Source organism: Clarias gariepinus, chromosome 2 (genome assembly GCF_024256425.1).
Source record: "Clarias gariepinus isolate MV-2021 ecotype Netherlands chromosome 2, CGAR_prim_01v2, whole genome shotgun sequence".
In the NCBI taxonomy this organism is placed as follows: domain Eukaryota; kingdom Metazoa; phylum Chordata; class Actinopteri; order Siluriformes; family Clariidae; genus Clarias; species Clarias gariepinus.
In genome coordinates, this window is record NC_071101.1 from 8,683,249 (window position 1) to 8,755,337 (window position 72,089).

Consider the following 72,089-nt stretch of genomic DNA (forward strand, 5'->3'; position numbering starts at 1 on the left):
TTAATCTCCTTAAATACTCCAATCAGATTCACTTGTATTACAAGTGACCTACATCCAGTCTGTTCTGGCAATATTCTTTTTCAATTGCAGAACAATATGCTTTTAAATGTTTAATTTGTTAGTACATCTTTAAAATATTTTTTTTTCTTGCATAACTATTCAATTCTTTTAGACTAGTACTTTGCAACATCACCATAAATACTTTAAGTGCCTTATTGGAGTAAGTCCATCTCTGCCTGATGTTTGGGATTTTCACCCATTGTTCCAGGTTATTCAGGATGGTTGAATGTTGTTCATTGTCTTCAGTTGCAAACAGTGCTACTGTATAATTCTCCATGGCATCCAGAGCTTGCCTTTGACACTGTGGGAAATTTACCTGCATTGTTTTGAGCTCATGTTTGACTTCTTTTTCCGGGCTGAAGTATAAATTTCCCTGGCATTTTTCAACATCTATTTCCTCTTCAATTTTGGCAAGAAGGCTAGATTCTTTGGATCGGACAAATCCCCACAGCTCAATGCTGCCACCATTAGGTTTCACTGTTGGGTTGGTGAACTATGGCCTGCATTAGATTTGCACCACACATTGTACAGTACTTTCAAACTAACTCGAACTATAAACAGTGTAAGCCTTGTTTAAACAAACACAAGTGTATTTGCTCTTAAAAAGATAATTAAATCATTAAATTCCCATGCACATGTATGGTTGTCACTGAAAGGGTGATTATGAAATGTTCTAGGTCTCTTTAATCTATCTAAAGTGCCAATGTCAGCACTGAGAGGAAGTGTGACGGGCTCTGTTTCGCTGTCTCTCTCAGTCTGTTAGTCACATCTAGTGGCAGGATTTGTGTATAACAGTTAAAAAACCTGTAGCCGGTTGGTGTAACACTTATCCCAACTTTAACCTTTATACCTAATTCGAAATTCCTTTTACTTAAAAATAGCACTATATAACTCCCAGTGGAAAACTGGATAGCTGACACAAAGTTACTAACGGCAGTCTAAAATCAATCGGCCGTTATGTGCAATAACATCTTACAGCTAGTACAAATGTGTTGATTTTTGGATCTGATCATACATACAGAAATTCTGCGAAGATACCATGGACTAGCCATAAAAGTCCCATGGATATTACTCACTCACTCACTCATCGTCTATACTGCTTCATCCTGTATACTGGGTCGCAGTGAGCCTGAAGACTATCCCAAGGGGCTTAGGGAACGAGGCGGGATACACCCTGGAGTTGCAAGGTGACATAAGAAATTCCTATATATACTGTATTTCGGAATGTCATGAAGAGGAGGATGGATGGTCACAAACCATCAAACTAATCTGAGCTGTTTGCTTTTTTACAAAAAGAGTCGTATAGTTACTCAACAGAAATGTGAAAAACTGGTGAAGAGCCAAAACACGTGAAAGCTGTAATTGCAAACAGGGTTATTCCACCAAATACTAATTTCTTGTGTTTTATTTAGCCAAAGCATTACCCCAATCTGTTTAAATTTTTTTTAAATTATGTTTTATTTGAGTTATTAAAGCTCTGCAAATATTGTAAAACCTTGGGTTATTTTGATGTGTTGTGATGTCATTTCCTTTAAATATACACTAAAAAAAGCAATTTCCCTATACAATAGTTATATATTTGAATTTACTAACGGCAGTTTAAATGCCACGGGCTACCTGAGCATTGTTTCTGACCATGTCCATCCCTTTATGACCACCATGTACCCATCCTCTGATGGCTACTTCCAGCAGGATAATGCACCATGTCACAAAGCTCCAATCATTTCAAATTGGTTTCTTGAACATGACAATGAGTTCACTGTACTAAAATGGCCCCCACAGTCACCAGATCTCAACCCAATAGAGCATCTTTGGGATGTGGTGGAACGGGAGCTTCGTGCCCTGGATGTGCATCCCATAAATCTCCATCAACTGCAAGATGCTATCCTATCAATATGGGCCAACATTTCTAAAGAATGCTTTCAGCACCTTGTTGAATCAATGCCACATAGAATTAAGGCAGTTCTGAAGGCGAAAGGGGGTCAAACACTGTATTAGTATGGTGTTCCTAATAATCCTTTAGGTGAGTGTATATATATTTATATACAGTATACTGTGTGTGTGTGTGTGTGTGTGTATATATAATATATAAAAGTAACAAGTGAGATAATATCAAACAAGATAAATTTATTCATTTATTTCTTTGCTTGATCAAATAAATACTCATTCATTCACTTAAGCCACTTGCTTAATAAATTTGCCGTTTGTTAATATTTTCCCCAAACACTAAATAAACAGTCATAAAACAGATGATCTATAATTACGAAACATTTCTATCCATTTAGGCAGTCATAATAAACCCTTCAGAAGCATAACCAAACGCTACTAATATGTTGATAATCTGTTAAAATAAAACGCTTATCATGCTAACTTTTCAACCCTAAGATTTTATTTCTATAAAATACCTTTACCTCAGCCACAGTATGCATTAAAGGGACTACATTTAAGAGTAGAAAATATACTGCTAAAAAAAAAAAAAGAAAAAAAAAGAGGAACAATTAGTTGACTGGTATGCATACTTACAGTATGTTCAAGCCAAACTGGGACTAAGTGCTCCCTTATTTTATTTTAAGCAGTATTTATGTATACTAAGAATCTGCACTAAGAATCACTTTATTATATTTTAAGGATTAGCCATGTAAACACTTATTTATTTATTTATTAAATTATGAATGTATGCCCTGGCATGCTGGTTTTCATAAAAAATTAAGCAATTGAAATCAATTAATGATGACAGTATAATCTCTCACCAGCTTGTGCATAACAGTTATACAGTATGAGCGTAGGACATTTTATGCAAAAATTTGTTTGCTTGTAATGCTTATAATGTATATTGAAATAGACATAACCATTTCTACATGAACATACATTTTTATCACTGAGTGCTAGACAATCAGCAAAAGCACAATTACAGTATGGCTATAGAAACATGGTCTATATGGACAAAAACAAAGGATGCTTTAAATAGCACATTGCTCAGGTATCAGCGGGATCAGTTGAGTCATTTCCTTCAAGTCCACGTACATCTGAAAACTTCGACAAGGAACAATTACAAGTAACTAAAGAATGCTGACTCCAAACTAGACCGTTAAAAGTATTCTTAATACTCTAATATACAGTATATCATTCTTTCTTGCCATTTTATTCATTTTTTTAATTCCTATAAAATCACTAAGCAAGAAAGAACATCTAAAATATTTTTACGTAAATCTGTTAGAAAACGTATCACACAGCATATCTATAGTACAAGACCCTTAGTTCATACTATCAAGTAAAAGGTCTCTTTTGCTGCTAGTAGTTTGTCTCCTGTGGGTATGTAATGACTGCTACTGTTGCCTGCAGTGGGTGTGTCCTGTCCAGCATCCTAGGAAACAACAATAGTTACGTATAGTTTCTAAAACTAACTAGTTAAACACAAAAAGGAAATGGATTTTTTGATTCATTGGCAGATTGGCAAAGCAAGCTAACTATACAAGAAACATGCACCAGAGGAACCAATCATTGCTTCTACTTCTTTTCAAGCTTTATTCTTTCCCCCACACACATTTAACAAAATGTCATTTTGCCCATCAAGTTGTGAGCAAAGAAACATTGGACCACACATGCTGTAGACACATGCCGGAATCAGACCTTCTTTTGCTTTTGTTGTGTTTGAACCCACAATTGACATGGAATTGGGAAAGAAATCTCAATTCGAATGCATTTAATGCATGGTTTTGCATCCTGAAGTTTTGTTGCTCACTGCTGCCAATGAAATCATAGATCTGCGTCATGCACATACCTATACAATAAGCAGACTGCAGGTGTCACTTGGTAGAGTGAACACAGGGTAAAAGACACTTCAATCTGTGAAACTTTAAAAAATTATATGGCAGAGACTTAAATGCACTGAAAATAAGTAGTAAGCAAAGAGCTAGGATTGTCAATGCACTTGTATATCATCTAACCCTAAGCTAATTACACTTCTAGAAAAAAAAAATTAGATCTGACATCTTAAATGGTCCTTCAGTTTATCCCCCTCTCTGGTAAAACCATTAAAGATTTTATTTTGGTCTTTTTCTACCATCGACTGTTCCAAGAAGAGCCCTGAAATATTCATTTTTTTCTAAAAAAAAAAAAAAAAAAGAAGAGAAATGCTGTATAGTAGATCTAATATACAACTATATATATATATATAGTTTCTCCCCAATTGCAAGTTAAGTGTGTATAAGAACATGCGCTTGCACTTTTCCCATCCTCCAAGAGCTAACCATGTTTGCCGGATGCTATCTACTGGTTAACATTTCACTGGCTTGGTTGATCCTAATTTGTACAATAAAGCATTGAGAATTAAATTTGACCCTCTTTTGAAGCTGAATGTTATATCATTAAATACTCTTGTGTTTTAAATTATTGCAGCTGAACTTGATACAATGTAAAAGACCTTCCACTAATCGTTTGAGGCGCTGCATAATAATTTTTTAAATAAAATATTTCTGGATGATTTTACAAATTTTTACAAATCCCTAGAAAACAATAAACATCATACCACTGGAAAGAGCTTGCCAATCAGGGGGACCTTATTATTGGACAAAATCTATACCTACTGACACATTATCAAAACCAGCAGAAAAGTTGGATTGTCTGCATGTCCACTGATTTAAATCTCTTACGGTTGCAATTTCAAAGCATTGTCTCTTTATTATCTCTACTCAGACTGCTCCCGGGAGCAGCAGTTTGGTCTTCTGAAGTTCCTGAAGAATGAGCGAAAAGGATTCCGCCTTTGTCTACCTCTTGTTTCTTTAATCACATCCTTTTTCCTGCTACCTTTTGCTGAGCTGCTCCGACTAGATGCTGACAATGCAGGTGGAGTGGAAGGGAGGGGATTGGAAGTGTCTGTGCTGTTTGGTGGCATAGTTTGATTGGTTGCGGCATCAGACGGCTTCATTTGCATCTTTAGAACCTGTTTCTCCAGGTGCTTCTGAATAGCCGAGCCCAGGACAGATACCTCAACCACAGCTCCATAAACTTCCCATGTCATGCCTTTCTCATCCCAGAACACATCCTGTACTGGTTCATGTGGTCCCTCTGAATCAGACACAGATCTTGGCTCTGGTTCTGGGATCAGCTCAGGTGAACTCAAGATGATTGGACTCATTGGAGCCGTTGCAGTTGAACAAGTTCCCACCCTTAGCTCAGGCGCCCTTGTTGCTATGGGAGTCATGGGAGCTGTGGCAATTGAACGTGTTTCTACCCTTAGCTCAGGTGCCCTTGTTGCTATGGGAGTCATGGGAGCTGTGGCAATTGAACGTGTTTCTACCCTTAGCTCAGGTGCCCTTGTTGCTATTGGTGTCATGGGAGCTGTGGCAATTGAACGAGTTTCTATCCTTAGCTCCGGCGCCCTTGTTGCTATGGGTGTCATGGGAGCTGTGGCAATTGAACGAGTTTCTACCCTTAGCTCAGGTGCTCTTGTTGCTATGGGAGTCATAGGAGCTGTGGCAATTGAACGTGTTTCTACCCGTAGCTCAGGTGCTCTTGTTGCAATTGGTGTCATGGGAGCTGTGGCAACTGAACAGGTATCAACATGGAATTCAGGTGCAGTTGTTGAAACAGGGGTCATCGGAGCTGTTGCAACTGAGCAAGTTTGTACCAGTAAATTTGGTGCACTTTTTGCTATTGGTGTCATGGGTGCTGTGGCAATTGAGTGAGTCTCTACATGTAGCCCTGGTGCAACTGTTGCTATGGGCGTCATGGGAACTGTGGCAACTGAACGAGTCTCTACCTGTAGCTCTGGTGCAGTTGTTACTATTGGTGTCATGGGGGCTGTGGCAACTGAGCAAGTCTCAACTTGTAGTCCTGGTGCAACTGTTGCAATGGGTGTCATGGGAGCTGTGGCAGTTGAACGAGTTTCTACTTGTAGTTCAGGTGCAATTGTTACTACAGGTGTCATGGGAGCTGTGGCAACTGAGCAAGTCTGAACTTGTAGTCCTGGTGCAACTGTTACAAGCGGTGTCATGGGAGCTGTGGCAACTGAGCGAGTTTCTACCTGTAGTTCAGGTGCGATTGTTGCCAAAGGAGTCATTGGAGCTGTGGCAACAGATCGAGTCTCTACCATTAGTTCAGGTGCGATTGTTGCCAAAGGAGTCATTGGAGCTGTGGCAACAGATCGAGTCTCTACCATTAGTTCAGGTGCGAGTGTTACCAAAGGCGTCATTGGAGCTGTAGCAACAGATCGAGTCTCTACCTGTAGTTCAGGTGCATTTGTTACAATAGGTGTCATGGGAGCTGTGGCAACTGAACGGGTCTCTATTATAAATTCAGGTGCGATTTTTGTAACAGGTGTCATGGGAGCCGTGGCAATTGAACGAGTTTCTACCAGTAGCTTTGGTGCATTTGTTGCCACAGGGGTCATGGGAGCTGTGGCAACTGAACGAGTCTCTATTAGCAATTCAGGTGCATTTGTTGATATGGGTGTCATGGGAGCTGTGGCAACTGAACGGTACTCCACTTGCACACCCACCTGGAGTTCGGCATCCTTTGTTTCTGTTGAAAGAGATTCATTCCCTTCACTTTTGCCCACCTTGTTAAGACTGTATGGGAAGAAGAAGGCAGTAGAACCTTCGGGAGGGGTCATGGGGCTAGTCGCTGCTGAATGGTACATAACCTCCAGGCTGACCTGTGTCTGTATGTGCTGTTGCTCCCTGGGTAATGTGTCCCCCTCTAAGTCTTTTTTCTCTAAAGATTTCATGTTGCTAACTGTTTTTTTTGCCCTTGTAGGGTCCTTTAAATCACAAGAAATGAGTCCCTGTGTAGCTTGGGCTTTGTTGGCCTCAAAGTCTGTACTCTCATGTTGACTTGTAGGTTGTGTTTTTTCTTTAGGAATTTCTCTGCATTTGTCAGTTTGGGGCAAGTTTTGGGCATCTGAAATATTGTTTTGCTCTGTAGAACTACTGCTGATCAAACAGGTCTGTTGTGTTTGGCTGAGCTCTATCAAGTCTGCCACCACCATGGATACGTCAAAACTGTCCTCATCACTTGGCACCATACCCTCAGGATTGGTGTCACTTTCTCCACCCCATTCAACTTCTTCCGTTTCTTTCTCTGGTGACTCATGAGTGGTAACCAGAATTGTAATTTCTTGGCTGGCTTGTTGCAAGTCTGATTTAAAGCGTTCTCTACGTGTGGGTCCTTCAACTGATTCAGGGCTTAAATCCACAACCACTGTTGAGCAACTCAGTACAGTTGAGCAAATCTGATCAGCTTTGTTCTCAGAAGACGGGGAATCAGTATGAATCTCTTCGAGGGCCACAGTTTTTGCATCTTTGGAGGTTTTGGGTAGTTTGTTATCCATCATGGTGTCCTTTGCAAGGGTCACATGCCCAACTTATACAAGAGTAATTTTTTAAACTGGATTTCCAAAACAGTCAGGGTGAGAGCACAAGTTTTTGTTCATGGTGTTTTCATGTAGTCCCTGAGTTGTATACATGTTCTGGAAATAAAAAGGAAAAAACCATTATCTTGTTTGTAAGTTGTTTATTGTGTTGTTGTGGACATGTAAGCTCATATTTTGATAAATTCTCAGTTCTGTATATTTTAATTCTGCAAAACTGTGGTCAAATATTAGTGCGGTATTCAAACAACACATGAGTAATGTTCAGACAGTTTGCTAAAAATATCTGCCACTATAACGGCCTGTGTCTGACTTAATGTAATTTTATAAAATGTCAGAGCTGAAAAAGATGAAAAGTAGTGTTTATATTTAAAGTGTTATTATTAATATTTTGCAGGATAACGATTTACAAGTTCACAAAGCACAGAGCACTGAACAATTACATAATGATAATCTGCATTTTATAGATGCATGGATTTATTCTAGCCATGATTGCATGCTGCTATCATAGAATGTTTCTAGTCAATGGCAGTAAGCAGGAGGGAAAAAAGACACAGTTTCATAAACATATATGCACAGATTCTGATTTCACTTCTCTAGCTTTACTGCTTGGAGCAAAGGAATGCTTTGTACACCACCTGTCTGATTCCATATCATTAATATCTATAGCACTGATTATAATGTATACAGAGCTTACAAGATTTAAGCATGCTCTAAAGAAGTAGTAACTAATAGAAATAATACATACCTGCATTCGTGGCATTGACATGTAACTCTGTTCATGGTAAAAGCCCATTTAAGAAAAACGTCATGCCTGAGATCCAAATCAGCTCTTTTTGTTTTTCTTCTGAAGCTTTTACTTTTCTTCTGGTTGAGGAGAATGCAGGATTGTTTTCCAAAAGCCTCCACTGTACATGGAGGTCCTTGGATTTCAGTGTTGTCTCCGAGTATTGAAAGCTTCAGATTTTCTGTTTCCCTGGAAACAAGGCTCAACCTGGCAGCGAGTGGTAATGCAATGACAAAGTCTCCCCAGCTCCTTAATAAGCTGCAAATGGTGTTGATTAATAAGTGAGACAAGTCTGAATGCAAACTGGCATGTCTGTAATCAAACAGACAGAGTGGACATTATTGTAAACTACAAATGAAAACCAATACTTCACAAGTTCTGGTGAAACAGTGGACTATTATTCTTTATCAAGCAGTCAATATTTAGCAAAAAAACACAGATTAATCTATGAAGTGTTTTACGCGACTCTGTTCCTGCGCGCATTGTGATTGTGCTACTGGGTGAACAACAAACCACAGATGATTCTTTGATTTGAAAATTTCTCCTGTGTGGGTGTTAAAACACGATTCTTGGTCTGGATGCTCTCACAAACCAATTCCAGGTCTTACGCAACTCTGTTGCCTAGCAACACGCTGTGTGCACGTTGATATCACTGGATTGGCACGTCGTGATGGTGATGGAGGTGTGTGTGTGTGTGTGTGTGGGTGCATGTTTTTTTACAAACCCTATCAAGAAACACTAAATCATCAGAAAAAGAAAAAAAAAACTCAGTAATTATACCCAGGATAGTAGATAAGGAGAAAGGCATGAAAAATGCTGGTGCCGAGGGATGAGTGGGAGCAAAGCGAAAAGATGGAGAGAGAATAAGGGAGGAGGCAAAGAAGGCTGAATAACGTGATCAGTGCCAGTGAGAAATGCAAACCTGAGACTTGAGCACCATATGGATGTTGTTTTTCAACTTCCATGATGTTGTTTGGTTTACATGTACTCATTGGTCACTTTAATAGGAACACCTATAGATTATATTTAATATTTTCAGAAGCTTACATTAACAAAGGTAACAAATAGAGAGACACATGAGATAATGCTATAAAAGGATTCAGTGGGTGTTAAAGCTTTGTGTGAAAGAGTTTAATCATCTACTGTGCTTGATGTCTTCTGTAAATGCCTAACATCATCACGTCCCGGTTTCACTTGAATGCCCCTTGTAGTTTTCTTAGATAAACATATTTCAGACAGTATTCCCTGGTTTCCCCCCTGACTGTGGAAATCGATAATGAAAAGTTTTTTTTTTTATGTTTGTAGAATTTACATGTCTTCTGGGTAACTATAATAATAATAATAATAATAATAATAATAATAATCTGGACATGAGATCTTCTTATCTGGTGGTGAACTGCTGCTGATATTTTTTTCAAAACCTACATTTTTCCATCAGTCAAAACAAGATTTATTTATTTTTTTGCTTAAAAAAAAGTTTTTTTTTTAAAGTTAAATAAACAAAAAAAAAAAGGTTTTAAAAAATGTGTGTTTAGGAGCTGAGGCAACCTGAATGAAAACCTCTTTTATGTTGCCATGGCCACGCATCACCACTTATCTTTGAATACTCATCCATTGACCATGAACAGATAATTACTTGAATTGCAGACATTAAAAGTGGATGGTACGTCTGGGTGCTGGGTGAAAGTGAGAGAGAGAGAGAGAGAGAGAGAAAGAGAAAAAGAGAGACAATGCTCAGAGAGTATGTGATAGACACACCAGCATATTTTTTGCTACCGTTCCTTATCCATAAATTTACATAATGGGCCACTGAAGGTCTCACTGCCTGCAAACACACGGAATATTTAATGAACACAGCAAAACTATGTAGCTTTATTGGGTCCTAAATGATTTACACACATGAGTGTTTTTAAACTTTTTATTGAATTAGATGAACATGCTTATTCCAGACATAGGATTTATAGAAAAGGGTCTTTGATTGTTTGATCATTTGTCTTAATGTGGGGGGAAAAAATCAGGTTAAAAACAATTTTGAGTTTTTTCCAGCTGTGTTACTTGGTCCCCAGTTTGTGTCCGAATTCCTTTATGGTCTCCGAGGCGTTGTCTGCTGCTGTGCTGATAGCAGACTGTGTTTGTCTGGATGCCTCTTCAGCAGCTACAGCACATACGCACACGCACACACACACACATACATATATATATATATATATATATATATGTATATACAGATATATATATTTCAAAGCAAAAAAGTGAAAAATCTTTTTACTTATTATGTCCTGTTGCACATAATAAGATAATAAGAACATAACCAATGTGCTTGCACCACGGCACTATATTTTATTTTATCTTTCTCTCACCCGTGGCCGTGGTTTCTTTAGACGACTCTGCCACCTGGTGCACAGCGTCTTGGGCTGTTTGCACTGAAATTGCATGAAAAGAACAGAGGACATTGTATTATGTGGTTTGTAGTGTTTTGTAATCATACTGATTTGTGACTACGAATTGATGCATCGTAAAAACAAACAATTACATATGAAAACCACTAAAAACAGAAAAAATATACAAAAAAACATGCATCCAAATGCATCCAATAGGAATGTGTGAATGAAAAATTCTGAAAAAAACATAAATCTTAAAAAAAACTTTACAAAATTTATAATAAAATGAAATAAGATATAAAAAAAAACAAATGAAAATATATATTTTTTATAATTAAATGAATAAATACATAAATAAATAAGCTTTTTTCGTTTATATAAAATTTTATTTGTATAACGCTTTTAACAATTGACATTGTCGCAAAGCAGCTTTACACAATCAAAAGAATTATTAAAATTTGTATGAGATGTGAACATTGAAAAAGGAGAGGAGGAAGGCGTATTCAAAAGCAGAGAGAAAAAAGGAAGGCAAGAGTTTGTGAGTGATAATAGGGACTTTGAATGTTGGGACTATAACAGGGAAGGCAAGAGAGTCAGTTGGTATGATGCAGAGAAGGAAGGTGGATATACTGTGTGTCCAGGAGACCAGGTGGAAAAGTAGTAAGGCCAGAAACTTGGAAGCAGGGTTCAATTTGTTTTACCATGATGTGGATAGTAGGAGTGGAAGTAGGAGTTATTCTGGAAGAGTAAAAAGAGAGGTAAAAAGAGTATCAGATAGGGTGACGAGTCGAAAGCTGGAAATTGAAGGGGTGATGTTCAATGTTGCTAGTGAGTCCCACAGGTAGGATGTGGTTTGGAAGAGAAGGAGAAAGGAGAAGGAGAAATTCTGGGGTGAGTTAGATGAAGTGATACAGAGCATCCCCAGAGGTGAGAGAATGGTGATTGGTGCAGACTTCATGGTGTCCTTGGTCTTCAGGACATGAATGTAGAAGTACCCACCGGACCTGTCTGACCCATCCTGGTGCTCCGCTTCTGATTGGAGATCTCGTCACATGGATGTCCCATGTGTCTCTTTGGGCACTAAAGTGGACTACAAATTGTGTCGACATTGTAATCTGAAAGAGATCAGTGACTGCAAAGTGTTGGTAGGGAAGAGTGTAGTCAGACAACACAAAATGGTGGCATGTAAAATAACCCTGGTGGTGAGGAAGGTGAAGAGGACAAAGTTGACAAAGTAGGAGTTGAGACAGACTATGGGTGGTCATGAGGTGCATTTAGTTGACTGGACAACTACAGCCAATGTGAACAGGGAGACAGGAAGGAGGGTACTTGGTGTATCATCAGGAAAGTGAATAGTGGACAAGGAGACCTGGTGGTGGAACAAGGAAGTACAGAAGTGTATAGAGAGGAAGCAAAGACGAAGTGGGACACTGAAAAGGACTGAAGGTAATAGACATGAGTACAGGGAGATGCAGCGTAAGGTGAAGATAGAGGTGGCAAAGGCCAAACAAAGAGCATATGAGGACTTGTATGCTAGATTGGATAGTAAGGAGGGTGAGGTAGGATCTGTACCGGTTGGCGACGCAGAGATAGAGATGGGAAGGATGTGCAGCAGGTTGTGCATGTGAATAAAGATAGAGATGGAAATGTGCTGACAGATGCCAGAAGGGTGTTGACAAGATGGAAGGAGTACTTTAAAGAATTGATGAATGAGTCGTGAAGCAGGAAGTAGCAAATATTAGTAGAAGTGAGGTGACAAGGTCATTGAAGAGGATGAAGAGTAAGGCTGTTGGTCCTGATGACATTCCTGTGGAGGTATGGAAGTGTTTAGGAGAGGTGGCAGTAGAGTTTCTGACTAGTTTGTTTAACAAAGTCTTAGAGAGTGAGAGGATTTCAGAGAAATGGAGGAGAAGTGTATTAATGGCAAACTTTAAGAACAAGAAGGGTGTGCAGAGTTGTGGCAATTACAGAGGCATAAAGCTAATGAGCCATACAATGAAGCTGTGGGAAAGAGTAGTGGAAGCTAGGTTAAGGGCAGAGGTGAGCATTTGTGAGCCACAATATGGTTTTATTTCTAGAAAGAGTACATCAGATGCAGTATTTGATTTGAGGATGCTGGTGGAGAAGTACAGAGAAGGTAATAAAGAGTTACATTGTGTCTTTGTAGATTTAGAGAAGGCGTATGACAGGGTGCCGAGAGAGGAGCTGTGGTGTTGTATAGTGAAAGTCTGGAGTGGCAGAGATGTATGTTAGAGTGGTGCAGGACATGTATGAGAGCTGTAAGACAGTGGTGAGATGTTCTGTAGGTGTGACAGAAGAGTTCAAGGTGGAGGTGGGTCTGCATCAAGGATCGGCTCTAAGCCCATTTTTGTTTGCTCTGGTGATGGACAGGATGATGGATGAGGTTAGACAGGAGTCCCCATGGACTGTGATGTTTGCAGATGACATTGTGCTTTGTAGCGAGAGCAGGGAACAGGTGGAGGAAAATTTGGAGAGGTGGAGGTATGCTCTGGAAAGCAGAGGAATGAAGGTTAGCCGCAGCAAGATGGAATACATGTGTGTGAATGAGAGGGACCCAAGTGGAACGGTGAGGCTACAAGCAGCAGAGGTAAAGCTAGATTGCATTCTGGACTAACTGAAGCTTGTTTATACACCTAGTTGAACAACTAGACAGTAAGGCGTCAACCTAGAGGTGATAAAAGCATGAACTAGTTTTTCTGCATCATTTAGTGATAATATATTTCTTATCTTGGCAATATTTCTGAGGTGAAAGAATGCTATCCTGGTAATATTATCTACATGTGCTTCATATGAAAGGCTGGGATTTATACCTAGGTCTTTTACTGTTGCACTTGATGGAACAGAAAGGCCATTTAAAGTTACAGTGTGATCAGCAAGCTTGCTTCTAGCTGCTTGTTGTCCTCTGACTAGAAGTTGTGTCTTATCAAGATTAACCAGAAGGAAGTTAATTAACATCCAATCTCCTATGTCCTGCACACATTGCTCAACTTTAGTGAGCTGGTTTTTCTCTTCTGGTTCTGCTGAGATGTATAACTGTGTGTCATCAACATCAAAATGAAAACTAATACCATACTTACAAATTATGTTGCCCAGAGGAAGCATGTAAAGAGAAAAAAGCAATGGGCCTAAAATTGAACCCTGTGTAACATCAAACTCTACTTTAGAACATGCAGAATGGTCACCATTTAAATCTACAATGATCACTCTAATAGGATAACAATCAGTCGAATAGGATCTGAGCCACGAGTGGGCTGTTCGCATAATTTTTTCACATTTTCTAATCTGTGAAGAACAATACTATAATCTATAGTGTCAAAAGCTGCACTGAGATCGAGTAACACAAGTATAGTGACGCAACCCTGATCAGAGGGTTCAGTCAAAGTTGCTCTTCTATCAGCTTGAATCAGTTGGCCCATTCTCCTCTGACCTCTAGCATCAACAAGGTGTTCCTAATAATCCTTTAGGTGAGTGAGTACTGTATATATATTTATACAGTACTGTCAAGTGCATTTGCAAAATCCATTAAGCACCATAATGAAACTGGCTCTTATAAAGGCCATCCCAGGAGGGCGAGACCAAAACCTACCTCTGCCGCAGACGAGAAGTTCATTTAGAGTTATCAGCCTGAAAAATGACCACAGCACCTCAGATTAGAGGCGTTATGAAGTCTTTACAGAGCGTAAGTAGCAGACACTTCTCAATATCAACTGTTTAAAGGATATTTTTATGTTTATTGGATGCCTTCAGCATTCCTTTACAATGTAGAAAGAAATAAAAATCAGGAACGATCATGGAGTTAGAAAGTGTTCTAAAACTTTTGAACGGTAGTGTGTGTGTGTGTGTGTGTGTGTGTAAATATATATATATATACTTGTTCTATAAAAAAAATCATTAAATGCTCTTTGTAAGTTTTCAGATATCCAATATTGTGTGTGTGTGTGTGTGTGTGTGTGTGTGTGGTGGACATTTTCAGTACCTGCGGAGTCAGCCACATTTTTAGTAGCTGACTGTGTGGTGCTCTTCAGTCCCTCCAGAGACTTCTTAAAGGAGTCCATGTCCCTCACAGGAGGCTCGCGTCAACCCACATGGCCTGTGTGTTGAGGCAAGAGTAGAATCCCCCCTTTAATACCTCAGTGTGGTGAAGGGGGGCAATTAAAACCCTCAAACTCCTGCCTGATTACACACACACACACATACAGTGACAATGAGGGGAGGCTTAAAGAAGAATGTGAACAATCTGCCTCTGTCAGCAGTTACACATCCTGTTTATGATGGAGAGGGAGAGACTGGGCTGGCTTATTAACCAGCAGCTTGTAACACAGTGCACAGACTTTACACTGGTTTGGTTCAAGGTGTAATTTTGAGGACTAAAGTATTACAGTGTTGTGTTCCTGCTGATAGCATCAGACAGGATCAGATGAATGTCTGAAACCAGCCAAAGTCTGAAGGACAGTTCTGTGCATGCCTTAAATCTCAACAATCACAAGCTATGGGCTCATGTGTGCATAGTACATTAGCAAAAAAATAAATAAAAACAACAAAAAAGCAACATAACAGCAAATTACGAACTGCAACAATAAAACCAAAAACACAACAGAAAACTTAGGAACACAAACGCAAAATTGAAAACTGCATGATCCTTGTAAATCGATGTCGCCAACTGCGGACAACTTGTGTAAGTGGGAACACAATCATTCACCAACACCACTTGCACATTACAGGAACTCGGGCTGGGAGCTATTGCCACATCCCCTGTACAGTCGTGACCTCATTCCAAGCCATTTACACATGTTTGGGCCATTAAAGGAGTTCCTGGGAGGCCAGCGTTTCAGACGTAAAGCATGGCTTCGGTATACTGAGAAAACTAGTGTATCTCACTAGCAAAACACTGGGATAAGTGCATTAGTATAGCAGGGGATTACATAGAGAAATAAAGGGAGGTTTTAACTCTCATAACTGTTATTCTGCACAATTACAAAGTCCCAGTTTGACTCGAACATCCCTTGCATTATTTGTGTCTAGTGGAGTAAAATAGAGTTTCTATGCAACAATTTTTATTAAAAGTCTACAGACTGGTGTGGATGAAAATCACAAGGTATCAGAGACCCAAACCAGCCCATCTGGTACCACCACCAATGATACGGTTACAGTCACACAGACCTTTCTCCATTCTCACGTTTGATCATAATTTTTTTTTAAACATTATTGGCTTATAAAATAAGTGCATGAATGACCATGGTGTAATAAAGACATTTCTTATTTTAAAAGAGTTCCAGGTCTAATGGACTGAAGACATCTTCAAGAATCTGATTTTCTCATTTTAAGTGCCACCCAGCAGGACTTTTTGGTTGTCAAAATGTTGTGGAGGCATTACAGATGTTGGTCTTAGATTCTGTTTGAAAGTTCAAGGGAATAACTTTGATGAAATGATGTCAGAACAATGTTGGCTACATGATGAGGCCAGGGATAGCTCAGTGGTTAAGGCATTGGACTACGGTTCGGAAGATCCCAGGTTCAAACCCCACAACCACCGAGTTGCCACTGTTGGGCTCTTGAGCAAGGCCCTTAACCCTCAACTGCTCAGATGTGTAATGAGATAAAAAATGTAAGTCGCTCTGGATAAGAGCGTCTGCCAAATGCCTAAATGTAAATGTAAATGATGATGAGACAAGGTTAAACGAATCCCCCTGACACAATGTTGCAACAAGGATTTCAAAGTAATATGAATACTGCTATTGATACTGCTACTGTATATACAGCAAAGACTTCCTGTCCAATTACAAGTACTGTATGTTTAAAAAAAAAAAAAAAATGAAATCACAATATTAGTTTTCTCTAAACCACTGGCTCTGTATTTTTTTGTATTTAAGTTCCTCTTTAAGCTTAACATTTCATTTAACACATATAGATCTTTTCTCCGATGGATTCTCGGATATTGAAGGTTTCAACGAAAAAAAACCCTCCCATATCCTCCCTATTTCCAGACACAAAATATAGGTCAAATACATAGAGAAAGCCTATAGAACTTCTAACTGTTTGTATGATCAGTCCATCAATCTCAGGAATCAATTACCCGTTTAATCTAGATCGATTTGTGGTCATTCTATGGATCATTTTCCTCTATTGAGTCCTGTTGATCCGATTTGACAGTATCGACCCAGTGAGGTTTTTGACTTGATACGCTCCAGGATTTCTTTGTTGGTGATTGGATGTACAACAGTCTCCTTTAGCACCACAACTCAAAGGTGTCAATCTTTCTTTTGTACTGTACGTGCTCTTAAGGAGGCATGGTGGCATTCCAAGGGTTCGATGGTGTCTGTGCATGGAGTTTGCATTTTCTCCCCTGCTTGGTCAGTTTCCTCCGGTTTCCTCCCATAGTCCATGCAGATTACGCTAATTGGCCTATGACACTTCCAAATTGCCCTATAATAAGTTATTATATATTATGAATACTTGGTCATGCCATGTGGTCTTAATAATGCCTTGTAAACTTTTTTAAACTTTCATTTATAAGAATGATTGCCATGACATTAGCTTATTGGCTAAAATACATCAAACTCCTCTTCAATATCAAAATAAATAAAAAAATGATAAATTTTGTATGTAAAACTGAACTGAACATCTATCATTACCTATCTAAATTCACCCCTGTGACCCGATCAACATTTTATAATGTTGCAATCGGCGAATAATTCTAATTACTGGGGATATGTGTTAAGTATTTATCTTTGCTAATGAACGTTTATTTCAGTAGCTGAGCTGAGAGAACCTGAGCATAATGCTCTATGTTGCCCCCTAATGGACAAACCAAGACAAAAAAACTTTCAACTCTATTACGGTCCAAAAGGCAATTTAAATTTTGAACACAAATTATAAATTCCTTCAGATTTGAGCCTTTATCAAGTCAGTCTTGGAAGAGGTCTCTGAAGAGGTCAACACTATCTAGACAGCCATAATGGATCCAACAGTGGATTATTATATTAGATTTTGTACAACGGATCGGTACGGAGCAAAATTACTGTACGAAATAGTCTTAGGATAACTTTGTGACTTTTGTTGTTTGTTTGTTTATTTGTTTATTTATTTACAGAAGATGTGCTTGTCTTGCATGACACAGAAACCTGTAATCGACATTTTCCCAGCGTTATGTCAAGCACTATTCCGACATTCATAAACGTTTTTCAAGACACTTTTACACTTACTTTAAAATCTCCGGTACACAAACGCACGCTCACAAACACACAAACAGATACAAACTGCCCTTTTTTTCTTTGTTTTAGAACAGAGAGTTCACTGGAATGATATCACAAGCAACTATAAAGTTACAATGTATAAAACTTGTACTTTTGAAAAACTTCAAAATAACAACTTGCTTTGATATTAAATCAAAAAGAAAATAAAACACTCACATACAGGCATCATACATACACATCTCTACATAATATATATATATATATATATATATATATATATATATATATATATATATATATATATATGTATACCCGAATATATATATATATATTAATTTATTTTGTTCTCCCCCAGTATGGCATTGGAAGATCAGAAACATCTATTACACAAATAGAAACACATGTACACAGGCACGAAGAGCCACGAAGGGCGAGTGGGTCGCGTTTCATTGGGAGGGAATCAAGGAAACGAGACAAGGCTTCGCCCCGCAGTCAATAAAGAAAACAATACTCACCACGCTACAGGACATTTACAATAGATCATAATAAAAGTATATTTATATTTATTTATATTTATATATATTTATATAGAGAGATCTGATAGGAAGAACATGTTTCAGCAGGAATAACTGTCGATTTTTTGTGTGTGTTTTTGTTTCATTTATTGGAGTGAGTTCAGCGTTTTGTCCTTCTTATTCATAGAAATATTATTGTGCTGCTGGTTAACATTGACGTTGGAATGGTTGCTTTATGCTTCAGGTTCGTAGTCCTGGCTCTGCTCCTGACAGGAAAGACAAATCAAAGAAATTCAGATCAGAAACGATGTGCAAAAATAATACATACAAAACATTTATCCATCCATCCATCCATCCATCCATCCATCCATGCATATATCCACCCATCCATCCATCCATCCATCCATCCATCCATCCATCCATCCATCCAGTGTGGTGCTTGTAGAGACCTGGCATTGGCAGCTGTCCCAGTAAACAAGGCGGGGTACACCCTCGATGGGGTCCCGGATATAAAAGCAGAGGTGGGAGGTAACTGAGTACACTTTTCATGTATCAGTACTTTACTTGAGTAGGTTTATAAGAGGATACTTTTTTACTTTTTCCTCCACTCAAAAGTGCACCAAATATTTGTACTCCTACTGAACAACATGTCTGCATAGCGTTGTGTTACTTAACCACATTCATGTGTAGTATTTGAAGCTGGAGAAAAAGCTTCTGTCAACCAATACAAGTACTGTAGTTTTGATATTTGGTTATATAACCAGGTGTTTATAAGGTGTGTACTTTTGTACCTTTCGCCAATTACACAAGTAAATGGAAAACTTCTACTTATACTTGAGTAATATTTGCCCTAGGGAATATCTGCATTCACTTACATACAGGATTTGTGTACTTTGCTCTTCTCTGGTCTCAACATATCGCACGGCACAAGCACACACATTCATACACCCAATCAAACACTACATGCAAGCTGGAAACGCCAATCAGCCTACACTATATGTCTTTGAAATGGTGGAGAAACCCAAAGAATCTAGAGGAAACCCATCAAGCTCAAGGAGAACAAGCAGACACGAGATTCTAATTCCTCTAACCTGGAGATATAAATCGTTCTACTACTTTAAACACCATGTCTTTAGCTAATTAGTGCCTTTTTTTTTGATAGTAGATGCTAGTTACTAAGGACATAATGCAATAACCTCATGTAACTGTCAGTATTAGCTTATTACTAATAACTTTGTGCTTTGCATATGAAATTACCTTCATATTACGTATTTGCTTTTTAGAGCTCATCTCAGAAAATGAAAAAAGATATCACCCGGGGCTTGAGCATGATTTTCAATACCTACAGTGCATCCAGATGCCCTGTACAGTGCTAAATTAGTGGTTCAGCCATTTGCGGAAACACAGTTATCATGTAACACTGAACTCACTCACTCACTCATCTTTTATACCGCTTTATCCTGTATTCAGAGTCGCGGGGACCTGGAGCCTATCCCAGGAAGCTTAGGGCACGAGGCAGGGTACACCCTGGACAGGGTGCCAATCCATCGCAGGGACACTAAACTCCTTTCTTTCCTATAAAAGCTGTAGATTTATGCACTCTGGTGCTGTGCTGTACTGTCATTTTAAAACTCCAGGAGGTTTTAATGCATGTTGTAAAACTATTCATCAGCCTATACATTTGGACATTATACAGTATGTAGGAGCTATTAGATAGCACATTCTATTGTGAGTGTTCGTTATTAATTACAGGTTATAGCATTTATTGAGCATGAATTGCATCTAGGAAAAAGAAAAACAGATTAAATATTGAGTATTGTGCAAAAGTCTTGAGGATGAAAGAAATGGGAACAAATGTTTTACTGTGACAGGCTGCAAAGTGCCTAAAGATACAATTAAAAAATTTATTTTTTATTTTTGCAGCAACATCAGCAGCAACCTCATTTCCCTTCTCATCAATGCTTAAACAAGCCAAGTAGATTTTCCCCTTGTGTGATGTCATGTGATGTGATGTCATATAAGAATAAACCAATCCCCTGGCTTGTTGTTCACCTCTGCTGTTCTCTGAAGGGGCGTGGCTTAGCAGAAGCTCATTTACATAAACATTGAAATGTCATATTTAGAAGAGAAAGCGAAAAAGAGTTTAGGAAAAAAAGAGTTTAAGGTTCTTGAAATTTATTTTCAAGCGGTTTCAGCTAAAGCATTAACACAGACACTTTGTGACCTTTAAAAAAAAAAGATATGATACCTTTAAGACAGATGTCATATAGGAGTACATGTACCCATCAACAGGAAAACTGCCCTTTAAAACTTGGGAACTGTTCTTTCTTCACGTTTCACAAATGGTAAATAAATGTTATCTTATAAAAACAGTCATCATATACAAATGTACCTTGGCATACGAATGCCCCACTTTCAGAATTCTCACCTAAAGAACTACTATTTTGCAAAAAGCTGTTCAAAACTTGTTTACGTAGTTTTTTTTTGCATTTTGTGCAAGATCTAGTGAAGACATAATCTTCATGGGTCCCAAGAATGTTATCAATGATAATAAGAAGAAGATATAGGAGCCACTTTCAACTTTCAGTTTGATTTTTAAAGCAGCTGGTGCCAGGAGGAATCATAAATGAAGGTTAAGTGAGGTTTAATGTCTATTTATTTCATAGTTTACCTAATTTACATATTATTTCCTAAATGTTTCCATTGTTCTTTTATGCAAAAAATATGATCATAGTGTTGGAAATTGGTTATATTGGAAATACGTTTGAGTGGCTGGAACGGATTATCTGCATTATTTCCTATGGGAAAATACATTGCACAATGCGAAATTTCAATTCAATTCAATTTTATTTTTATAGCGCTTTCAACAATGACCATTGTCTCAAAGCAGCTTCACAAAAATGAAAGAATTTTTTAGAAAAGAAAATATTTGGAAGTGTGTATGTGTGAGAAAAATGTGTCTAGATAATAATTAGATGAATGAATGATGAATGAAATGTCTGTGATGAGCAAGCCAAGGGTGACGGCGACGGTGGCAAGGAAAAACTCCCTGAGATGGCAATAGGAAGAAACCTTGAGAGGAACCAGACTCAACAGGGAACCCATCCTCATCTGGGTGATAACAGATAGAGATGATATAACATCATGTGTGTTGTGCAGCTGAAAGTACAATATAACAGAAGTTCTTTAAATTAACATGAAGTCCAGTTCAGTACAGGGAGTCAGTAGGTGCAGAGGGCAGATGGGGTCTGGATCACTGGAAGCACAGGATGTGTAGCTCCAACCATCATAAAGCTGAATCCAGGTGGTGTTGGTTTCACCTTAAGACTAGAATGATTTAAATTCGTATGCCAAGGTACTGCTGTATCTTAACAAATTTCCTTCACATACAGTACTAATTATTCGAGCGGTTGTCCTTACTGAATAATAAAGTCCTTCTCTCATTTGTTGCAATTAAATTTAGCTGATTAAAGAGATAAAACCCTTCCATTACTGCTTTTCTATGACATTCCATATAAAAAAAATGTGACAATGTTAATAGGTACTGGGCTGCATGAATAATAATTCTATGGAATTATTATTATGTTCCTCTCCATTGGGTTTGTTACTCCTTTCAATGTATCCGAGTGTCTTATTTTCCGTTCCTGCAGCAGGGGGCAGGATTAGCCCTCAGATCAGAAGCAGGACGCCATTACTGTTCTCTTCTTAGGAAAAAAACAGGAAAAAAAGAGAGCATCATGTGACCCTGTCCTTGTCTGACAGCACACATGTCAGCTGTCACATGATCACACGCTACAGGACGGGAAGAATCCATTCTACGAGGGGGGGGGGGGGGGTCATGGCGAGGGGGAGAGTTGTCTACAAATAGCCACAATCTTTTTGATTGGTCGGCATCACTGCCACGCCCGTGCAGCTCAACAGTGAGGTAATGATGGAGAGAAAGAGATGCGAGGACAGAAAGAGAGAAAAAGAGAGAAAGAGAGAGAGCTTGGAAGAAGAAAATGGATAAAAGGGGGAAAAGGTTTAAAAAGTATGACATCAAAGCGGCAAGAATGTAAAAAGAGCCCCCATCACCCAATGTGTTTCATGCTCCGCCTACTTTGCATAATCAAAATACCAGCTCTCTATAAAAAACAGAGAGAAATATATAGAGAATACAGAAGGCCTGGACGTAATTTTATTTAATTTTACCTTTCACTCCTGAGCACGCGTTTTTAATTTGCGCTGTTAGTCATGCCACTTGATATTGTACATACTGCAGGTTTAATTAGATTAAAACAACATCAACAACAACAAAAGGCATTTGCCCTTTGTTTTGTCTGTCCTCACTGGCCTTATGTGTGTTCGTGCATGCGTGTATGTGTGTGTGTGTCTGTGCTCAACCTGCTGATTCTCATCGTATGCTCCTCCCTCTGGGTCGACCATCGCCTCCCCCATCTGTTCCTCAGTGGCCTCCTGACCGAACTCTTCAGTCTGCACACATAGAGAGAGAGAGAGAGAGAGAGAGACATTAGAGAAACCATTAGAAAAAAAGTGGAACATTGGACTTGTTATAACAAAAGGCACATTCAATCTGATGATCAGATCAGATCTGAGTCACTTTTGTATGCTGTCCTACAGTAGATTGGATACACACTATATGGACTATAAAGTATTTGACCGAACCTGTAATTACATTGTTTTCAAATATATAGACTTCAATTTGGAATCGGCCCCCCTTTTGCAGCTATAACAGCTTATACTTGTCTTGAAAAGCTGTCCACAAGATTCCTGTAGGAATTCGTTTCCATTCATTCTGTAGAGCGTTTATGAGGTCAGACGAGACGTGATGTTGGACGAGAAGGTCCTGGCTTACAATCTCCGTTCCATTTTATCCCAAAGGTGCACGATGGGGTTGACGTCAGGGCTCCGTGTTAGGGCCAGTCAAGTTCTTCCACATCGAACTCATCAAACCATGTCTTTATAGTTCTTGCTTTGTGCACTGGGTCACAGTCGTGTTGGAATAGAAAAGGGTCTTCAACAAACTGTTTGTAGCATAGCATTGTCCAAGATATCTTGGTATGCTGAAGCATTAAGATTAAGATCACTGGAAATAAGGGACCTCAAAGGGATTCAAACACCTGAATTCAATAATTAACAGATTTGGCCAAATCCTTTTTTATCCATATAGTATGATCTGGTAAATGTTCACGTGACATGAATGAGAACAGGCAGGATGAAATCTATGCAACTTTTTTCAGAGGACAGACACATCCACGTCAGATAAAAGGCTCTTGTAATTATTAATGTGAACCGCCATGACATACAAATATGATCTGACCAAATAATCTGAATTGAACAATATGGCTTGTAATGTTAGACCTCTTGTTTTTAGTTCCTAACACTTTTACAGTAGCTTTATCTCAGAGATCTGATTAAATGTCCCAGTAATTCAGTAATTTAACAATCTTTACATGCCATATTACTTATTACTAAAAGTCTTGGAATGACCATTTACTTTAAACATGTACAAGTTTTTATAATGTCTTCTTATAACGTACAAATCCTCTTTATTCCACTAAAGAATATTCTGCATGATTATCAGACTGAGTTGAACCTTCTGTAACTATCACAAAAGCTGTCCCGACATTACAAAGTCACTTAAATATGTGAATATGTGAATTATGACACTTTCAGGCACATTTGCACCCCCTGGACATTTCCATTTATATTCAATTTACACAAAAAAAAAAAAATCCATAAATTGAAATTTTCTACATTGTACAGCTGTTTTTCTTATTTTTCTATATTTTTTCATATATTTTTCTTTTATTGTATATTTTGTACTGTACAGGTATTTTATTTTATATTTTATTTTATTTTTTCTTAGTTAAATAATTTTTTATTTTTTATTTTTGATATTTATTTCATATTAATAGTCTTTTATTTTAAGGTCACGAGCAGTGGTCTGAGCATTTCACTGCATATCGTACTATGTATGACTGTGTATGTGACAAATAAAATTTTAATTTGAAATTTTAACTTATGGTTGCTTTCAGATATTTCCAAAGTGGTTCTAGTTTTGTCCTCTCCAAATATTTTACACGTGCCTACACGGGAATGTCTTGACACAAGTTCAATGTCATCGTCTGAGAAACTCACAGCCAGTTGAACTTTCATCAGTCATGTTTGTTTCGAGCTAGCTTGTTCTTGTCAAATACCAGGTTCTGAGTCTGAGCGACATGAATAATTAATATTCATAATCTGAAAGGTTATATTTTGATTAATCGAAAAAATGAAATAAAAAAAGGAAACACACAACCTAGAAACTAAGAGTAAACAGGATGAAAAAAAATCCATGACGTCTGAGCAAATTAGGATTGTTTTTTACATAGAAATGATGAACTGTAATGTCTTTACTGCACCGTAAAAGTATGTGAGATGTGTGGAACCAAACATATAAAAATTCTGGGGGCTAAATCTTTGCATAGGCTTATACAATCTTCACTTTGCATTTCGTATATGAAACCTTCAAACACACATCTGTTCGATGAAGTCGATCCCATTTCATTTAAACACACCGTGATAATAAAGTGAGATGTTGTCGTGTCTCTCTGGACAGGTGCGGTATTATTAAAACGTGCTAATCCTAGCCAACTAGGCCAAGTTTCAACAACGTGTAATCCCCCAAATCCCAAACGCTCCACGCTCGGTCACACACGACATTACAACTCCATTATACACACCTCATAGACTTAATGTCCACTTAAACATACTTCTACACACTTTAGATCAGCACAGACTGCTTGATACACGCGCACACAGAAGAGAAAAAAAACACAACACTCATGCCACTTCAGCACTTTGAGTGCCTAGCGTGTAAGCGATTGCCCCTGTTAAACTTATCTACAGCACAGGTTAACTAATTATGTGACTTAAAATAACAGTGACCGAATATTTGGGATACTTATGCAGTTATGACTTACAAATGATTTACAAACAGTTTTTGTAGATTCATGATATACAATTTTAATTAAGGCTATATCCTTTAAATGCTACAGAATGTGGGGTGAATTCTAAATTTGTGAGGGGGTGAATACTTATGCAACATACGACATATTTTACACTAAACTTTAATCTATTGTTTTTGTACTAAAAAGTGTCTAATATTTGAACAAAACACTTAGATTATTCTTTTTTCTTCCAACAATGGAAGAGGCTTGAGCTTTTAAATAAATAAATAAATAAATAATTATTACTGTATAAATCCCGAAGGGAAATTGTAATTTTTTCGTTTATCCCATTTAGGAGGTTGGGGTCAGAGCACAGGGTCAGCCAAGATACTTCTTCCCGGTGTACTTTTCACTCCCAGGAGACTTAGGGTGTGAGACAGGGTGCAATCCGTTGCAGGGCACACACACTTACACACACTCACATGCTTTATCACAATTTGGGAGCACCAATTAGCCTAACCTGCATCTCTGTCATGGGAGGAAACCGGAGTACCTGAAGGAAACCCACTCAGCACAGGTAGAACATGCAAACTCCATGAACACAGACCCTGAGGTGGGAATCGAACCCGGACCCCGGAGGTGCAAGGCGGCGCTCCACCCACTTGCCTACAAACTACTCTGTGCAACCTTGACGTCTTTTGGCGACCAGGTTACGTAACTGCTGTAAACACTGCTGTAGTGTGTGTTCGTGTGTGTGTGTGTGTGTGTGTGTGTGTGTGTAAAAGCTTCTTACACTCCTTTCAGCTCTATGTGAGTTATGAGATTACTGAACTAGGATCAGGCCTGTAGGGGTGTGTGAGGGTGGAAACTCCCAGGGGAAATCTGCAAATCTTACACACCTTCTTACATCAGCACACACACACACACACATGATCATATATCAGTATTAAAGAGTCAACGGTTTGTGTTTCTATTAAAACCGCCCTCATGGAGACGAGACACCTGAGTAACGAGCAAACACACTGACAGAGCTGTATGACCTTCAGCAAAGTCATGTTAACAGGGGGAGGGGTGGAGGAAGGGCAGAGTGTGGGAGGTGGAGGGATGGAATAAGAGAGAGAGAGAGAGAGAGAGAGAGAGAGAGAGAGAAGGAGGGGGGAGAAATAAAGGATGGTGACCATGAGAAAGAAAAACAAAAAATAAAGAGAGAGAGAGAAAGGGATTGTTTGGAAAGAGAGGCAGAAAGGAAATGATGGAGATGAAGGGAGAAAGGAAACGAGAGACAGATGGTAGGAAGAATGAAAGAGATGATTAAAGAAAGAAAGAGAGAGAGATTGGAGGGGTGGAGGAAAAAAGAAGTCAGGCAGAAAAAGAAGAAAAAGAAGGCAAAAAGAGGTATAAAGGAATAATGAGATAATAAGGGGGTGAGAAATGAAGGGAAATATAAAGGAAAGGAAAGAACAGAGGAAAGTGGAAGAAAGAAAAAAATAAAAAAATATGAAAGAGGGAAGAATAATAGAGGGATGTGAATACACAGCAAGAGAAAGATGGGGGAATGGAAAGGAAGAAAAAAGAGAAAAACATAGAGAATCATCGATCAGGTTTTTCCTGAATTGACGTTTCTGAACATACATCTACATCCCTGTCAGTGATGACCTCATGACTACGATCAATATGACAGAAACCCGTCATGACGACGTATCATGACCTCTCTAATCAATACAGTATATTGATTGTCCACAAGACAGGAAGGGGGATGGGTTAAACGTACGTTCATGTCAGAGGGAAACTCGTCCTTCTTCATGAGCCCGGTGGCCGCGGCGATGTTTCCGGCTCCAGAGAGGACGACGCCCCCGAGCTGAGACGCCTGCTCCTTCGTCTTCTCAGCCACTGCAAAAAAGTAAACATGTTCAGCTTCAGTACAGAAACACATCACCTGGACTGAGACTAGTGATGGAGAGGAAAACTCTAAATCTAATCAGCCTCAGATTATAAACCGTTAACACCCAGTACAAGACTATGTGGTGGTGTGAGACTCATATGACGCTTCTAGCGACTTCTACACTCATCAGCGAGAAGCTGAAATATTTCAGACGCTCTATAATTAATATAAATCATTGTGTTACTGACTTTAAACTATTTTATGTATTAAAAAATCCGCTACACTGTATTATATAAAATATAATAAAATTCGAAAAGATCTAAGATCTAACTAAAATATGAAAAAAATGCAAACAATAAAAAATAAATACATTTAAACAACCCCTATAAACAATTAAAATATAAAAAAATTAAAAATAAATAAAACTAATTAACTTTAAATAAATATATTTAAGGAAACAAATAAAAAATAACATATAAAAAAAACTGATTGGATATATGAACCAACCAGGTTGCTGCGGCTAAATAAACAATTATTTTAACAAATAAATACATAAATAAAAAATTAATAATAAAAATATAAAATATGAAATAATTAAATAAATAAATAACCTAATATACAGAAATTACTATATAAATAGACTCAAACAAGTGTATATAAACAATATATAAACAAATGCAAGTAATAAACAAACAAACAAACAAATGAACTAACTAATACATAATTTAAAAAAAAAGGAAAAATTAAATTAAGGGTAAAATCTTAAAAAAAGAAATTTATTTAAACAAACCAATAAATAAAACTAATAGAAAAAATCTAATTAATTGTAAATTTAAACAGTAAACAAACAAAAAAACCTACCAAAAATGTAATAATTATACATTTATTACTAATCAAAAAGAAAACAAATAAATGAATATGTAATAAGCTTTCCTGAATAATCACCCCGATGTGTAACTGTGTAATAGTCGCTATAATTCAATCCTGCTCGAACAGCACCCAGATTTTACACTCGTACACTTTTACACCTGTTGCTGGCCCGGTGCTGTGAGGTGGCCGCACGCCAAAGCAATTTAATCCTGCATTAATCTCATTATTATTTAGGAGGTAAAGGGAATCAGCTCACCCGTGGCCACGCTGTCTTTGGTCTTGCTGCCTGTAAACAGAAAAAAAAATACACACAAGATGAGTTTCTTTTCTATAAAAGTCTGCCTTTACACTTTTTTCACAAACAGAATTCAGAGCTGCGGATGAAACTCGGCTCGGCTCAGACGGGAGACGATCCTTATTAAAGATCTGACGTTTCCCTACAAAGTGTTGTCATGTACACTACAACCAAGATGTCATTACTGACATTAGCAGCTGCTGCTCGCATGATTATTTGAATGTTGAGAGAAATTAAATAATATCTTAATAATAAGTGCCTTAAAAATGATCGGCACCCTACATGGCAATGGGCAGAAGCTTGTATGCATGGGCCGAAGACTATCACGTATTTCCTGCAAACCACATGACACCAGCCAACCGCATCCGCATGTTGGGAACAGAGGAACACACTCATCCATCCCTCCTGTTTGCGTGAACTCACTGACGCATATGCTACATAAGGAATATTTTATCTCGAACATAGCATCGTTTTTTCGTCGCTTCTGTTTTTTTTTCTTTCATGGCAATGGAGTATTTTAATCTCGTCACAATCTCATATCTACCCTGCAGACAAACAGGAAATGAAAAGACTGAAAGCTGAAATGAAAAATAATATGTATAAGAAACAGTCTTAGGGGACGTTACTTTTTAAAGTAACTAGTTACATTGCAAAACTACTGTCTTTAAAAAGTAATCAGTTACATTACAGCGTCACTTTCTGATAAAAGTAACTAGTTCGAGTACTTTTCCATTGCGAAAAATAGAAACTCCTTTGTGATTCCTCATGCATGTTGTTATGACCTTTATAATTATTCTACCATCATCCCTCAGCGAAGTTTGGCCCATAATCTGTTTACTACTAATACCCCTATCTCACCTACAGTACACGGTCCGCTCGGTGGCCGTAAGTACGGTTCATCATGATTCACCGCGAGTTTTGGTGCTGTGGTTAGGGTTCCATTTTTCCGCGCGACGGTCCTCGTATAGTCAAACCGCATATGTGAGATAGGGGTATAACAGCAGGAATAACAAAGGGGGCGGGGCTTGTAGGACGACTTTCACACACACACTAAAGGATTGGGAATGACTGCTGTGTGGCTCACGGATTACATAAATTCTCTGAATAACGGATTACATTTTTGAAAATATAACTAAATATCTGAGCACTTAAATGGCGGACCTACCGCGTTAGACTACTCGTTACATCAACAAAAAAAAAGTAATCCAAGTGCTGTAACTCTGTAACGCGTTACACCCAACACTGACAAGAAATATAGTTTATTTGTGTTTGGCTAAAATACTACCAGGCTAGTAAGGGGGCCCTAAAGGATAAAAAACTTATTCATTATTCATAAGATAATGCTGGTTGGAGGGCCCACCTACAAGACGCTAGAATCCTCTACGTCCTACGTACTGTATGGATGTCAATACTTTCGGCACATTTTGCGAGGTAATATTTAATCATTTCATTTGGGCTACAAAAATAATTTGATTCTCATTATGGACAATATATCTTATTCTTTTAACTTAATTGAGTCAAGCTTCAACCTGGATGATTAAAATAACATTTAATTGTTGTTTTATTATTGCGATCAGAAGTGAAAATAGAGGAGGAGGATAGAGGAGAGAATCTGTTAGAGAATAACATGGCGTTGTATGATTTCAGCTCTTCTCACAGCTCTGCGTGTGTGTGTGTGTGTGTATGTGTGTGTGTGTTATATGTACAGCCGATGGCCAAGAAGGAGTGAAAATTAGCTCCTTCACACCCACCACTCACACCCCTCCTTCACTCAAGCTCGCTTCATCTGTCTTATAAAGCTCAATCTCTCTCTTTTTCTCTCCCTTTCTCACACACACACACTTCATGTTAGCTGAAGCGTAGCTTTCTAGGCCATTGTTCTTTCAGTGTGTGTGTGATGCTGCTTGCACAGTACTATGCTGATGCTTTATGCTAACCATCAGAAGGAGGGATTAAGATATCTGGGTTAATTGCCTCTCTCTGTTACAGAGTGTGTGTGTGTGTGTGTGTGTGTGTGTGTGTGTGTGTGTGTAAATGTGAACATGTAAAATCATTTGGGTTTAATTGTAAAAACCCAGAATATGAAACGATCACTTTCCGTCTGAGTGTGTGAGGTTTGAATTTGAATGAAGATGTGTGTGTGTCTGTCTGTGTGTGTATAAAAGCTGCAGAATGAATAAACAGCGCTAAGAAAGAAGCAGGTCGATAAAAATCTATTTTTTCTTCCAGCAGATACGACTGCCTGCAGCCAATCAGCTTCACCTTCTGCTCGGCTCCGTGTTTAAATCTGCCTCAGGGGACTCTCTGATCGACGGGAAGATTCCAGACAGACTGCTTTAAACACACACTGAATATTTTTTCACTCTCTGAAACCTTCTAAACACTAGAGTTATCAGCTCCTCTAAGAACGGTTGGTTTTTATGGTGCGTAGCTGCTGCTTTCGGCCATTTTGTAGCTCTGATCTTAAGGGATTCTGATAAATAGCAAAATATTTAAATTGTTGGTTCCTTCTGCCAAAAGGTTAAAAGATAAAGATGGAGATTATAAACAAACATATATGTTTTTGGCTTACGTTTTCAGTGCAGTTCCAGAGAAATGTAATCTCTGTTTCTTAAGCCACACAGTGACCTATGAATCATTCAAGCATAGAAACCATTTACCTTGAACCAGTACGAAACAGGTGCAGACAATGACGGGCGGTTGTAACAGGTGAGAGGGGAAATGAGATTGCTGCTACATAAACTTTACATAATAACATTAACATTAATAGTAAAAGTTGCAGTTATTAACTTGGGAGAAAGAAACAGCCTGCAAACTCACGTGTCTCAGTAAAAGCTTATAGTTAAATATCCAGGCGCATTTTCCCATTTTCCTAGGCTTATTTTTAAGGGTGCCAATAATTCTGGAACTGACTGTCCTATTGCACAGCACAACCACAACGGTAAGCGACAAAATCGTTCAAATCACATCTTGTCAGTGTGTAGTGTTCGCTAATAAATTGTTCAAATGTTACTTGTTGGGGTGTGGCCCGTTTAATCAGCTTGTGGGTGTGGCCTGTCTAATCAGCATTTTAAAATAAAAAGTTTCAAAAGAAATTTATGTCAATCTGATGTACACAGTATGTTCCTGTCTTCTTTAAAGCTTTGTTGCAAAGCACTATGTTACTTCCTTCTTAGAATAAAATGAAGCTGTGGTTACAATTTTTTATTCCATTTGTGCATCAATTAGTAAATGGAAATTAAGTAAAGTTCTCCCCAGTAGTGCTGGTATAGGTATAGTACAGTAGTGCTTGTGCAAAGTATACAACGGAGACAAACTACGCAGTAGAAAAAGTAAAGTAGTAAAGTAAAGATAACCTAGGAAAAATATAATTTAATTAAAAGCATTATAAAGCCAATTAAAAGGCTTTTAATTTACATTTGTACTTGAGATAAAGAACAAATGTTTTAGATTACACATTTACACTTAATAGTGAGTAGGTGGTAAGATTGCTGCTTCAAATCATAGACACCACTATGGTTACGTAATGCAACACCATGCACAAATGGAGTGACGCAGAAAAAGTACAGATATTTTTTGTAGGATGTATTGAAGTGAAAGTAAAAAGTATCCACTAACAAAACTATTCAAGTGAAGTATCACTTGTCTCAGCTCTGTTACATGAAAACTGTACTTAAGTACACTAACGAAGTAAATGTATTTAGTTACCTTCCACCTCTGGTTGGGCCACTTGCGCTGTACGATTGTGACTTTGCTCATGCTAAGTGTTTGGCTTTATTGTTTTAGAATTTACATTTAGGCATTTGGCAGACGCTCTTATCCAGAGCGACTTACATTTTTATCTCATTACACATCTGAGCAGTTGAGGGTTAAGGGCCTTGCTCAAGGGCCCAACAGTGGCAACTTGGTGGTTGGTGGATCTACTGTAATGCCTTAACCACTGAGCTACCCCTGGCCACACATTAGAGTGATACTCATTTGCACCTGCATAGGATTGAAGAAATGTAAATATCATCATATTTCTTGGTAAAATCATTTTTTACCAAGAAATTAAGAAATTTCTGTAATGTTTGGCGCAAAAAAAAATATCCAAATGTGTTGTAGTTGCAGTAATTTTCTCTGTAGGAAGTTACAAGCATTTACTTTGATTTCTCAAACAATTAGGTTTAAAGCCTTGAGTGATTCAGTTAGAAATTAAACATAATATTTATCAACAGTTTAGCAATGAAACTGCTAGAGCTGAGTAATGACTTGCACTGTTTCGTCTCTGAGTTTCGTATATCGTACTGTGTATGACTGTGTATGTGACAAATAAAATTTGAATTTGATTTGATTTTCTAAAAAAAACAAACTAAAACTAAAACCGGTGATGATGTAAATAGTCCATCATGTTAAAGTTCACTACACCTCCATACTGCATTTCATTTGGGCATTCTCCAACAGAATTGATGATAATGTATTGTTCTGTGTATCAGCCCAAATGGGGTCAATCTACAGTCTGGACTGGACAACTTCAGGTGATGCTGTCCTGATCAGTTTCAGACAAAAAAAGTCCAAAATCATCCTCTTTGCTATTTGCTAGTCTCTGATTGTTCCGTGTGTCTGGTCATAAAAAGTGGATCGGATATCCTGTATAGAAATGAACACCCTCCACAGCTCTATTGTGCAAATGTTATACAGCTAAACACTATTGTGTTTTGTTTCTTTCCCCTCTTAGTGAATAAAGTGACTGCCATGGAACACACACTACATAAAGAATATGATGAATCGCTACATCAGGAGTCTGTCACATACCGCGAATGATGAAGGGATTTTTTTTTGGTTCCTCACGAATTACAATAGTTTAGAGAAAGTGCTAGACAGCAAAAGTACATGGCCTTGTAAGTGTTCAGCTATTCTCACAGCTCTCTGTTTAAGTAGGAACGGTATGTGTTTGGAACAAACTCCACATTTGTATACTTAGAACCTCGAATTTATTGTACATAAACTGTCTTTGTCGTTGGTATGCGCTTTACAGGGGGTGGTGGTGGCTTATTGTGTTGAGCCACCACCGTACTGATTGGAAAGTCAGCGGTTCGAGCCCCAGCTCCGCCAGGTTGCCGCTGTTGGACCCTTGAGCAAGGCTCTTAACCCTGTCTGCTCCATGGGGACTGTATAATGGTTGCCCCTGCACTCTGACCCCAGCCTACTAACAAGAAGCTGGGATACGAGAAGAATAAAGAATTTCACTGCACAGTAGTATATATTTGACGAATACGGGCTGAACTGACCCAGCCACCCTGGGGTTCCTTGGGGCCATTTTGAAGGACCGATAGCAAGATACTGTGTAAACAAAAATCTTTTTAAAGCACACATGATCTACATGATCTGGCACTGATAACATCCAGGCCGTATCCATATGTCACTCACTACAGGGGGAAAGTAGACTAGTGTTAATGAAACTCCTGAGAGCTAGCACTCGCTCCAACACTCACACAGGGAATGCATGCAGAGATGCCACATTAGCATATACACTAAGGGCCCTTTTACCCAGGCCTGACTTTGATCCTGTATGGCTACGCCCTCGAGATCACGGGAAATCATGGAGGGATCAGCGCTGCAGGAGAAGAACTTCGTAAGTGGGTCATAGCAATTCTTTGGGAAGTCACAGGTCGTTCATGATCTTAGAGTCCAAACTCCAATTTCCTATCATTTAAATGCACACCTTGCCATGATTTAAACTCACAATTACCCAAAAATTCCAACATTTAAGATAATAACCACTACGGTCCTGATTCAACTGAACTGCTAAAAACAACATGTTCATAATAATCACATGGCAACACCAACCATACTGGATTATGGAGTGATTTCCAAATCAATGTAGTTCCATTAAGCAAGTCTTTGAATTAACACGTAGTGAGTGCACTACGTAGTGTGCTTCAATAGAATGAGTGAAACGATTTGTGCTTCAGCTCTAGCCTCTTCGCTAAGTGCTCTTTATTTTTCTGTTATACTATTCTCTATTTTACTATTTTTCGCTAACAAGACACATAACGTCAAATTTTGTCATTGGTCATTCTTAACAGGTGAGCTGACAGGACAGGAACGAAACACTGGGTTTTATTCAACATAAAATATAGATTGGCTTTTATATGGTCCATGGGTACAATTTGTAGCAAGCTCTGACAAATTGGGAGGGGTTCGAGAAGATTCGTAGCAGTTCAATTCAGTGACAATTTAAAGCTAATCGTGAGGTATTGTAGGTACTCTGTAGGTAAATTTGTGTTTGTTTGTTTCATTTCCCCTAGATGGTCTGAATGTAGGGTATTGCATGGTAGTGTAGTGGCGTAGCGGTTAGCACTGTGACCTCCAGGATGGAGTGTGATTCCTGTATCAAGTTTGTTTGCGTGGAGTTTGCATGTTCTCCCTGTGGTTGGTGGGTTTCTTATAGTACCCTGGTCTTCTCCCAAAGTCCAAAGATTTACAGGTTAGGCTAATTGGTGGTTTCAAATTGAATTGCACCAAATTTTCTAAGTCTCCCAGGATAGGCTCTAAGCCTCCTGTCACCCTATAGTACAAGTATTATAGAGAATGACTAAATGACACGGAGTTGAACAACCAAGAACTGTCCAGAACTTTAATTACGAACAATTCAGGAACGTGCCAACACTTAACAAGTACCAGGTATTTGGTGCACTCCTAAAAATTGCCTTACTTAAAAGTTAATTAATTAATAAAGCCTACTTAAAGGGTTCTATTTTGTTACTTGGAACTCCAGGAAAACTTCATGGTATGGTTCTATGTGATGGTCCATCCAACGAGCACTTTAAGGTTCTGCTTTTTTGTTTTATTCCTTCATACAGTCTATCCCAGTTTTCAGGGGTTTTAAGTGTCTCTTGTCATATAGCATTTCTTAAGCTGTGTAGGTAGCTCTTCGATTTCACACAGATCCTAACCTGCCGGAGTACCACTGATTTTCCGGGTTCTTCGTACAGCTATCTTACACCCACATTCATCAACAATTATTGAGCTGTACATTCAAAAAGAACTGTGAGAAAGCAGGAAGCGGGTCACCTTACACTAATTTACACTTTGCTCTGCCTGCTGAGCAATGTATGAGTGTGGTAAGGCAAAACACGCACACACAAGTGCACACACTCACATGATACTCTGGGGCAGATTCAAACCCCAGGTCAACTTCTGGTTATCATACAGTACGAAGCCATACAAAGGTTTCATATAATTCTAAATGGCACAGTATTGATTCGTAGGTACACACACACACACACACACACACACACACACACACGCACACACACACACACACACAAACACACACACACACACACACTGGTATGCTTCAGGGAAGGTGTGTGAATGCTGAAAAAAAAGCTAAGCTGTGAGATCATGGAATAGTGTGACATGTGGCCGGCATGGCTCCTGTCCAACCCTCGGGCAGGAGATCAGGAAGATGCTGGAGCGTGTCCAAGCTACTACACCTATCTCTCTCTCTCTCTCTCTCTCTCTCTTAGCTTTTAATATTTGAATAATGAAATACTTTGCTATTGATTAAACTGTAACCTTTCGTAAACTATATTTTAGATTGAATGAAATAAAGATAAAAGCTATATAATATAAATTATGTATTGATTTTCTCAGTCTCTTTCTGCATCTTTCCTTTTCAACAGAGACACAATATAATGTACCGAATTTTCTCATATAACACGATTTCTCTTACAACTAAATGAAATGTGTGAGTATATAGTAATAAAGCAGTATGTAATCGTAATACTGTAAATTTGATACTTTTACTAAAGCAGATAACATTGATGAAAAAAGTGACATTTTGTATTTAAAATATTTTTAAAGCAAGCTCACTGGCATGTAAAAGCGCACTTGAACATGAAAGTTTTTCGTAAGTGGTTTGTAACAGTAGAACTGTAGCTATAAGATTTCACCTTTAGAATAAAGGTGTTTACATTTTTGCAGTTTCTCAGTAATATGACATGCTGTTTACTATTTTATTCTGTATATCTCATCGCAGACATGGAACAAACTGGTCTATCAGCTCCTCATTACTGTTCACATGCACATTATTCGCATCACCTTTTGTACCATGTTGTGTTAAATGTGGTGGAAATTTTCACAGGTTTTCTATGCCGAGGACTACACCAATGTGATTTAACCACACCCACATCCATCACTATGCTCTTTCAATAAGATTGATGTCTATTAAATACATTTATTTTTATGAGTCTATTTCATGAGTTTATGTTACATATTAGAATTCCCAGGATCATGAAATAAGACTAACTTCTACTTCTTCTCTCTGCAAACGCATTCAGGCTTGTTACATATGCTAACGTGTGTACAGTTGTTCATTGGCATATTAAAGTGCCACCTCACACATTTTCACATTTAGAACTGAATTTTGCAAAGAATTTGCCTCAGCATGTGAAGCTTTTTTGGCATACGAATGACCGCACTGAGCACTGTATAAGTTGCGTGTACATCCGCGCAAAAAGTTTAACTAATGCTAGTTTATATATAAACTATATAATAATAATATTATTACTAATACATAATGGCTATTTATTACGGTAGGTCATATTGTTATATCGGCCAAAACACAGTATTGGTGCTGATTTTATTTCCTTTTTAATATGTGTGTGCCAAAGAAGCTACTTCTGGAGTTTATGCAACATGGAAGTGACCGATCTCGCTTCCCTGAAAGATCCAAGATGCTAACTTCAGTCGTTTTTGGAGAGATGATTTTATACATGCCCCAAAAGTGGACATTTTCAGTGTTATACTGTCTCGCTTCAAACAATAATCATTTAAAATACAAATGATTCATAGTATTGATACTAAAATTGGTGTAAGCTTCTTAGAAGCATCTGACCTATAAAATTATTGCTAAAATTCTTTTTTTCCTACAATCTTAAAAGAAAAACATTTGTATTGTCTGTAACCTTGTCAAATTCATGTTGCGATATCTTAACAAATTAGCATTTTAGACTAAAACACTTTTTCAGGTTTATGTCCTTTCCTATAAAATCAAAATCGGCCAAGGTTCATCTGAATGACAGTTAAGATCGTTAAGATTTGAATTCAAAAAGTAACGGACACAAAAGAACATGACAATTGTATTAATGGAATTGAAACGAATGATATAAGCCCTCTTCCTGAACAGCAGCATGCAATAGAGAGACCAAGTATGAATATTTCCATTATGCAAAATAAATCAATAGGTGCATATCAGGCTTTTTGCCACGTCATGACTATGACGCGTATCCAGATGCACAGATACCCCCCACGTCCGCCCACACACAGACACGCGCTCAGCCTATAGCTTTACAGATCTCCCACGCGCCCACGGAGCGACGAACGAGCGCTTGCGCGTGCGTGCGTGCGCCGCCGCCTCCTCTTACCCACGAACATGACGCCTTCCTTGGTCTTCTCCGCCGCCACCGCCACGCCTTCCTTGGTTTTTTCCGCGGCCACCGCCATGCCTTCTTTAGCTTTAGAAAGCCCTTTCATGAAAACGTCCATTTTTTGGCCCCTCGGTCTGCGGAGTAAACGCAATGGTAACGGTGTAGATCAGTGCATTGACTCACATTCAGGATAATGATGAAGCATGACGTGTCTCACACTCTTACATGCATGTAGCAAGATATTAAATGTTAGAATGTAGAAAACGTCCAGCACTAATCAATGCATTATTATTATTATTATTACTCATAGCACACAAAATATAGAAATTCTATACCGATCTGTATCATGACATCAGATGAGCATAGAAATTGCAAACTTCAAATTATTTAAACATCATTATCATATGTATATTTATATCAACACACTACATTAAATGCATGAACACTTAAAGTGCTATATTATATTCAGCAGCATATGCACTGAATTTCAGGATTCTCAGAGATTACAGCATGAAATAGGAGTATGTGTGATAAGGACGTTAGAAGACAATAGAAGATTAAGTGTGTGTGTGTGTGTGTGTGTGTGTTGTATTTAATTATCCTTCAGCTGATTTAAACATTTTCCATTCAACTAGGCTATATGATAATAAACCTAATGTGTTGCATTATATTAATAAAAAAAAAGTCACTACACTACACTACACTACAGAGCACTGAATTGCATATTGGATCTCGGTGTCATGGCTACTACTCACTGCACAGCTTCAGGATGCATTGTGTGTGTGTGTGTGTGTGTGTGTGTGTGTGTGTGTGTTGGGGGGGGGGGGTACCACCTCGATTTCTTTTAAAATATAGCTGTTCTTTATTTTGTATCTTTCTTTTACTCCTTTTTCGTAATAGATCAAGCATGATGCACAGGTCGAAGAAGAACGTGGTGTCCTTTTTAAACGGTTAACTAACACCTGCTCATTAATTATTACTCGATGTGAGCGTGATCTCCTGGGTGATGGAAGGACAAAAGGACCTTAGAAACATTCTACAGCAATAGACAGAACAAAATGATGAGACGATGAGGCACAATGTAATGATGATGATGATGATGGAGTGGAATGGAATAACCCACTAGAGTACAGGAAATACACCGAATTCCAGACACATCCCATGGTTGCTTTATGAGATCAGGCTGAAACCTGTTAATTAATTAATTAATTAATTAATTAATTAAATGATTCATTTATCAGTGACCTTAGAATTCGATTGCCGTAATAAATATTAGAGTGCAATATAATATATTACATAATACTATACAAATATATATTTTAAAAGCACTATGATAATATAAAGCTGTATAACGGTGCGTTGAAAGAGATGCTCTTCGCACAGGCAGGAAAAGAAAATGGTATCTTCCATGCTTTCATGTGTAGGTCACGACTGAAATGCAATTATAAATTAAAGCATGAACACATCCTGAACTTACTTACTATCAGGGATCTCTGAGTTATTAACACAATTTATTAATAAATGGTCACAGTGCAAGCAAGCATCAATATAACAATAGCACCTTCATTTATTTTCTTTTTTTCATTCATTCTTTTTAGCTCTACATCCTAAACAATCTATTATTATGGTTATTATTATTATTATTACTCACCTTTTCAAACGCCTCGTGCGTCCTTAACGCTTCAGCAGGTTCAGTGTAACCGAGTAGAGCTCCGCTCCAGGATGATGTGCGCGTGGGCCTCCAGATCACTGCGCTCGCCCAATAGCGCCCTCAGGAAGCCTGGCCACGCCCACCGCCCACAATACTCACCCTCCCTCCTACACCCCCCCCTTAATCGCCGTGACGTCATCATCTGATCTGTGATTGATCAAACGCCTATATGTATTCTGTATTCATGATATCAGTTCCTTTAGGCAAATAATATTTAAGCATTTCTGTCTTTATTCTGACTCAGGCAGGAACACCTGTGTGTAAATATAACTCTTCCCCCTTTATTTGGGAGCTGTCATGACAGAATTAATCATTAGAACTTTATCATGCCCTGATACACTGTGCAATATATCACGATAACAATATCGCATGCAAAACCACTAATTATGCAATATTATGAAAATCATGTTATATATATAGTGTGCAATATCATTACTTCTCTATATGCAATATTATATATTATGTGCAATTTAAATACTGGGTGCAATAACATAAATGTACATTACACAAAAGAGACAATTCTGCACCTTTCTGTACAGTCTGTAGTTTTTTTTTTTAGTTTTTAAGTTATTTTTACATATTTTTTATTCTATTTATATCTGTTTGTATTGTATTTTATTTCTCTCTCTCTCTTTATTGTATTTGTATATTGTATAATGTATTTTTTTAATTAAAACAATAAAGATAAAAAATAAATAAATTTATAAATCCCTTTCGGGATTAATAAAGGCTTATCTTATCTGATCTTATATTATCTTATCTCATACATACACTATCATACACACCTGTTTGTTTGTTTAGTTATCCATCATGTGTCAGTGAAGCAATGTGTAAAATCACACTTATAGACAGCTACAGGTCATCAAAGTGGCAGTGAATTTGTATATCAAAATTTGGCAAACATGTGATCTCTCTGACTGTAGACCTTCAGAAATTAAATTGCAGATCTCCCCAGGTTTTCATGTTTACACGGAGCATTCTTTCCTTTCTTTCTTTGTCTTTCATTCTTTCTTTCTGTTTTTATAGTTACCCTGATTCTGACTCAGGCAGGGGCAGGCCACTTCATTAGGAACACCAGCATACTGTACGTTCACACACACCTGTTCATTCGTATTCAGCTAGAAGGATCTCAGTGACTTGCTGATTTGAGTAGTTCAGAAATCGAGATCTTCTCAGGTTTTCTTACTTTCCCTTTTTAAAAATCTATAAATAAATCTATAAATCTGTAATCTATACATTTATAACTATCCCTTAAAGCTTAGAATATTTTAGGCATTATTTGTTCTGCTCTCCATTAAAAAACATATATATAGTTCAGAGTTATGTTGTTTATTATTATTATTTTTTATCTTCTGCTGCTACTTAACAAGAATGTTTGCTCTTTTTCATCGATCATCTTGAGGACAATACATCTGCACTACCTCAACTCACTCTCACAGAGTATTGCATTGTGTCATTTAGTTGCTCTTGTTTGCACATTTGCATGCGCATTTATTGTCTTTTTTTCTGTCTTTTTCATCGTTTTTTTGCATAGTTCTTAGATAGTTGTGTTAATCTATGGTGTTAACCTGTTGTCTTAGTTAGTCACCTAACTAGATTTTTGTCCTAGTAGTATATGCTTGAAATGACGACAAAACCCTCCTTGACTTGACTTGAGGATTGGTCAGTATAGAGTGACATATTGTTTTATTTTCATCACAGCATAGGCAATACAATGAACTGAATTTTATTGCATTTTGACCAACTACAGTATACAAACATGACTAAGCAAAAACAAAACTAATGGGACACAGGCAAATAAATAGCACAGACACGTAATCACATGCTTTGATGGTTGTTTTCGGTTGTTTTTATGAAGCAGAAATAAACATAATATGCCTATTTTGAGAGTTCTACATTTTTGTGATGTCATTCCCATATTTCAGTGGTGAAAATGTACCATTTATAAAAGTAATGATAACTTCTTTTCTACCTGACATATCTGAAAACCCAAATGCACAGCTTGAAGTCTGAAGCCTCCCCATTAACACACACCAGCAAGGCCTCCAAATAAGCACATATTGTTTTTTATCATCATTCAAATTAAATTTTTATTTGTCACATACACAGATAAAACTTGAATTTGAATGATAATTAAAAAAGATATCATCTTTCAAATTAATATCATGTCATTGATCTAACCTGTGTTGCTTGGGTTTTACTATCCATCTAGGAACCTCTGTAGTCCAACTAGGAATTGTGGAGGCCAAAGGTGATTATCATTTTTACGACCGTGGTAGGACCTCTGGTCACCATTCATATGCACACTCACACACTACGGGCAATTTGAAAATGCCAATTAGCCTAACCTGCATGTTTTCAGACTATGGGAGGAAACTGGAGAACCCTGGAGGAAACCCACCAAGCACGGGTGGGATGGGGGGGTGTGGGAACATGCCAACTCCATGCACACAAACCCAAGGTGACAATTGAACCCAGACCCTGGTGGTGCAAGGGAACAATGCTAACCACAAAGCCACCGTGCCACCCGTTATTAAAGCAATGTTTATAAATAGCTGCTGTACAACCTTAATGTAGCTATACAAGACTAGGAAGTAAAATAATAATAATTAAAGAAAAAAATGGCAAATTCGTATGGTTTAATAGTTATGTAACACATTGCAGCTACTCTTAATACTCTAATAGGAAAAGAATCTGGTAGCAGTAAGTCTGCTTCATCATGCCACCCTGGCATCACTGCACACTCCATCACACATGCTAGTTATTACAAGCCACATTTAAAATCAGCTCATCTTTTATGGCCTGTCTGAGGTTTGGGTTGCCATAGAGAAACTGTTCAGCTCTGTGCTTAGCAGGAGAGAAAAATCATCGGTATCTCTGTATCTTTCATCAATCTCATATGGGGTGAAATAATACCAGTGAAGAAACCAGACACAATATTTACTCAATCGCTCACCCAGAATCTGACAGAATGTCAGCCCAGGGAGCCAACGTTCATTGATTCACACAGCACATGCTGCCTGTAGAGCAATCAATGAAAAATTTATTGTGCACCATTTTTCCTGTATAAAAATAATAATGTAGTGTCTATTTGCACCCTAGTAAGAACAGTCATATGGCAGTGGCTAGGGTTAGTTATAGTGTAGTGTATTCTGGGTGTTTTAGTAACATGCATACAGTATTGTATATACAGAGGCTGTACTGTAGTAATAGACTGAAACTTACAGATGAATTGAGTCTTTACCTTACTAAATCAAACTGAGCTTACCATACTGTATAATACTTAAGGTAAATACAAAAAGAATGGTTGTGGGGTATTACAACACCTTGTTAAAATCATGGATGGCTATAAACACATAGACTATTCCACTCCAGGTGCATTGGTGCCTATAGACACCAGGGTGCAAATAGCATCATAAATATAAAGCAAAGATCATTCTGACTACAATGAATACAATGACATATATTTTATTTGTGTTGTGCTGGATATGTGGATTTAACAGAGACCCAGATATAATGCAGAAATGAGTGAGACATTGTTACTTCATATATATATATATATATATATATATATATATATATATATATGATTAATCCTGATAATTAATTATAGAACAGTAAACTGATAACCGCATCATAGGCACCCAAGACTCATGCCCATGGGGACCAAAGGCCACCCTGACTGGTCCAATCCCAACAAAAAGCCAATGAATCACAAATCTCTGAAAAAATGTTAATGCTGGTTATGACAGAAGGCACCAGGACAACCACTGGGCCCAGCAATCCCCCTGGATTCTGATCTGATCAAACAAGTCCACAGAGGCCCCATTTTGCAACCCACAACATCAAAAGGATCCAATGCCAACGTCCTGGTGCCAGACACCAAAGCACACCTCCGGAGGCCCTGTGAAGCCATGCCTCAAGGGGCCAGAGCTGCCCCAATATTGGCCATAATGATTTGCATTGTAATGCCATGGCTGTGTATACAGTATGACTTAGGGATCCATGTTTTAGTTACATTCCTATTGCACTGTTTCACAATGCATTCCTCTGAGCTGCATGATCATGGCAAAAATAATAAGAATTGTTATTCTTAAGATTAGGAACATTGTTGAAACTGGTTAAAATTAAATTAAATTAAAATTACAACATTTATAGCAGGACAAGGACAACATATTTTTTCTCACCCTTTAACTAGTTATTATTTACACTTCTTATATGAATTTCTTTTAAAGCCAAAGGCTCATTTTTCAGTACCTGCATGGAAATAACTCTCAATGCTATAAATCTTATGGGGACCTGGAGGGTAATTTAAGTACAAAATCTACTCCCTTTTGTACATTTTATCACAACATACTGTATACAACATGAAAGGTCTTTTGTGTGCATTTCTATGTTTAACAGAAACCCTCTGAGAACCTTATCCTGGCTGTGAAGCATGGTGGTGTTAGCATTATCTACAGCATTATCCATGGTGGCTTCTTTGACTTTTAATTATCTCTTTGCCTCTTGATGTTTTCTTTCATATTTTTTTTTATCTGAGAACTATTATTTCATAAACAAAGCAATAAAAAAGACAAGTCTGGCAAATAAGGCAACATTTATATTAACAATTGGCTAGAACAAGCCAGACTTAGCAAATGAGATAGGATCCATGTAAAGTGTTTTTAAATAACAAGCCTAAAATGATCATTTTTAAGCAGGCAGTGATCAAATACAGTCTTAGGATCAATCATCAAAACTTCAAAGGGTCAATACACAATTATGGAAAAATAGTATACATCCGCAAATTCAACAAATGATGAGAGGCAAGGTTACCATGTGCTAGATAGATATGAAACAAAAAATGAGCAACTGACAGCAATTCCATGAATACTGACCTCTGCTGGCTGCTATATATATATATATATATATATAAAGACTGTGTTTGTTTTGGCATTGTTGTTCAGTGTTATTAAACAAATCTAAGATCTGCAATGTCTGATTTTCATATTTCATTATTCATCACATTGTCAAATCATACAGGAGCAAATGTAGCCCAGATCACTTGATTAATTGATTAATTGATTTTGATTGCACATGCAGTACACATGCAACTAATCTATCTCTAATCCTATTTACCTGCTACATTTTAATGAATGCTGCACTGTTAATTGGGTTTAAATTAATGACTCTGATATACCAGGGCAAATGTAATTACCAATTTCCAACAGCCTGAACGTGTATACATGTTAATAACGTGCTTAAATGTTAAATCAGCTCTATCCACCTCAATTTAGGTAGGTGAAATTTTTACCACGGAATAATTGATCACTCATGCTGACCTTTTTCTCTTAGTGTAGTAAAAATTATTCTCTCGCTCAGTTTTCATTTCAACATTAATCATCAGATCATCCCCCCCCCCTAGACGTTAATAATCATGGTGACCTTTAAGCCTTGCACGAACTGCACGAGAGATTGTAAAAAAGGGTCAGTTTTCAGGATAACAAAAATTCAATAGGTCACATTAAGCGACACAGCTGCTCCGCTGCAGATGTTCTTTAAGCACCGCCGGGCTAATTATTCTAAATGATGGGTAATTACTGGTAACTAGAGGTCACTGATCGTTTCATTAAACATGAGTGTTGTTAGATTGGAAGAGAAACATTGCACTGAATACAGTGTCCAGGTTAAAAGGTCATCTAAGAAACAAAACAACTAAATAAATCAGACTCTAAATCAATAACATACATAGAAATGTTAAATAATTTAAATTTGTGAAATGTACATTTATTTTTTAATTGATTAACTGAAATGCAAATATACATTAGCGGAGAAACAAGACTGAAGCCAAATCTAAGGCTCAAAATAATGAACAGGACAAACAGATGAGATTTAATGAGCTCAGAAATTGGGACAGATGGAGCAGAGCTGATCTTGTCAACTTCAAATCTTAATTTTCTTCACTAATCCATACCTTTTAAATCACACCGAAACACAAAAAGTCACTAATGATTGACAAATATAAGTCAATATTGTGGACTAAACACTCACTTATTGATGCCTACTGGGTAAAAACTAACGAATGCTGCCCCATGCTCATTAACTACAAACGTTTTTAGTTTTTAATTCATGGACATGCAATGGACAGGATACTTAAGCAATGTTATCATCAAGGTTGTGCTTTTGTGCTGAATATTAGCACAGCTGCGATGTGGTTGTAGACTGTGAGAACGCAGCCTGAATATTAAAGATATTACAGCCGTACTGATATTCAGCACAACAGCACGACATTTAGGTCTGATATTGCTTTTATACAATGGTTCCTCAAGCACCATTTCTAATCAACATATGATGATTTGTTTGTTTATTTAATCAGTTAATTTGCTCAACCAACAGAAAATGTACTCGGTGAAAAGACTAGTCAAGTACTCAAGTACTACATAACTGTTTCAATCGTAATGTCCAAATTTTATTATTATTATTATTATTTTTTTTTTTTTTGAAATTATAATAATTATATACTGTATAATGATTAGACACTGCAGTATGATGCTGTTTGTTTTCAAAACATGCTTTGTACTGTATATGATGCCAGGGATGCATCATATTTTTCTGAATGCATAAAAATGTACAACACGTGTGTTTGTGATTAATCATGTATTGAAATATACTTATATATTCATAGACTGTTAGTAACATTATATGTTAACTTTAATTGTTAATATAATCACACAAACATGAAAAAGTCTTTCATACTCATTGCAAGATTGTACACTACTCGCAAGATCCCACTAGTAGCAGCATGGATTTATGGGCATTCTGCAAAATTAGAGAACAATGAGAAAACTTTTGTTTGTGCATGCGCAAGTGAGCAAATGTAGGATGGATTCACAGGTAGAATGAATTTATAAAACACTGGCTAAAGGTTTTTTTCCCCCCACTATGCTTCCTGACCCGATTGGTCAAACGGATGTGATTATTGTTGCTGCGTCTGATTGGTAAGACAGTCATGTGGTACTGTAGATCTACCGGCTGCATGCGTAGAATAAATGGTTGGAAAAGTAACAAGTCGAGTAGTGCTGGGAAGTTTACATCATTTTAGTGACTCGGTTCTTTGAATCTCGTTTATCAAAATGGGCGGATCTTTTTTGAGTCATTTAGTTCATTTAGTTTTTTTGATCAGAAATAAAATAAAATGTTGCATTTTCAATAAAAAGACCCCCTACATACACAAATTTTGTCAATAGTTCCAGTAATGAAAATATTACAACGCAGCTACAGTAAGGACATATTATAATGAACAGAATGAGTAGCTCACCTCTCATATCTTCCAGTCTGAGTCGTTCGTTCTTTTGAATCTACTGCACAGCATAGTGTCTATGGGAGTCACGTGACAAAGTAACGAACGACTCGGAGTAGAAGAGTCATCGAGACAGAATCGCTCAATTCTGTTTCCTGTACATAACCTACGGAGGTTTTGCGATGATTTGCACATGCGCATCCAGTAGAAAATGTATGAATCACTCTCCGAGGCTACTCGTTCTTCTGAGTCACGTTAAAGATGCGTTCAAAAAGAACCAATCGTTCATGAACGACCCATCAGTAGAGTTGAGTGGAGTCGAATTTAGCGGAGTAAGTGTAGCGTTTCTTCTTCACAAATCTACTTGAGTAAAAGTAAAAAGTATGGTGCAGTAAAACTACTTATAAAACTACTCAAGTGAATGTAATGGAGTAAATGTAATTCGTTACTTCCCACCTCTGCGGGTGAAAGTAGTTTTAAATTCTTACTGGTACTACAGTATGTAGCTGAAAGGTGAGTAGAATAAACCATAACAAAGGAAAGCTAATACACTATGTAGGGTGTACGATCACTTGTTTCACACATCAAGTAGTGCCCTTGATCAGGGGACAGAAAGGGGTTTTGGATTTAGCATTGTGTTAGAAGCTAGTTAGCTTTCTAGCATGTTCAGAGGCAATTCAGAACAATTTAGAAGCGATTACTAAAGAGAGAGCATGTTGTTTAAGAAGTCATAACGTCATCAGGTGTGTTTTCTAACTGAAGGTGCTTCTGTCACTAGGTTTGAATGTGGGTTTTGGCAGGCAGCTGCTCTCTGCTCAGTACTGTGGATCATACAGATTTACTTTTACCCATGCTGAGACTGGCAGTTAGTGTAATTAATGGTTATTAAAATTCTAAGTAATACATATAGTTTAATATCCCAGTGCTGTTACTGTCTATTATCACCAAACATGGAATGCCTTTTGTCCAATCAGATACCTTGATCAGAACTAACAGATGTGCAATTAAAGATATAACCTCTTCTGTGTTTGTCTCGCACATTGTGACAGCAGCAACTGAAAATACTGTAAAGCATGAAAGACAACCATTTGAAGGTTAAAATTAGTTTTAGGCTATATTTCCATCCATCCATCCATCCTTTCATCCATCCATCCATCTAGGGACCTCTGTAGTCCAACTGGGTACAGTGGGGACCAATGCTGATGATGGATTTATTCCCATTTTACGACTTTAATGAGACCTCCAGTCAACATTCACACAAACACTACTAAGCTACTGTGCCACCTATGTTTATACAATATCACTGCTAAATAAACTCAGTAAGCATGTCAAATATAATTAACACATTCTAATTCATAAATTCCAACTCATGTAACTACCTTATGCTTTTAAAATTATGGCATATATCATATTTAAAGGGAAAGAAATACTCTTACTTATACTATACATAACACATAATTGCTGTTCTTTCCAAGCATCACTCTAGGAGACAATTCCAATTCTAAATCAACAGCGCCCTCTAGTGTAGCAACAATGACACCTTATTTTTCCTTATCCAGTGTCTCTGATTGTAATTTTTAAGTACATAATATAATGTCTGATGGTTGTGTTAGTAGACATATTTGGTAGCCATCAGCAAGCTTCTGGCAGAATTCTAATAAAATATGAGACCGCTTATCTGGGCAGAATTTATAGTGACCAATGGAATGAATTTTAATTTAATTACTTAATCATTTCCAATTTTCAAACAGCTGAACATTTGAGACTATGCTGATGAATCCTGAGGTTCTTCTCCTCCTCCTTCATTATTTTACTCACCCCCATGCTTAACAGCTGATACAGGGTTACGGGATTGAATGCTTCACCTTTACTCTCCCAAACATAGAGTACACTACCAGTCAAAAGTTTGGACACACCCTTTAACTACACGGTTATTTTTTTGTCTACACTGTAAAACAAGGCTGAAGGCGTTACAATAATCTCCACTGAACAGTTGATATTGAGATGTGTCTGCTACTTATGATCTGTAAACCTCCATAACAGCTCGAATCTGTGCTGCTTGAGGTTAATTGGTGATTTCTGAGGCTGGTGACTCTAAATGAACGTCTCCTCTGCAGCAGAGGTCAGTTTTGGTCTTGCTTTCCCGAGAAGGTCTTCATGCGAGACAGTTTCATCATGGTGCTTGATGGGGTTTTGCAAATGCACTTGACACAATACGGTTCTTGCAAGAACGTCTTATTTACCTAATGCCATATGTAATATTTCATAGTTTTGAAATCTGGAAAATTGTTCCAGAATGTAGAAAAGTAATTCCAAACTTGTATCCAAACCTTTGACAGGTACTGTAGCTCTGGAAAAACATATACCTCCAAAAGGCTTTTTCTTGTCCACGTGGTCAGCTGCAAACTTTAGTTGAGTTTAAATGTGTGGATTTTGGATAAGGGGTTCCTTTTTTGACAACCACCTTTCAGTCCATAGTGATATCAAATTTCTGTTGACAGTGACACTGGTGTTCCAGCAGCTTCCAGTTCTTGGCAGGCCTGTGCCTAGAAGGCTCCTGTATTTTTCCATAACCATCTGAGCTAGTTTCTTCTCAGCTGAGGGGGACAGGTTGGGTCTTCTCTCCAGACCCTGGACCAAATAAAATGTACAGTTACTTGAAATCTGTTTAAAAATAGATCTGAAAGACATTTCTGTCTTGTGTAAATATAATATACTCTTTCTTAAATCTCTTCTCTTTACTTTTAATGCAAATTCATATTTTCAATTTTAATCTATACATATAATAAAACTGTAAATTTGGCATGTCTGTACATTGAAGATATTCATGGAAAATAATTTTGGGGAAGTAAGATAAGTAATAGAACACATCAAGATAAATTTAGAATTTCGGTCTGTCTGTTTGTGCATGCATCACGTAAAACTCCTGAACGAATTTTAATGAGATGTATTTGGCCGAGCTTGAGTATAGAACATACAGTATAGGCTTTGTTTCATCCCAATCAGCCCACGGGAAGAGAAGACATGCTACTTTGAAGTTTAAATAAAAAGGCTCTAGCTAATTTGAAAAAGTCATTAGTTTATATCAAAATTCAACAGATGGCACTGTATATTTTTTAAAACATGCTTATGTGTGTGCAATTGAAATCTACTTAAAATACACGATCTCACAACTTTCTTCCGCACAATTCACAAAAATTCTAGTTCATTCCAAAATTCAACACATGGTGTTGTACATTTTGTAAAATGCGCTTTTGAGTGTCCAACTTTTGAGTGGGCACAAATAAAACTTACTACATTGCTGATGCCCGAGAATCTGATAAGAAATATTTTTCTAAAAACAGTCTTATAATGTATAAGTGCATAGTAATATACATTCACCACCAATTTATTGGGAACACCTGTGCACCTGTTTCTTTTTGCAATCATTTAACAATGTGGCAGCAGCTTAGCACATAAACTCATGCAGAAACAGATCACGAGCACAGACCAGATATCTAACAATAAGTATCTGTTGAAGATGTATTGGCTCGAGTGTTTTAGAAACAGCCTGGGATTTTCCCACACAACAGTCTCTAGAGCTTTTGTGTGGGAAAAAGACTGGTGTCACTGCAGGCTTTTGTTCCAGCCAAACTGGACGCATGCTTCATATTCAGATGAATTGACTTAATGAGTGAAATCAGGTCTGTGGGCTTCTGCAAAATCCCCAGTACTGCTACTATAGCATTCAATGTGATGATTCTATACCCTATAGTGTTCAACTGGACTCAAATGAACTCCACACACATCATCGCCAGATAAGACAGGGCCAGGGGTAGCTCAGTGGTTAAGGAATTGGACTACGGTTCGGAAGATCCCAGGTTCAAACCCCACAACCACCAAGTTGCCACTGTTGGCCCCTTGAGCAAGGCCCTTAACCCTCAACTGCTCATCTGTATAATGAGATATAAAAAAAAGTCTGCCAAATGCCTAAATGTAAATGTAAGACTGAGGACTATTACACAGAATGGTGGGAAAAATAGTAAAAGTTGAATAAAAGTTTGACTGAGGAGCAGTGGTGGATCAGCAGGTCAAGGGCCCTTGAGCACAAGGGTTACATTTGTTTTGAGTTTTCTGAAATGAACACAGTGTCAAACTCAGGGTCTTTTAATCTGCTGAGCCCAAGGGCTCTCAACTTCCTGATAGCGATGATGACGGGCTCAAGCTGATAGCTTCTCTGTACAAATTAAAAAGCGTGTGTTTGATAGCATTCATTGGATTGACCAACACACGTACTGGAAAAGTTCAAGGAGCTCAGTGCAGACCTGAGATAGAGGATGCTGGTCAGGAACGTCTCTCAGCAGGTTATGCGTCCTGCTCCAGAGGTGCTCTATGATGGCCTTGCACTCAGACTCCAGGTTCCAAGCAAACTAAGATATGAAAAGAAAATAATTTAACTGTGCTTTAATGTATATGTGACAAACAAAGGCTTTTTCTTCTACTAAGTAATTCAAATAAACACTCTTAACATCCATGGTGTACAGAAAATCATCTTAGAACAAACAATTTGTCAAACCTTCAGGTGGATGCCCTTCATCAGCAGGAGGATCCACTTTTGTCACCCAAGAAAATAAATCTAATGCAATATTGTTAAGTTAAGTTCAAAAACTGGAAAAGACCAGATGATATTTTTCTAATCTTGAACTGTCCATATCGTGTGTTATTTTTTCCCATTGCTTCTCAGTTTACCAGCATCTTCAATCCTGTATTTCCTCTGGTTTTGACCTCTGTCTGTCACTGAGGTTTATAACTATTGATTTGCTGCTGTGAATTTCTCACAAGTCCAGACAGCAGTTCTCAAAAAGTCAAAAATGAAATAACGTTTTGTGATTACACCCAGTTCTTTTTGACTGAACAGGAGTTGTCTATAAATAAGTTTGAAAGTCACAAAGTCAAAACAAACAAACAACAACAGAACTAATTCTCAGCTTTTTCTTCAAATTAATGTGGGACGGCCATGGTTATGATGGAATAAATGCCAACTGTGACATCATTAGGATTTACACCTAACTGAGCTTTAATATCTCTGACATGACTGTAAACAAGCTCCAATATCACTGAGCAATGAGGAAAAGAAAGAGTCATGTTGTGTACAAGAAGGACTGAGAACTGTGATTATTGGGTCAAGATCAGAAATTATAATCAAGCAGCTCATTATAGAGACTCGTAATTACAGCTGTGACACAAGAAACCCTTCAATAAAACCTAACATGCTTAGGTGTATTAATATACAAAGATGCCTAAGAACAGAAAGAGTAAGCCATACAGGATCAGAAGTCAGTGGTGTTACCACGTAATACGCTGTGCATTATTATTGGCACTGCACGCCTGTCTAACATTGACCAAGATGGCATGATATAAAATTTCATTTTATAAATAAATTTTATAAATTTCTAAACTAATCCAAACACTATAACCATGAGAAATGGATTTTAAGCACCAAAAAGCAATGGATTCTAATTTGTTTATGTCAGTTAGCTACTACAGTATGTATGGTAAGAAGTGTTAGTAAAACTTGCTGGCTTGTTACTGCTAGATATAGCAACAGTCGCCTATAAGCTAGATAATTATCTTGTTCAATCTTTTGCATGTAACAGTAAAAGATATACCAGGGGTTTTCACTTCAAGTTTTTTATTTGAATTTTTTATTTTTCAGCCACACTTTTTCAGTTATACCTTTCAAAAATCTATTATTATGTGTGAATTGTCCCATGAGGCTGCTGTTCTTTTGAAACATGACACTTACAGCCACTCCACTATGCATTACACGTGATGTAATGCCGTGGGTCTCATGGGCGAGATGCGTGACATTTGGGTGTACGCCTGTATAAGCTCCCTAGATTCTGCACTTAGCATGTGGGCATTAGTTGGGAACATCAGGTAGGAGAGTGGATTCACATTGCTCTGGTATATGGAAAAACAAAATGAACGCAAAAAGAAAAGAAAAAGAAAAGTGAACAGAAAAAAGGAAAGAAAACAGAAACAAAGTGTTTAAATTAAAAGAGAACCCTGTCTTGAAGGTACAAGAAGAATTTTGTAAAAACTTTATAAAACATATTTTTGTGTGATTCCGATCAGGAAGATTGTTCCCAAAAGTACACACAATCACTTCCTCAGTCATCTGCCATATAGTGGTAATGGTGGAATGAAGCCTCATTTAGATGTTGAGGTCTCCCAGCCAATGGTTTCACCAAAAGGTTAATTTCATGAAGCTTCATTTAAGGGGTTGTGGTACTGCCATCTAGAGGATACATTTTGTGTAGCAACTAGATCGTAACATCGCAAGCAGCACCAATTAATACATGATTCAGCTGCAAGTACTGTTGCGGTCATCAGTGACAGTCGCGTGTGACACAACTGCGTGTGTTTGTTAAATACAACTAACAAGCGACTATCGAAAGACACAATAGAACTAAAGTTTGAGATAGCTCTACACACAACTCATTGCATGATGTGTGTGTATGGAAATGCACTTACTTTCACTATTAAACATACAGTATTTCTGATTTCTACTGTAAATTTCACCAATTTACTTTCTATTTCACCAAGTGTTTTTTTTTTCTGACCTCATGTCTTAAAAAGCACCTCAATGACGACTGACAAAAGTATTAACACAAAGGGTTTAAAGGCTTATGGATATTTCAGTCTTTTTTTTTATTAAACAAAACACTCCAAACACCTGTTTCTACTGTACTTTGCCATCATGTAGTATTGGGTGTAGAATGATGATAATATAAATTCTTTTAATTCATTTTTAAGATGAGTGTAAAGAACAACAAAATGTGGAACGTCTGTATATACATACTGTATCTGGGAAAAAAAGGCCACTGCAATGTTTTTTTTTATTTTATTTTTTTAATTAGCATCTTTACAAGTGTGGTGATGTTTCCATTACAGTACTGTATGTGTTGAATTCCAACACACACATTTTGCTTTATGAGGTACTAATTGGTGATCATCTGAATCAAATCTTATTTAAAGAGGAAAAGTATAAACACCACTGCTGTGCTCATCACCGTCCTCTTGCAGTGTGACCATCTGGATGGCAAAAAACATTGCTAGTTATTTCTCAAAGATAATTGAAATTTAAAAACTAACAATGAATCATGCGAAAATAGTTGAAAGGGAAAGTTTTGAGTGAGAAAAAAAAAGAGTTAAATCCTGGCTCTATCGGCACAGGGATGCAGCGCGCATCAGGGTGCTTCCATCCTTAAAATTTCAAAGACGGCAGTTCATAAGAACAAGGTCAAGCAGCAGACACAGGGGACAACAAAGCCACAGACTGGCAGAGGGTGAAAACGAATCTCTAATGATACGGATGACCTCAAACTCAGTCAAATGTCACTTAACAACCATAGGATGACATCAAGTGACCTTCAAACAAAGTGGCAAACTGAACCAGGGGTGAATTGCATGATGAGGACAAAAAAGAGCAAGACTGAGGTTTGCAAAAGACCACAGGAATTGGACTGGACAGAAGGTCACCACTTCTGAGTTCAGGTTTTAGCTTTGGTCAACACCTTGTTTTATGGTTAGATGGAGACCTGGAGACCAGGAGAGTGCTTCACCAACTGTGAAATGTGGAGGAGGATCAGTGATGAGAGTGGGGTGGAATCAGGCAGATTTGTCTTTGTGAAGGACACACGAATCAAGCCACATATAAGGTTATTCTGGAAGAGCATTTGCTTCCTTCTGATTAGACCATGTTCCCCAAATCTGAGGATTGTTTTTCCCAATGGGACCATGCACCATGCTTTATTGAGGAATGAAATATCAAGGCCCTGTCATGGCCAGTTTAAACTTAAGACCTACAGTAAACCCAATTGAAAACCTTTAGAAAATAATCCAGATAAAGATAAATGGTCATAAGCCATCAAACAAAACTGAGCTGCTCCAACGTTTTAGTAAGTTTGGCATAAAAATATCTGACAACAATGTGAAAGACTATGGTGGGAACATGTCAGGGTGCACAACAAATTATCAGTTGTGACAGCAAATCAGGTTTTTTCTACCAAATAATGATTTCTGATTGTTGGTTAGTTAGAATTTCAGTACCATATTGTTTAAAAATGAACGCAAACTTGATGTATTGAGATTATTCATTTTTGTTATTTTGGTCTATTAATATATTTGCTTTAGGGTGGCACGGTGGTGTAGGGTCCAGGATTGATTCCCATCTCTGTTTGCATGGAGTTTGCATGTTCTCCCTGTGTTTGGTGGGTTTCCTCTGGGTACTCCAGTTTCCTCCCACAGGCCCAAGACATAATGATTAGGCTGAATTGCCCATAGTGTGTGAGTGTGTGTGACCTGCGATGGATTGGTGCCATCCAGGGTGTACCCCGCCTCGCGCCTTAAGTCTCCAGGGATAGGCTCCAGGTCCCCTGCGACCCTGTATACAGGATAAAGCGGTATAGAAGATGAGTGAGTGAGTGATATTTGCTTTAAATACATAATTTTTTTTTTTATTTGGGAGAAATGTTAATAGTTTATAGAATTGAACAAAACTCCCAATTTTTTTCCCAACCCCCCCCCCCCTCTAATTGATTATAGAAAATGATCAATTTGCACAGTGTTAATTTGCACAGAGTCCTTTGACCAAGATGTACATTAGTTTTGTCACATTTAGTCTCATTGTTAGTTTAAATCTATTTTTGGACAAAAAAAAAATGCCTAGATCTGTTCCTTCTGTGGCATATCATATAAAACGATTTTAAATGGTTACACTGTTAGACAGTCATGAGGACATGTTTGGTACATCCATGTGTGAGCTGTCTGTGCCGTCACATGACTCATACCTGCAGCTCTGACGTGACCGGAGGCGGTGTAAGTGAAATCATCAGCTGCTGTGAAAGAAGTGAATGCGTTTAGATATAAAACTCAGTGTCGCCCGGTTCAGATTGGTAAAATTCTGGCGCAAAGCCATGGTTAATTATAAAAGTGATGAACGTGCCACTTATATAAAGGGTAGGTGATGCCATGGGGAATGGCTAAATTTGATGAGCTGCCTCTAGCAATGCCATCAGATATAAAACAAACTCTGTGCTAAGTTTTTCTTCAACATTTCACAGCCCTCAGAATAAAACTCAACTCCAAGAATTATTTTTTGCTAAACATTTCATTAGTCTAATTTCTCTCTCTCTCTCTCTCTCTCTCTCTCTTTCTTTTACTTGCTGCCAACATTCAAAATGACTCACGTTACAAAACAGAGAATGTGTTAAGTGTGTTAATGTAAGCCAAAAGATATCAGATCTTCTCTCTTTGCTAAATCTTTGGCTGAATTATTGGGATTAAATTGGCAAATTTATGCAACAGTTGCCAAATTATTATTTTTTTATTTTGGATTTTTGTTTAACTATATGATTCTATGATGGCTTGGATGTTAAACGACATTTTCTTACCATTTAAGTAAATAAAAAATTCTGATTTTCTTCCCGAAAAATATAGTGGTTAAATGTAGTAAAAAAATATTTAAAAGACAAATAATTTTGATAAAATAATTACAAAAGGGCGGAAGATTTAAATGAATAATTTACTATAAATAAACTAACATTTACTTAATATATAGTAAAATTACTTATTATTATTATTATTATTATTATTATTTTCTTTTTCTTCCTTGACAAAAAAACAGTTATGCATTATAAATCGCTATACATTACAGAAATGCGTCAATGTAACAAAACACGCCTTTTCCCCCCTTAAACTGGAAGACTGTTACCTTGGCAACAACACCCATAGAACTGAGAAGGTCCTTCATATAAATACATTAATGGCACAATCTCATTTTACTTTACATTTCACTTAACGCCCCAACGGACCAGTAAACAACAAAGCAGCCCTTGAAGCACTTAACCCTCTCGCATTCTGCCTTTTGGTAAAACTAGCAGAGCTTTGACTTTCCACCTCTACACATGACTGGACACTACACCTATAAGATACAGTTAACAGGTGGGAAGGTGAGGATGTCAAACAGGATGTCAGATGAGCTCATGTTGGGAACAGCGACCACCAATGGAACCCAAACCTGATATTGCTTATCTGTATTGTCCTTAGACAATATTTCCATCTTTTTTCTATACCACTTATTTTGCGTAGCATAGTGGGAACTCAGGACACAAGGCAAGGTTCACCTTGGATGGACTGCAAACCAAGTACAGGGTGCGACCACTCACACACTTAATCATCCACTATGGGAAATTTAGCCTTTCAGCCTGCAGCTCATGTCTTTGGATCGTGGAAAACCAGACTTCCCCCAAAAAAGCAAGCTCTGGTGTTAACCCCTAAGACCATGAAGTTTCCATTGCATCCTAAAAAAAATGTAAAAAAGCAGTGGGAATGGGATCAATATGGACCCCATTATGGAAGTTCTTACTACTTCCTAGCAACGTCAGGTTCTTAATGCATTCATCATGTTTCCACTAATTTTCAACCACACACTCACCAGGTTCAATAAGATTGAATTACTGTGAGTTAATACTACTGTATGTCCTATCAGATCGTACTGAGATCTTACTAGACACATGCAGTGCTTATCATTACAAAGTGATGATGTGAAGAATTGGATCCAGTGTTTTTACTAATATATTTTTATAAGGTGCCATAGACACTCTATAACTTGCTGCATGCGCGCCATAAACATGGTAATCACTAGAAGAACTTCATATAATATAATATAATATAATATAATATAATATAATATAATATAATATAATATAATATAATATAATATAATATAATATAATATAATATAATATAGTTTCTGCAACATGGCATTGTCATAGCACAAACCTGAAGGCATTGTTGTGGGGACTCATTTTGACGTAGATGTAATCCTAGTGACATCCCCAATGGCAACTCAGTCAGAACACCATCTGGTCTTTCCTGTTTGCACCATGCCTGTATTATTAGTGTATAATAAAGTCCCTAAGAGGAGTTAGTTATGCTGTTAACTGGTCAATGCCATCATTGCTACATACTTATTAAGTTCTTCCTGTGTCTTGTTTCAGTCATGTCCTCACGCAGCTTTTTTTGAACATGACAAGGGAGACAATATGACATCCTTAGTGGTTTGTACACTCTTACAGCATTCATCTATTCCTTTTGTGGATGCAGTGGGAACATGGCTCATTGTGATGAAATAAGCCACTGTCTGCCTAGACAATGAGCAGAGGACATAAGAGTGCTGGGGCACATGGGTACCAACAGCAAGGCACTATATACTGTAAACAACTGGTGGAAAACATCACCATCAATGGGCAAGAATAACCATTTCTGAACACAAGAAAAACCCAAGAGCTCATTCTCAACATCACAAAAAGGACTCCCACTCTGCAGCCCCTGACCGTAACTGTGATTGAGGCAGAGCAGTTGGACAGCTTCACCGTTCTAAGCCTGTACATCTCTAGAAAGTAGAACAACATCCATAATCAAAAGTCCCAGCAGGAGCTCTATTTCATCAGGCGTTTGAAATAAAAAAAAAGACTGACTGAGCTGCCAACCCTTTATACAGGCCTGTAGAGGACATGTGGAGAGCATCCTGACCAGACGGACCAGTGTGTGGTTTGGCAGCACCACCCAAATGAGAAGGCAAGCTCTCCAGCGGGTAGTAAAGACTCTTTTCTCTCCATTGAGACACACTACTCTGTGAGCTGTCAGAACAAATCAGTAGCCGTCCTTAGAGACCTCTGTCACCCAGGACACTCTCAGTTCAGGCAGTGAAATTCATGATACAACCTGAGTCACCACAGACCTAAGAGTATGAACACACACCAGACCAGACTTACAAACAGCTTCTACCCAGCAACTATCAGGCCGGTTGCAGAGAACACAAGGGCTGATGGGAAATACTTATTTGACTTATACAGTATCAGGCTTATTTCTCAAATGCACTCTAAATGCAGATATAGACTTCACACTTGGCCTGGTGAAAATTTGGTTCTTATTACTATAATTACATGTAATGAATTAATGATATGAGCCGTCATATCAAGTCAGTTATTAAGTCACACATGTTAGTTTTGCACTATGGCTCATACAGTAGTAGGTGAAATGTATCAAAGTACTATTTTTTTTTGGCAAAACTCGGTTGATAAATACCTTATCTCTCTGCTCATTCGTCAGAATTGAACATTTTAATCCTAAACATTGTTTTAAAGAACGTATCACTATCTAACCTGGTTACTCCAGTTGTGATAGAAAAACAAGCATTTTGCTATTGAACTACCCTGCTGGAGTTACTTTTAAGGGTAGAAAGGAAATCCTGGTGTCAAAATGTCTTGGAATCATCAATTACTGTAAATATTCTCAACATAGGATTTTGATAGATTTTCCCCTGAGACCTGCCCTCATAAACAAACTCCCACTGGCCATATCTCTGCATCTGGTGAAACTGAGATAATACATTAATAAACTGGTATTTAAAGATATGCAGAACTTACCTTATGCAAAATATAACTTAATACCTGATTTGATTTGTCACATTTGTGTACAGTAATCAACTTTGAGAAACATACCACACTGTGTCTTGTTCCCTAAAGTAATATATACTCACTATTCAGTTATAGCAGTTGCTTTTTATGGTATGGTATAGTTTTATTATTGACATATTTTGTTTTGTTATTTTATTTTTTACTTTGTAACTGGTCTAAAGAGACTGCTTAAGATTTTCAATGTACAGTATATCTATCTTGTACCTCGGTAAATGGCAATTAAGTTATCTTATCTACTTTTTAATGAAAAATGATGATTTTTAATCATTTAATCAACATCACACACACACCACCCCTGAAAAAAAAGTTACTCAAGATGTCAAAGCATGATGCACTGTGGAGGCTGTTATCTCCTTTATAGTTACACAAACATAATGGACAAACTTTTACCCCCAAAGAGTCATAGATCTCCTGCAACCTAAGTGAAACAGACATGAGATCTAACCATGATATTACTTATAACATAAATATAGGCTAATTATCTATAATAATATTACTTATTTTGTGAGATTTTATCATTGCTTTCGTCAGAGAATTCATGTGTAGTAGATTAAGTAGTTTATAATTTATCCTGTTTTACATTACTGTATGAGGAAGAATTGTAATGTCAAAATGTAAGTGAGTAATTTATTTCAGTTTAGGAGTAAAAAAGATTATACAATCCATTTTAATAGTGAAATGATATATAGTGCCATTACTTTAGTTCTCCTACTTCCTTTAACGTTAGGTTAATTTGTTATTGTAACTGTAACACTAGTTTATTAACAATAAGTGCACAAATTATTTCATTGCAGTCTATTCATTATTCAGTGCAGGCCTAATTGATAGCAAACTTAACATTTCTGATTGAACTAAAGAATTAAACGAAACAACAAAACAGTTAGCCTGCGCCTATAAAAAAAAAAAAAATCATAAGAAGCAGAATTACTCTGCCACAAAGCTGATTATTTTCCAAGAACAGCTCATCCTGAAGCCTTTTAATCTTATTGTACTAAAGCAATTTTTATCAGCCATTACCGGGCATTTATTATTTAACATATCATGCTTTTTCTGTTTATAGTAATAGTTTTCTGCTATAAAACACCTCCTCCTGCTCTCACTTACTCTTACTAACATGACAATAATGTGTAGTAATTACTAGAAAAAAAAAAAGAATGCAGTTTGTCAGGAAACTTTCATAAAAATTGATGAAATGGTTAAGAGTTAGCACTTGTGGCTTTCAAATTGCCACTTACAGGACAATTCTAATATTATTCTGTAAGTGGCAAATTAAAAGCCACAAGTGCTAACTCAACCATTTCATCAATTTTTATTAAACAATAAACATCTCCCTATATAAAAAGAGGAAAGAAAGATCGATTTTTATTTTTAAGATTAAATTATGCACAATGTCCACTAAGTAAACTATATTGTAAGCGATAACATATTAGAGCAATTAGTACATTAATGTCAAAGCTAAAATAATGATGTTATTGTTGGAATGTTGATGTTAGAAATTTCAACAGCACTGTGAAATAAGCACCTTATTATGTCTGCCAGTTTGATTTTGTATGCTAATGAGTAAAGGCAAAATAGATCTGTGCAAATATTACAGCATATCATATAGCAATCTAAGTGCTTTGAGAGTGGGTTTATTTTACATTCACATTATGTTTATGACACTTGGCAGATGCCCTTATCCACAGCGACTTACATTTCTCCTATTATACATCTCAGGAGTTGAGGGTTTGAGGGCCTTGCTCACTGGCAGCTTGGTGGTTCTGTGGTTTGAACCCATTTACATTTAATATTTATGGCATTTGGCAGACGCCCTTATCCAGGGCAACTTATATTTTCTCTCATTACATATTAGAGTAATTGAGGGTTAATGTCCTTGATCAAGAGCTCAGAAATGGCAGCTTGGTGATGGTGGGGATGAGGTTTGAACCTATGACCTTCTGATCAGTATTCCACCATCTTTTTTGTTTTATTCTGAGCAATGCTAGATGGGCAAATAATTGCAAATGCATGGGCTATTGGAAAAAGATTAGCATGTGTATAACGTACACCTTTTTCTGGTGGGTAAAATATTAGTACTTACCAGATTCCTACTACTATAAGGCTTTTCTTTAGCTGATGTCTTCATGGCTGAGCCACTAGGGGGCATTATGACTCCACAAATTCTTGACATGTACTGTAGTTGTGTTTAATCTTGTGGTCATTTGTGAGAAAAGGACGAATCTTTCATACAGACATATTGCAACCATTATAACATTTTAAATTGGCTCTGCAACTTTGGGTTGCTTCCTGCAGAGATTTGGGATTTTCAGTGGTGGAAAATTAGGTTTTCTTCTTTTTTTTTTTTTGCCATTTAAATATCTTGGCACAAATATGTTAAATATGTTTGCACCTGCTCACAACCAAGTGTTGTAGTCTCAAGCTGGGAAATGTGAAGCGGTATGAAGTAAAACAACAATCTGTTCAAAAGTGATAAGTCAAATAGGAGTTTGTGTTTGAGGGAGTAATTTGCACTACAAAGAATTATTTTCCCTCTTCGGGTATTTTGAGTGAAAGATCTGTTCCCTATCTGAGTTTCTTTGAAATGCCTTCTTTAAAATGTCTTTTCAGCAATCACTAATTTACACATTTTTAACAAGAACGAGGAATGTGGAGTGTAGAACGACTTTCACGCAATCTTTCTTGATAACAAAACCTCAATTGTATTAAATAAAAACATCAATAAAGGAGTGATTATTTAGGACACAGCCAGAGATGATTTGTAAAAGCAATTATGACATAGTTTATGTAGTAAATATCAAATAGCATGTGACACAGAGTTTGAGAGAATATCTTTCAGGTTATCACATTAGCTAGCAAATGCTAAAAGATTATGTTTAAAACATCCTCTCAAAAATGCTGTGAGAATAGTTCCTGGTAGCTAACTGGAAACTTCTGAACAGATTAAATATATATATAAAAAATCTTGCCAAACTAAATTATATTAAACATCTATTTATTTTAGTATTATTAATGAAATGTTCTTGAATAAGCTCTAAGAGGTCCTATCAACAACACTCCTGTAAGCTAGCTATCAAGCACCCTTTAAAACAAAACAAAAATCTGTGAATGACACAGAAATTGCAGTTCTGTATAAAAATTTTGTCAAATAAAATAATCTTTTGATATCTTGCTAGTAAGATCCTGTCAGAACCTCTGTTAGGTTAGCTCATGTTAGCTCTCTGATTAGCATTTTTATACATTTGTTAAAGGCACATAAATCCCAACACATTAGACTGCAAGTTAGGTAGCTAAAATGCTATTAGAAATACTGTTAGATTAGCTAGCTGGCTAGCATTGAATATTTTCAAACACTTGTGAGAGGGATAGAAATCCTGTCAGATCATCATTCACTCACTCATCCTTTATACCACTTTAGCCTGTATTCAGGGTCACGGGGACCTGGAGCCTATCCCAGGAAGCTTAGGGCACGAGGCAGGGCACACCCTGGACAGGGTGCACATACATACACACTCATATCTTTGGACTGTGGAAGGAAACCCACCAAGCACGCGAAGAAACATGCAAACTCCATGCACACAGTGACAGGAATCAAACCTGGCTGGGAATCGAACCTGGACCCTGGAGGTGCAAGGCGACAGTACTAACCACTACACCAGCGTGCCGCCCTGTCAAATCATGTCTTTATATAATATACAGTAATTATATCATATTAGACTGGCTGTTATTAATTTTAAATTGTAAAGTGATTGCCACTTATTCACTGTTCTGACATTTTGTTCTCACTAAGTAAACTATTTCCGGGGTGCTTCCATTTAAACATAAATACCCCATGAGCCATCCAGATTGCGATTCTATCAGACCCATGTAGAAATTGGTGCTGAACTCCAACACCCAGAGTGCAGTAAGGTTTAATAACATGGCTGTGATGAGCTTCATTTCAGACTATACCAGAGCAGCTATCCTAATTATGGAGTCACACCTGTGCACTATCACTACGGTATTTAAAGCTCTCTTGCGGGTGGCTCTCGGTATAATATTTGCATTGTCTTCTCACTGCAGATACCGAGCTCCTGCATATATGACTCCATAGTTTAGTTGAATAAATACACAGAATCACCATCTGCAAATGCGTCACTCTCACTTAAAAAGGAATACTATGCCCTAAATGTAAGTAGATGCAACAGAAGTTTTTAACACCTGTGAGGTGCTGGCCACCCAGGGACTTTACTTACACAAACTGCAGCGGCAGATGGCATAGCTCGCTGTGCAGGTATCCCAGATCCATGCGGTTACCCTCGAAGTTCCACAAGCATCACCACCTTATACTCTCGTCAGTGGCTTGCCCTCCCTCACAAATGCTCCAAAGATAGAGAGTCTAGGATGTTCCTACTCCAATGCTTGCTATATTTTGCCAATGAAGATGCACTACCTGAGCAAAACAAGAGTGCAAGAGGGCAAGAGTTTCATCTTGGATGAGGCGTTCAAGTGGGCTACTGTGGTTTGAGAGCTGGGAGATGAGTACACCCATGTCAATCACCCAGTTAGTTCAGATGTTTAAGAGATTTTTTTTTATCCCTAACAAGAAGGCAAGGCTACCAGTGAGAAGCTGTAAATGTACTGCCAGGGAGAGACCAGTGCTGTAAAGTATGCATTTTGTTTACCAGCAGTGGGTGGAAACACCCAGCACTAAAGGCTGCATACATTTAAAAGGGTCACAATGTTTTAATTGTGGTGGGCCATAAAATTAAACTGTGTCATGTCCAGAGAGTTCCTTTACCTGACCAATGATTTCCAGCATGGAATGATGTAAACCTCTTTCCTTACCCCTTATTCCTCCAGATAACTAATGTAAACACCTTATTATATTTTGAGAATTCCCTCTGATAAAGCAGATATACTGTCCAAGTTAGATCTTTTAAATTATAGCTTTACTTGACTCTGGTGGCACTGCTGAAAACTTTATAGATCATGCCCTTGGTGCCAGGGTCAGGCTTTCACTTGTCCTACTTTAGCACCACCTTTTGACCAAGCTCAAGATTGGCGACCCATTGGGATATAACCACAAAATGTGATTCGTACATAAGGTATCAGAGCCTGATCTCCCTATGGAAAGCGTTTTATTTCTTTTAAGATTAACCAACAAAATTTCTTGTTATCTTGATTCTCCCCCGAATGCAATGTCATAAATGCCAAATTTCCTCAAAATAAGCTAGAAATCACATGCTGGTCTATGACCTGTCAAGTAAATTATATGATTCTTTCTGTACTTACCCTAGCCTCAACCACTACAGAGAGCCCCCGAGCTCCTTGAGCCTGAACAGTACAAAGCATTGTTCAATAAAGTTAAAGGCCTTGGCCATGGTCTTCCACCTCACCAGATGTATGATTATGTTATAGAATTGCTGGAAGGCAGCCAGAGCCCAACAAGTGTATCCCAACTCACAGTTGGAAATTAAAGCACTGGAAGAAAATATCCCAGCAGTGCTATATCCATCTCTCAACATCCCCAGCATTCACTAGATAATTTCATTAAAAAGATGAGGGGTTCTTCATCCCTGCATAAATTACTTCCTTACTCAATCACTCATTCTCTTTAGTGCTTATCCTGTACAGGTTTGTGGGAGGCCTGGAGCCTACCCCAAGGAACTTCGGGCAAAAGGCAGTGTATACTCTGGATGGGGTTCCAGTCTATCACAGGGCAAACAAGCACACACATTCTCACACTGTGGGGAATTTGGAAATGCCAATTACTGTACACTAATCTGCATGACTTTGGGCTGTGGGAGGAAACCAGTGTACCCAGAGGAAACCTACCGAGCACAAGAAGAACATGCAAACTCTATACACTCAGACCTGAAAGCCCAGGAGATGTGGGGGCTACCACACCTCCTTGCATAGATTACTCATGGTTAAATACCATTATCTCCTGCCACTCATTCTCACAGCTTTTGAACAGCCAAGAAAGCTAAGTTTTTAATAAGTGAGACCTGTGTAGCACAGTCTGGTACATATTTGTGAAGGGGATTAATAGATGACTACTTTTAGCATTACATCAGATCACTACGAATAACTGTAATGCCGTACAGAAAAAAACAAAGCTGCAATCGCATATTTCTCAAGAAATTTAACACATGCAGAGAAAAACCATGACATTGGGCAACCAGAAGCTTGCTTGGTGGTAAAACTGGCCTTGGAGGAATGGCAGCACTAGCCTAAGGGGTCTAAGCTCCAGTTTCACATCATATCATGTGAATTCACACCAACCACTATAACCATGAGTATATGAATATAGGCAAGTATATAAATGCCAGACAAGCTTGGTAGGCACTGTTCTTTATTAGATTTAATTTCGCCCTGTCATATAAGCCAGGCTCAAGAAATGTCAAGGCTGACTCCTGTCCCTCTTATGTCTAGGAACTCCACATTATAGTGTCAAAAAATGTTCTCTGCCTAAGATTTGATTTTTTATAGCTAACCTACAACACAACACCCAGGCTCAACTTTTTGATCAACTTCCTGAATATAAATATTTGCAAGCCAGGATGGACTGTGACATAATACTGTACCATGTCCTGCTCTGCATGCACTAAGGCCAACGTGCCACAAACTCCACAAGCCTGTAAGCTCATACCTCTGCCTATGCTCCACCAACCATGGTTACATATTGCAGTTTTTATCAAGCCTTGCCCTTGATATCTCTTAGACACATGCCTCTATCAAATCTTCCCTCTGCATTGTGGTTAGCAAAGTTTCTATTCCAGTTAGAATTCAGACACTATGGTATACCAGAAGACATTTTACAAGCCTGGAAGGGAGTCTCCATCAGTCTAATGTCCTATTTTCGCCCACAGACCAACTAACAGATGGAACGGGTGAACCAGGAAGTGGGGGATAGTTGCGTAAAGTACATTTGTGCTTAAAATTCAGATGATCAGGCATAGAGAAAATTCACAAAATGTAGACACTCAGCCACCAAGCACACAACATTTCTATGTGTTTTAGGATATCAGCCTTCACTGTGTCCAAGGAAAACGCCACCCACACCAGTAACCCAGCAGTTAATGAATGGTTGAAGCAGGGTGAACAGTTGTGGGTCTACACTCACTGACAGCTCGTACAATAGCATGGACAAAAAAAGTTTGCAGAATGTCATCTGAGAACCAGCCCTCAATTCAAACCAATTGATGGCTAGCGGCCAGAGGCCTACCATCAGCCATGGAGAAATGCATAATGGGCATAAAGGAAGTACTGATCCTACCACATCACCACCAGATACCCCTTTTCTTCATGGGTTGCATTTCAACATCAGTACAATGACAGGGATCACTGTTGGAATAGATGTGGCCCATTACCCCACGAATAAATAAAAGGACAGGCAGTATACATTTTCAAGGCCATCCTAGACTTGAGGTGCAGAGGAAACAAATTTTAATATCTTATTGATACACACAGGTAGAGGGAACTCAGGCCAAATCAACTGTATACACAACATTGTCACCTGCAATCTGTAGACCAAATGATGATTAGCTCTTACTATTCCTGCAGATGCAGGACATTTACTTGATTCGAGGAGAGCTCCTGAGTCAAAATGAGATAAGCATGTGGCGTAAAAAAAGCAATAGTCCTTTTCTTGATGTCCTCTCAAGAGGGGATTTATGAACTCTGGCTCATTTGTCAAAGCAGCAGCAACATAAAGCAGTGCAAATATGAGCTATCATGTGCAGAACAGAAAAACGTTCTACGGGTAATGTGCTGCGATCGAGAGTTTAATGAGTTTGCACTTTCAATCCTCTCTGGTTTGATCCATGTTTTGTGCTGAGGTCTTTAGGGTCCTTGGTGTCAGAGTACTGTAATGGCATTTCCATTATAGATCTCTGCTCTTTTCTTCAGCAACTTTGGGATTCCAGCTGAGAGACAGAGAGACAGAGAGAGAGAGAGAAAGAGAGAGAGAGAGAGAATTTGCATTGGAAATAGAATGAACTACTGGAAATTTTTCGACTAAATTATGATTATTGCTTTAAGACAAAAAAAAAAAAAAGACCACAATGTAAAACCATTCCAAAAATCCCAAGTCAAAAGACAGCGTTGGGACCTAATTAGCCAGTACAGGACAGTGATGAGTAATGATCGCAAAGCATTCAGGAATAAAAATGAGCGTATTGCTCTTTCTCGCGTCTCTTTTTGTCACAAATTTTGACACTGGCTTTAGAAACTGCTTTTCTTTCAGTGACGAACCCCCTGTATCACTGTGCAGCTTCCTCTATCCATGATAATTAGCCTGCTATTTGCACACGATTTGCACACCATGTCAGTTCAGTGTGATTGCATGGCAATTAGATTTACAACTCCAGGCAGGAGTCTCAAAGGCTGAAGGAGAAGTGGTGTCTGATAAGACGACGAAAAAGGTCAACGAAACTGCAAACTTCATTTTCCACTTACAAACCTTGGATAATGACTGTTAGGTAGTCAAGCAGAAAAAGTCCTGAACAATACTCCTCAATTATCCAGTCCTTATTAAAATTATTTATAAGTATTTTCATACACTGAATTGTACCTTCCAGATATTTTTGGTAACACTGATGTTATTACGTGTGTTAAAGGGACAATACAGTTAGGATTATTTATGTCAGCCAAACTCTATAAAAGAGAAAAACCCTGAAAGCAACAAAACAAATACTGTATATACACACACATGCACACATAAGTAATAAATGAAAAGTTATTTTTTGTTATATTAACATGGTTACAATTCTGATATTGAGACTATCACTTGCACTTAAACTTCCAGTGATGCAATTCAGACATTGCAGACTTTTTCCCCTAAGAAGGTAGCTAGTCTTATTTGTCTTTACATATGGATTTGTTTCAGATCACTTACTTTAAACGCTTTTAAGCTTTTGTTATAAAATTATTTTCACAAAATCTGTGTTAGGCTAATATTTAAAAGCAGCACAGTAGCGTAGAGGTTAGCACTGTTGCCTTGCACCTTCAGGGTCCGGATGCATGTTCTCTCTGTGCTTGGTGGGTTTCCTCCAGGTACTCCGGTTTCCACCTAAAGTCCAAAGACTAGCATATTAAGCTACTTGGCATTGTCAAATTGGCTATGTGAGTGTGTTTGTGTGTGTGTGTGCCCTGCGATGTACTGTATTGGCACCCTGTCCAGGGTGTACCCTGTGCCCTAATTCTTCTGGGATAGGCTCCAGGCCCCCCCGCGACCCTTTATACAGGATAAAGCGTTATAGACATTAAGTAAGTGATGTTTCAAAGTGTTTTAAAACTTGACATTAAAATCTGTATATGCCAATTTAGGTGAGGAGGCCTGAAGCTTGAAGGTTCACAGTCGTATCTTCTATTTTTATGACTTTTTGTTTAACAAAATGTATACAAACTCAGTAGGTCATGCAACATATTAACTGTTTCCCTACCTATATTTCTGAGTAATTATTCTCTAAACTATACTGATTGGGCAAAACTATTAATTAAACAAACAAACAAACAAACAAACAAACAAAAAACAGCATTTGGATTTTAACAGCATTTCATCATTTAGACATGAATATACCTCAAATTCTTTAATTTGATAATTACTGCAGTGATTAATATATTTTAGCTGAAATCAATTCTTTTAACTCTAACTGCTGCAGTGAAAGTGCAGAAGCTTCTTATTTTTTAAACAGACATGTCAAAAAGATTATTCCATGGTCATGGAACACGGTGTTTCAGAAACCTTAATTTTAGGCAAAGACAACAACTAAGGGGATTGCTGAAGTGACTGGAAATTGGTTAAGAACTGTACAAACACATGATTAAAACTTGGATGAATAGTGCTGAACTTCATGGAAGAAATGTGATTGGAAAAATCGTTGAGCTCACTTAGACACTTGGTGAAGGTGAAGAGAACTCACATGTTTGGAACTCACTCACTCACTCATCTTCTATACCACTTAATCCTGTATTCAGGGTCATGGGGACCTGGAGCCTATCCCAGAAGGCTTCAGGCATGAGGTGGGCACTCACACACACATTACGGGCAATTTGGGAACGCCAATTAGCCTAACCTGCATATCTTTGGACTGTGGGAGGAAACCGGAGTACCCAGAGGAAACCCACCAAGCACGGGGAGAACATGCAAACTCCATGCACACAAAGATGGGAATTGAGTCTGGTTGGGAATCGAACCCTAGAGGTGCAAGGCATCAGTGTAAACCACTACACCACCGTGCCGCCTATGATTGGAACTAAAGACAGATTTTCTTCCACAAAGAACGAGCATTTCATATCTTCTTATTTTAGATCCAATTATGTTCTTCCAGCTAGATGATTTAAAAAGCATTTATACCTTAATCATATAGATAAAATTTCCATCTAGTGTGTTGAGTAAGTTGACAGATCCCTAATTGGTTTGTCACACTGAGCGATCACACAGCTGTAAATGACAGTGGAGATGCTCATCTGGTCAAATCCCAGAGCTTTATATGAGTCCCTCATTTACCTCGAGATCTTTTCTCCTCTGCCTATCACTAAATGTATTGGTCCTACAGTATTGAGTGTGTGTGGTGTGTTTGTCTGGTGGTGTGTTGAGAAATAGGGCTACCCCTGAGCTACCCCTGTAGCCAGGGGTAGCTCAGTGGTTAAGGCATTGGACTATGGTTTGGAAGATCCCAGGTTCAAACCCCACAACCACCAAGTTGCCACTGTTGGGCCCTTGAGCAAGGCCCTTAACCCTCAACTGCTCAGATGTGTAATAAGATAAAAATGTAAGTCGCTCTTAATAAGAGCGTATGCCAAATGCCTAAATGTAAATGAGAAATAGAGTGTAGTACAGTATGTGTGTGAAATATTTTTTTCTACTGATTTTAAAAATAACACACATACAGAACAGCTTATTACACCTTAAATACTTTTTATGCTATAAATGTAGTTATAGCAAAACAATGTTATTTAATATCTAATAACATTTTTGTGCAGTTTGTAGTATCATGATGTTCAGTGGATCAAACAATGAGTCTTTATCACAATTTCACATATTTAACCACATTTCTTTATTGGTTTAATCACATTTTACATGCTATCAGTTGCTGTACTGAGAAACAAAATAAACCTTAAGGAGGATTGTAAATTTTTTCCCCAGTGATAACAGACTCTGAAATAGTTCAGGTACTGTGTTTCAACATGATCGCCAAAGAAGTGCAAGAGGTTTGCAGGAGGAAAAAAGGCTGGATCTGGTTCCATAAGATAAAATAACACAATTTTTTCACTATTACTACCTTCTTATTTCAGTAGAATTAACATAAAAATATTTTATGCAGCATTAATAATATTATGACATAGGATAATGATATATTCTTTAATAATTAATAACAATTCTTTTTCATCTACTCAGAATATCCTGCATTGCCTGGTCAAATCCCAGTAAAAACTATTTGTTTTTTTTTTTTCTTTTAGAACTTCAGCTTTTTAGCCTTTTTTGGGTTCTCCTTCTGGGCTTTCAGCTCTTTCTTGGTTTCTTGGCATCAGGTTCAATTTATGTTCCTGCTGCTTCCATTGTTCTCCTACATGCACCTGTTGATCTTGCTCTAAATCCAAACTCCCCTCTAGCTGCATGCTGGATTTTCTCTTTTGGGCTTTCATCCAGCTCTTTCTGGGAAGACTGCAGCATTCCTTTACTCCACCTTATTGTTCTGCTCCTTCTTAATCTTTCTGAGATCATCTCTTTTTTCTTTGTCCTTATCAAGGTCTTGTTTTTTTGTTTCGGCCTTTCTTTCTTTTCCCTTGTGCATAATTTCAGCATCGCCATGGCTTTTGTCTATTGTTTTTTTTCTCTCTCTCACTAGTGCAAAGCTTGTATTTTCTTCTTTTCTAACTAGACCTTTTCTATCTGCATTCACTCTAAAACAACAGGGCCCTTAATCAGTGTGAGCATCATCTCCAACATGTCACTGTCCTCCATTATATGTTCCCTGTCGTGTTCCTTTCTCTTCCGTTCTTCTCTTCAACACCTCCTGGAATCTTGGCACTAAAAGATCCTGCTTGGATTTCTTCTTCTTATGCATTCGGATTTAGTTATTTTGCTGAATCTTTGATTGATCTGTTTTCAGACATTTCTTTATATACTGTACTGTATATACCCGCTCACGAAAGTCAGTACACCCCTTTAATTTCAGCAAACATTTTAGTATATCCTCTCAAAGGACAATACTACAGAAATGAAACTTGGATATATTTTGAAGTAGTTAATGTGCAGCTTGTATAACAGTATAGATTTGCTGTCCTATGAAAATGACTCATACATCCATTACTGTCAAAATAGCTGGCAACAAAAGTAAGTACACCCTACTTGATAACAGCTGTACATCTTTAACCATGCAAAGTCATACGTCCTATTCATCATGTTCATGTGTTGGTCATGATTCAGAGCCATCCTGATCTTCATGTACTTTATGTAAAAGTTCATCCCTAGCACCCAGATCATGGGTCATGACGCACACATGAAGTGCTGCAATAGGACCTGGTCTTTATTATACCGAAAGCGCTCTCAGTGATGACAGGCACTTTTGCGTAATTGATGTTTGTGATGTTCATCTCTGACCAGTTGCTTGTACGATGTCAAAAGCCTATGGGGAATTCAAGGCAGGCCTCTCCTACATGCCTGGGGTGCAGTGAGTACAGCCGTGAATAATAAAGCAATCTGTTCTTCAATATTGTGGAGTCATGCTCTAAACCAGAAAAGTCAACATTAATATCTAGAAACATGGCCCTCTGGTCACTTGAAGCTGTATAGATGTAAATAGCTTTCTGTTTCTGTTACACCCGGTGTCTGGCTCTCCAGCGGCTTAAATATGGATGTG

The 72,089-nt window shown here is 37.8% G+C and overlaps 2 protein-coding genes across 3 annotated transcripts; both read right to left on the reverse strand.

The window, feature by feature from the left end:
• Positions 1–4,229: 4,229 nt before the first annotated feature.
• Positions 4,230–7,514, reverse strand: LOC128513596 (calphotin). The gene has a single exon (XM_053487300.1). The coding sequence runs from the start codon at positions 7,391–7,393 to the stop codon at positions 4,748–4,750; it is 2,646 nt and encodes an 881-aa protein (XP_053343275.1). The 5' UTR covers positions 7,394–7,514; the 3' UTR covers positions 4,230–4,747.
• Positions 7,515–18,115: 10,601 nt separating this feature from the next.
• sncb (synuclein, beta) lies at positions 18,116–39,465 on the reverse strand. Of its 2 annotated transcripts, none has more exons than XM_053514972.1 (6): positions 39,373–39,465; positions 37,719–37,855; positions 28,267–28,296; positions 27,030–27,148; positions 22,710–22,799; positions 18,116–18,586 (listed from the first exon to the last, which is right to left on the reverse strand). In XM_053514972.1, the coding sequence occupies exons 2-6, from the start codon at positions 37,837–37,839 to the stop codon at positions 18,560–18,562; spliced, it is 387 nt and encodes a 128-aa protein (XP_053370947.1). In that variant the 5' UTR covers positions 37,840–37,855; positions 39,373–39,465; the 3' UTR covers positions 18,116–18,559. The 2 variants fall into 2 exon arrangements, with proteins under 2 accessions (XP_053370947.1, XP_053370944.1); XM_053514969.1 differs by having other exon boundaries at positions 18,116–18,592.
• Between the last annotated feature and the right edge of the window lie 32,624 nt (positions 39,466–72,089).

Coding starts and splice junctions, on each gene's coding strand:
- LOC128513596 (XM_053487300.1), bottom strand. CDS start 7,393: ATGATGGATAACAAACTACCCAAAACCTCCAAAGATGCAAAAACTGTG.
- sncb (XM_053514969.1), bottom strand. CDS start 37,839: ATGGACGTTTTCATGAAAGGGCTTTCTAAAGCTAAAGAAGGCATGGCG. Junction 28,297..37,718: donor GGAAGGCGTCATGTTCGTGG/GTAAGAGGAGGC, acceptor TTCTGTTTACAG/GCAGCAAGACCAAAGACAGC. Junction 18,593..22,709: donor CATACGATGAGAATCAGCAG/GTTGAGCACAGA, acceptor CTTTCCTGTCAG/GAGCAGAGCCAGGACTACGA.